The sequence below is a fragment of the Theobroma umbraticum genome, unplaced genomic scaffold (genome assembly GCF_002168275.2).
Source record: "Theobroma umbraticum cultivar Fairchild unplaced genomic scaffold, ASM216827v3 scaffold_12.1, whole genome shotgun sequence".
Taxonomy (NCBI): Eukaryota; Viridiplantae; Streptophyta; class Magnoliopsida; order Malvales; family Malvaceae; genus Theobroma; species Theobroma umbraticum.
In genome coordinates, this window is record NW_018397269.1 from 293,428 (window position 1) to 357,537 (window position 64,110).

General features: G+C 34.3%; 5 protein-coding genes and 1 pseudogene across 10 annotated transcripts in view; 3 read left to right on the forward strand and 3 right to left on the reverse strand.

Annotated features, from left to right (window-relative positions):
- BIG (auxin transport protein (BIG)) overlaps window positions 1-11,258 on the forward strand; it is a 21,090-nt gene extending 9,832 nt beyond the window's left edge. The window contains exons 5-14 of the mRNA XM_021440726.1: window positions 267-872; window positions 974-1,154; window positions 1,633-1,867; window positions 1,949-6,493; window positions 6,571-6,793; window positions 7,190-7,588; window positions 7,935-8,078; window positions 8,249-9,274; window positions 9,695-10,195; window positions 10,295-11,258. Of these exons, the coding sequence (XP_021296401.1) occupies window positions 267-872; window positions 974-1,154; window positions 1,633-1,867; window positions 1,949-6,493; window positions 6,571-6,793; window positions 7,190-7,588; window positions 7,935-8,078; window positions 8,249-9,274; window positions 9,695-10,195; window positions 10,295-11,074 (8,640 nt within the window). The 3' untranslated portion in view covers window positions 11,075-11,258. The remainder of the gene's footprint in view (window positions 1-266; window positions 873-973; window positions 1,155-1,632; window positions 1,868-1,948; window positions 6,494-6,570; window positions 6,794-7,189; window positions 7,589-7,934; window positions 8,079-8,248; window positions 9,275-9,694; window positions 10,196-10,294) is intronic.
- Window positions 11,259-23,673: 12,415 nt separating this feature from the next.
- On the forward strand, window positions 23,674-26,715 carry LOC110425694 (rhamnogalacturonan I rhamnosyltransferase 1-like). Its single transcript, XM_021440640.2, has 8 exons — window positions 23,674-23,986; window positions 24,415-24,482; window positions 24,623-24,711; window positions 24,809-24,974; window positions 25,072-25,361; window positions 25,453-25,657; window positions 25,737-25,894; window positions 26,092-26,715. The coding sequence occupies exons 1-8, from the start codon at window positions 23,674-23,676 to the stop codon at window positions 26,336-26,338; spliced, it is 1,536 nt and encodes a 511-aa protein (XP_021296315.1). The 3' UTR covers window positions 26,339-26,715.
- A 2,029-nt stretch (window positions 26,716-28,744) lies between these two features.
- LOC110425696 (transcription factor BIM2-like) lies at window positions 28,745-33,107 on the reverse strand. Of its 3 annotated transcripts, XM_021440643.2 has the most exons (8): window positions 32,783-33,107; window positions 32,586-32,688; window positions 31,122-31,191; window positions 30,897-30,992; window positions 30,390-30,453; window positions 30,029-30,311; window positions 29,308-29,437; window positions 28,745-29,129 (listed from the first exon to the last, which is right to left on the reverse strand). In XM_021440643.2, exons 1-8 carry the CDS (start codon window positions 32,850-32,852, stop codon window positions 29,019-29,021), a joined length of 927 nt encoding a protein of 308 aa, XP_021296318.1. In that variant the 5' UTR covers window positions 32,853-33,107; the 3' UTR covers window positions 28,745-29,018. The 3 variants fall into 3 exon arrangements, with proteins under 3 accessions (XP_021296318.1, XP_021296319.1, XP_021296317.1); XM_021440644.2 differs by having other exon boundaries at window positions 29,308-29,406; window positions 30,029-30,453; XM_021440642.2 differs by having other exon boundaries at window positions 30,029-30,453; window positions 32,783-33,102.
- Window positions 33,108-36,884: 3,777 nt separating this feature from the next.
- Window positions 36,885-42,969, reverse strand: LOC110426071 (O-fucosyltransferase family protein). 2 transcript variants are annotated; one of them, XM_021441148.2, is made up of 10 exons: window positions 42,658-42,969; window positions 42,198-42,282; window positions 41,336-41,406; window positions 41,159-41,247; window positions 40,796-41,039; window positions 40,003-40,115; window positions 39,834-39,924; window positions 39,591-39,719; window positions 38,691-39,241; window positions 36,885-37,825 (listed from the first exon to the last, which is right to left on the reverse strand). In XM_021441148.2, the coding sequence occupies exons 1-10, from the start codon at window positions 42,850-42,852 to the stop codon at window positions 37,363-37,365; spliced, it is 2,031 nt and encodes a 676-aa protein (XP_021296823.1). In that variant the 5' UTR covers window positions 42,853-42,969; the 3' UTR covers window positions 36,885-37,362. The 2 variants fall into 2 exon arrangements, with proteins under 2 accessions (XP_021296823.1, XP_021296822.1); XM_021441147.2 differs by having other exon boundaries at window positions 41,336-41,409; window positions 42,658-42,968.
- Window positions 42,970-46,448: 3,479 nt separating this feature from the next.
- Window positions 46,449-50,571, forward strand: LOC110425841 (phosphatidylinositol 4-kinase gamma 7 pseudogene; annotated as a pseudogene). Of its 2 annotated transcripts, XR_016351868.1 has the most exons (3): window positions 46,449-46,643; window positions 47,281-47,313; window positions 48,043-50,571. The product of XR_016351868.1 is annotated as a phosphatidylinositol 4-kinase gamma 7 pseudogene, transcript variant X2 (transcript). The 2 variants fall into 2 exon arrangements; XR_016351867.1 differs by lacking the exon at window positions 47,281-47,313.
- A 1,206-nt stretch (window positions 50,572-51,777) lies between these two features.
- CRLK2 (Protein kinase superfamily protein) lies at window positions 51,778-56,547 on the reverse strand. Its single transcript, XM_021441152.2, has 8 exons — window positions 56,316-56,547; window positions 54,982-55,372; window positions 54,453-54,606; window positions 53,906-54,032; window positions 52,969-53,051; window positions 52,823-52,894; window positions 52,500-52,703; window positions 51,778-52,414 (listed from the first exon to the last, which is right to left on the reverse strand). The coding sequence occupies exons 2-8, from the start codon at window positions 55,305-55,307 to the stop codon at window positions 52,118-52,120; spliced, it is 1,263 nt and encodes a 420-aa protein (XP_021296827.1). The 5' UTR covers window positions 55,308-55,372; window positions 56,316-56,547; the 3' UTR covers window positions 51,778-52,117.
- Between the last annotated feature and the right edge of the window lie 7,563 nt (window positions 56,548-64,110).

The following is a 64,110-nucleotide window of genomic DNA, read 5'->3' on the forward strand; positions in this document are numbered from 1 at the left end:
AAAACTCTACCTGGCAGTATGTGCATGGTGCTGACATTATGTGGTGCTAAACTTACTGATCACCTACCATTACTTCCAAAAACATCTGAAATGTGTCAATCTAGTGGGGAAAGTTGCAGGGGCAGGTCGGGAAGCAATTTTTCTTGACCAAGACTGTGCTTCATCAGCCTGCTACATATAATCGAATTTTCTTTGTTTTGTTCAAGTCTTAAATGTTAATCTCTTTGAATATTATGATTGAATTGTCTATTGTTTTTTTTTTTCAGATATCCGTTTGCAATTCAAACCCTGATATTGTCATGGTCGGTTTTCGTGTGTATGTGGGTAATCACTCAGCAAACCATATACCTTCTGAGATTACCATTTTCCAAAGGGTAATTAAGCTTGATGAGGGCATGCGGTCCTGGTATGACATTCCTTTTACTGTGGCTGAATCACTCCTTGCTGATGAAGAATTCATCATCTCTGTTGGTCCAACCTTCAGTGGCTCAGCCCTGCCAAGAATAGATTCACTTGAAGTTTATGGCCGAGCTAAAGATGAATTTGGTTGGAAGGAAAAAATGGATGCAGTGTTAGATATGGAAGCTCGTGTTCTTGGTTCCAATTCCTTGCTTGCAGGGGCTGCTAAAAAGAGCCGGTCAATGCAGTCTGCTCCTATCCAGGAGCAGGTAGTGGCTGATGGTCTTAAGCTTCTGTCCAGGATTTATTCTCTTTGCAGGTCACAAGAAGAGGAGCTAAAAGCGGATATGAGCAAGCTCAAGAGCAAGCAGTTGTTGGAAGCAATATTTGAGAGTGACAGGGAACCCTTGATGCAGGCTGCTGCTTGCCGTGCCCTGCAGGCTGTGTTTCCTAAAAAAGATTTATACTACCAGGTACTTACCCTAATGGAATCTCTATAACCTAATACTGAATTACCTGACCTGGCTTACATAAGTGTATTATTTAGTCTCTAATGAGAATTTTTCTTATCTAGGTTAAGGACACTATGCGTCTTCTTGGGGTGGTCAAATCAACATCTCTTCTTTCTTCAAGACTGGGAATTGGTGGTGCTACAGGAGGGTGGCTTATTGAAGAGTTCACTGCTCAAATGCGGGCTGTGTCTAAAATTGCACTGCACCGTCGCTCCAATTTAGCCATTTTCCTGGAGATGAATGGTATAATCTCTATGCATTGTTTCTCTGTATGAAATCCTGGCATATTAATTTGTATTTGCTAAGGAATATCTATGCTTGCTCAAGCTTCCCCATGTAGCATGTAGGCCTTATGCATCTTGAATGCCTTCTCTGTCTGTAACTGAAAAACAGCTAATGAAGCTTTAAATTCTTGTTGGCTGGCTGTAGTTTCATGTCTCTTGGTATTCTCATATTTGCTTCTGTCAATTTTGGGTTTTTTTTTTTCTTTTTACTTTTTTTGCCTCAAAACTGTTAATATTTCAGTTAAGGTTGTTTGCCGCCTGACAAATATCTGAAGAAATTTTATATCCAGCAACCGGGTTGGCACCTTGTTTAACTTGTAGAATGATGGTTGACTTTGTTTTGCATGTAGGAAACATTTTTTTTATTTTTTTTTGGATGTGAGGAGGTGGGGTGGGGCCTGACTCTGTATTTCTAAAATCATTTTTTGTTGATGTAGGTTCTGAAGTGGTGGATGGGCTTATGCAAGTTCTGTGGGGAATTTTAGACTTAGAACTGCCTGATACACAAACTATGAACAATATCGTGATATCCGCCGTGGAGCTCATTTACAGTTATGCTGAATGTTTGGCTTTGCATGGAAAGGACACAAGGGGGCGCTCTGTGGCACCTGCTGTTGTATTGTTTAAAAAACTTCTGTTTTTTCCGAATGAAGCAGTTCAAACTTCAAGCAGGTATTTGTTGTAATAATTGCTGCTGCATATTGATCTATTTTAGTTTTTTGGGAGCACAGCTCACTTGTGTTTCTTTTTCAGTTTGGCCATATCATCAAGACTGCTCCAGGTTCCATTTCCAAAACAAACTATGTTAGGAACCGATGATGTGGTAGAAAGTGCTGTAACGGCCTCTGTGCCTGCTGATTCATCTGGTGGAAATACACAAGTCATGATTGAAGAAGATTCAATAACCTCATCTGTTCAATATTGTTGCGATGGCTGCTCTACTGTTCCCATACTAAGGCGCAGATGGCATTGCACTGTGTGTCCTGATTTTGACTTATGTGAGGCTTGCTATGAAGTTCTAGATGCTGATCGTCTTCCCCCACCCCATTCTAGAGACCATCCGATGACTGCAATTCCGATTGAAGTGGAATCTCTTGGAGGAGATGGCAGTGAAATTCGCTTCTCCACAGATGATCTGAGTGATTCAAACTTGGTGACATCTGTAACAGATGTCAGCATGCAGACTTCTGCACCTTCAATTCATGTCTTGGAACCAAGTGAATCCATGGAGTTCTCTTCTTCAATGACTGACCCTGTTTCAATTTCTGCTTCAGAACGAGCTGTGAATTCCTTGCTTCTGTCTGAGCTTCTTGAACAGTTGAAAGGGTGGATGGAGACCACTTCTGGGCTTCGAGCTATCCCTGTTATGCAACTTTTCTATAGATTATCATCTGCTGTGGGTGGACCGTTTATTGACAGCTCAAAGTCTGAGACCTTAGATTTGGAGAAATTAATTAAATGGTTTTTGGATGAAATTAACCTCAGGAAACCTTTTGTAGCCAGAACACGATCAGGTTTTGGAGAAGTGGCAATCCTTGTCTTCATGTTTTTCACCTTGATGCTTCGAAACTGGCACCAGCCTGGAAGTGATGGTGCTGCATCAAAAGCAACTGGGAATACAGACACTCCTGATAAAAGTGTTACTCAAGTCTCTAGTTTGGTTTCCTCTCTGTCTTCTTTGTCAGATCATGACAAAAATGACTTTGCATCCCAGCTTCTTCGAGCTTGCAATTCTCTTAGGAACCAAGCTTTTGTTAATTATCTAATGGATATTCTGCAGCAGCTAGTGCATGTTTTCAAGTCCCCAGCTGCTGGTCTTGAAAGTGCCCATAGTTCAAACGCTGCTTCTGGATGCGGGGCTTTACTGACAATCCGAAGAGATTTACCTGCTGGTAATTTTTCTCCGTTCTTTTCAGATTCATATGCCAAAGCTCATCGGGCAGATATTTTTATGGACTACCACAGGCTGTTGTTGGAGAATGCATTTCGACTGGTGTACACCTTGGTAAGACCCGAAAAACAAGACAAGAATGGGGAGAAAGAGAAGGTTTATAAGACATCCTCTGGCAAGGATTTGAAGCTTGACGGATATCAGGAAGTCCTCTGCAGTTATATCAACAATCCACATACAGCATTTGTGAGAAGATATGCAAGGAGGCTTTTTCTGCATCTCTGTGGAAGCAAAACTCACTACTATAGTGTTCGGGACTCTTGGCAATTCTCAACTGAAGTGAAGAAACTATACAAACATGTAAATAAATCTGGTGGATTCCAAAATCCTGTTCCATATGAAAGAAGTGTTAAGATAGTTAAATGCCTCTCTACAATGGCTGAAGTGGCTGCTGCCCGGCCTCGGAACTGGCAGAAGTATTGCTTGAGACATGGCGATGTTCTGCCGTTCCTAATGAATGGGATATTTTATTTTGGTGAAGAGTCTGTGATCCAGACTCTTAAATTATTAAATTTGGCATTCTATTTGGGGAAGGATATGAATCACTCTTTGCAAAAAGCTGAATCTGGGGATTCTGGAACCAGTTCAAACAAATCAGGAGCACAATCTCTGGATTCAAAGAAAAAGAAGAAGGGTGATGATGGAATTGAATCTGGTTCGGAAAAGTCTTTTGTGGATATGGAAGTGGTTGTTGAGATCTTTACAGATAAGGATGGTGATGTCTTGCGGCAATTTATCGATTGCTTTTTATTGGAATGGAATTCAAGCTCTGTCCGTGCTGAGGCCAAGTGTGTTCTTTATGGCGTGTGGCATCATGGGAAACATTCATTCAAGGAAACTGTGTTGGCAACTCTATTGCAAAAGGTCAAATGCTTGCCAATGTATGGTCAGAATATTGTGGAGTACACTGAACTTGTCACTTGGTTACTTGGCAAGTTCCCTGATAACAGTACAAAACAACAGATTGAACTTGTGGACCGCTGCTTGACTCCTGATGTTATTAGGAGTATATTTGAGACACTTCATTCACAAAATGAACTCGTAGCTAATCATCCCAATTCTCGCATATACAACACCTTGAGTGGTCTAGTAGAATTTGATGGTTACTATCTTGAGAGTGAGCCATGTGTTGCCTGCAGCTCTCCTGAGGTTCCATATAGCAGAATGAAACTAGAAAGTTTGAAATCTGAAACCAAGTTTACTGACAACCGCATCATTGTAAAATGTACTGGAAGTTACACAATCCAGACTGTGACCATGAATGTTCATGATGCCCGTAAGTCCAAGTCAGTAAAAGTCTTGAACCTGTATTACAACAATCGACCTGTGGCTGACTTGTCAGAGTTGAAAAATAATTGGTCATTATGGAAACGTGCAAAGAGTTGTTATCTTGCTTTCAACCAGACTGAGCTGAAAGTAGAGTTCCCCATTCCAATCACTGCTTGTAACTTCATGATTGAGCTTGATTCATTCTATGAAAATCTTCAAGCCTTATCCCTTGAACCATTGCAATGCCCGCGTTGCAGTCGACCTGTCACCGACAAGCATGGAATTTGCGGTAACTGCCATGAGAATGCTTATCAATGCAGGCAGTGCCGCAACATCAATTATGAGAATCTGGATTCTTTTCTATGCAATGAGTGTGGATACAGCAAGTATGGTCGGTTTGAGTTTAACTTCATGGCAAAGCCAAGTTTTACATTTGATAACATGGAGAATGATGAAGACATGAAGAGAGGGTTGGCAGCTATAGAAGCTGAATCAGAAAATGCTCATAGGAGATATCAGCAACTTCTGGGCTTTAAGAAGCCCCTTCTGAAGATTGTGTCAAGCATTGGTGAAAATGAGATGGATTCACAGCAGAAAGACTCTGTCCAACAAATGATGGTCTCTTTGCCTGGTCCTTCATTTAAGATAAACCGCAAAATTGCTCTTCTAGGTGCTCTTTATGGTGAGAAGTGCAAAGCTGCTTTCGATTCTGTCAGTAAAAGTGTTCAGACACTGCAGGGTCTTCGTCGGGTTTTAATGAATTACTTACACCAGAAACATTCAGATAATTCAGGGGCTGCATCAAGGTTTGTAATTTCCAGATCCCCAAATAACTGCTATGGCTGTGCAATGACGTTTGTCACGCAGTGTCTTGAGATCCTACAGGTGCTATCAAAGCATCCAAATTCTAAGAAACAACTTGTTGCAGCTGGCATCTTGTCTGAGTTGTTTGAAAATAATATTCACCAAGGTCCTAAAACTGCTCGTGTCCAAGCTAGGGCAGCACTTTGTGCTTTCTCTGAAGGTGATATTAATGCAGTAGCAGAGTTGAACAGTTTGGTACAGAAGAAAGTCATGTACTGTCTTGAGCATCATCGCTCCATGGACATTGCTGTTGCCTCTCGTGAGGAATTGTTATTGCTTTCAGAAGTGTGTTCCCTGGCTGATGAATTCTGGGAATCAAGATTGCGTGTTGTTTTCCATCTGTTATTTTCTTCTATAAAATTAGGTGCAAAGCACCCTGCCATATCAGAGCATATAATTCTTCCTTGTTTAAGGATTATATCTTTAGCTTGTACTCCTCCAAAACCTGATACTGCAGAAAAGGAGCAAGGTGTTGGCAAATCTGCTCCAGTTACACAGCTGAAGGATGAAAGTAACTCAACTATATTTGGGTCCCATGGTGGTAGTGTTGGTTCTAGTAAATTGATGACAGAATCTTTGGAAAAAAATTGGGATGCTTCTCATAAGACTCAGGATATTCAATTGCTCAGTTATTCTGAGTGGGAGAAGGGAGCTTCATATCTTGATTTCGTCAGAAGGAAATATAAAGTGTCTCAAGCTGTCAAGGGTGTGGGCCAGAGGTCTCGCCCTAATAGAACTGACTTTCTGGCACTCAAATATGGACTAAGGTGGAAGCGCTCTGCTTGTAAAACCAAAAGTGACTTGTCAGTGTTTGAGCTGGGATCATGGGTTACGGAACTTGTTTTGAGTGCTTGCTCTCAGTCTATTAGGTCTGAGATGTGTATGCTAATTAGTTTACTTTGTGCTCAAAGTTCATCGAGACGATTTCGGTTGCTGAACCTATTGATGGCTTTGTTACCAGCAACGCTTGCTGCTGGTGAAAGCGCTGCAGAATATTTTGAGTTGCTATTCAAGATGATTGATTCAGAAGATGCTCGTCTTTTCTTGACAGTAAGGGGATGTCTAGGTACAATTTGTAAGTTGATTACCCAAGAAGTGGGCAATATTGAATCACTTGAGAGGAGCCTGCATATTGACATTTCACAAGGGTTCATCCTCCACAAGCTCATAGAGCTCCTTGGCAAATTTCTGGAGGTTCCCAGTATCAGATCCAGGTATCACTACTTCTTGCTATTTTCTCTATTAATGAAATTTCCCCCTTGTCTTCTAATTGATTTCCTTTTGACAACAGATTCATGCGAGACAATTTGCTGTCTGAAGTCCTCGAGGCACTTATTGTTATTCGTGGTTTAATAGTGCAGAAGACTAAGTTGATCAGTGATTGCAATCGACTTCTAAAAGATCTTCTAGATAGTCTTCTGCTTGAAAGTAGTGAGAACAAACGGCAATTCATCCGTGCTTGTATCTGTGGTCTGCAGATTCATGGGGAGGAGAAAAAAGGAAGAACTTGTTTGGTATGGAATCTTTAATGAATTATCCTGTTATTTTTGTGTTTTTTCCTGTCATTGTTCTGTCTTGGTACCGTCAACAATGTTTAAAACTAGAACTCAAAACTTTTGATACCATCAAAGCTGATGGTGTTGCAGTGAATTTTGTTTATCCAGTAGTCCTGAGTAGAATTTGTTTATACAATGGTAAAGAGATCCATAGGTGTTGGAGGTTATCCTCAGATCTCATTTCTTTCCCAACTGTTCTGTTGATGAGAAGCTAAACTATGTGTTTGGTTGAGATTGTGCGCAAATGTACATGGTTAAACCTGTCTTTGTGTTCAAAAATATAGAAATTTAAGAGTGATTATAATAATGCAACTGCTGATTTGAACTAATTTCATTTATATGAATTTATGGCAGTTTATTTTGGAGCAACTCTGCAACTTGATCTGCCCATCAAAACCAGAGGCTGTGTATCTGTTGGTTCTAAACAAGGCTCACACACAGGAAGAGTTTATTAGGGGATCAATGACCAAGAATCCATATTCAAGTGCTGAGATTGGTCCACTGATGCGTGATGTTAAAAATAAAATTTGCCATCAATTGGATCTGATAGGCCTTCTCGAAGATGACTATGGCATGGAGCTCTTAGTGGCTGGGAATATAATTTCTCTTGATTTGAGCATTGCTCAAGTTTATGAGCAAGTCTGGAAGAAGTCAAACAGTCAATCCTCGAGTGCCATAGCTAATTCTTCATTGTTATCCTCTGGTGCTGTAGCCAGAGATTGCCCTCCGATGATAGTGACTTACCGACTTCAGGTTTATTACTGTTCTTTCTTGTTAATGCCTCGTGCTTTTTGCCTTGCAATTATTCAGAAAGGACTTCTTGATTCAACCATGCAGGAATGTCTTTTCCACTTGCGTAATTTCCTTAAAGATGGTTTTTTATTGGGAATCCTTATCTTGAGATAGTGGTCATTTAACTTAAAATCTCACTTATCGTCTCTGTTTTCTGCGCTCTGCATTTCCGACTAAAATCCATTTTGAGCAGAGCTTATGAAACTCAATGTGAAAAATTGGACTTGGCTGAGAGTCTGACACCAAAAGTGATCTGGCATTTACTTTTTTTATTTTTTATTTTCTACTTATTGTACTCAATTGGCAGGGTTTAGACGGTGAAGCTACTGAGCCTATGATAAAAGAATTAGAGGAAGATAGAGAGGAATCACAAGATCCAGAGGTCGAGTTTGCAATAGCTGGTGCAGTACGTGAGTATGATGGGCTGGAAATCTTGTTGCGCATGATTCAGGTGTGTGGGTTACTTCTTTAACATCTGAAAAAGGACCTTAGACTTTTAATCTAGGTTATGATCCAACTGCAGTTTTATTCATTTGTCATGCATAAAATTTTGAAATAGGTTCATAATGGGACAAATGGTTTTAAAATGAATTAATGTTTATCCTTACTTTGAATGTACAGCGTTTGCGTGATGACTTCAAGTCCAACCAGGAGCAGTTGGTTGCTGTTCTCAATCTCCTCATGCATTGCTGCAAGATAAGAGAGAACAGAAGGGCCTTATTAAGGCTAGGAGCTTTAGGTCTACTTCTTGAAACAGCAAGGCGTGCCTTCTCTGTGGATGCCATGGAACCGGCTGAAGGCATTCTTTTGATTGTGGAGAGTTTGACATTGGAAGCAAATGAGAGTGACAATATTAGTATTTCACAGAGTGTTCTTACTGTCACCAGTGAGGAAACTGGCACTGGAGAGCAAGCAAAGAAAATAGTTCTTATGTTCCTGGAGAGGCTGTGTCATCCTTCAGGGCTTAAGAAATCAAACAAACAACAGAGGAACACTGAGATGGTCGCAAGAATATTGCCCTACTTGACTTATGGTGAACCTGCTGCCATGGAAGCACTAATCCAGCATTTTAGTCCATACTTGCAGGACTGGGGTGAATTTGACCGGTTGCAGAAACAGCATGAAGACAACCCTAAAGATGAAAGCATTGCTCAGCAAGCAGCCAAGCAAAGGTTCACAGTAGAAAATTTTGTTAGGGTTTCAGAATCACTAAAAACAAGTTCCTGTGGGGAGAGGTTGAAGGATATAATCCTCGAGAAGGGCATTACGGGTGTAGCTGTTAGACATTTGAGTGAGAGTTTTGCAGTTGCAGGGCAGGCTGGCTTTAAATCTAGTGCAGAATGGGCGTCAGCTTTGAAACTGCCATCTGTCCCACATATATTATCAATGCTAAGGGGCTTATCAATGGGACACTTTGCCACTCAAAGATGCATTGATGAGGGTGGGATCTTACCCTTGCTCCACGCTTTGGAAGGTGTACCTGGAGAAAATGAGATCGGGGCAAAGGCAGAAAATTTGTTAGACACGCTATCTAATAAGGAGGGTAAAGGAGATGGATTCTTGGAGGAGAAGGTGCGAAGGTTGCGGCATGCAACTAAGGATGAAATGAGACGTCGTGCTCTCAGGAAGAGGGAAGAGATGCTTCAGGTACTCTTCATTGAGTTTAGTATCTCTGCTTATACATGTTGTTGCATGCTTCTTGCTGGAAAGAGGAACTTGCTAATAAGTTATATTTCTAGTTGATTATTTTCTGTTTGTACATCCATATGAACTTAGCCTTCTACTTCCATTTCGTTTGCTTTGGAAATTGTAATTGTGAATGGTTTTCAATTATAGAGCTGTGTTTGTTTAGTATTGGTCTTCTAGCTTCAAGTGTTCTGTTGCTGTTGTAAGTGTACATATTTTTAGGGATGAAGCTTTATGACAGTTGTTTAATGAAGCTTGTAGAAACAGATTACACATTTCAAACGCCACTTTTTCTTTGCTTTTCTTTTATTTATTTGTTTATTTTGGCAGGAAAAGCTGAAGCTATTCCTCTCATTGTGTTTTCTTTTGGCAACTGTTCAGGGACTTGGAATGCGACAAGAACTGGCTCCAGATGGTGGTGAGCGAATAGTTGTTGCTAGGCCTTTTCTGGAAGGTTTGGAGGATGTGGAGGAAGAAGATGGGCTGGCATGCATGGTTTGTCGAGAAGGCTACAGTTTGAGGCCTACTGACTTGCTGGGTGTTTACTCTTACAGCAAGCGAGTGAACCTGGGTGTTGGCACTTCTGGAAGTGCCCGTGGAGAGTGTGTTTATACTACTGTTAGTTACTTCAATATTATTCATTTCCAGTGCCATCAGGAAGCCAAAAGAGCAGATGCTGCTTTGAAGAATCCGAAGAAAGAGTGGGAGGGGGCTACTCTTAGAAACAATGAATCACTTTGCAATTCTTTATTTCCTGTAAGAGGTCCATCAGTTCCATTAGCACAGTATGTTCGCTATGTCGATCAATACTGGGATAACCTCAATGCCCTTGGCCGTGCTGATGGAAGTCGGCTCCGGCTGTTAACGTATGATATTGTTCTGGTATGCTCTTCCATTTAGATTGTTATTAACTTTCCTGCATGTTTCATTTTAGAGATCGTGCCTTGTGTCTCTAATATTTTCTGCAAATTTTCTGTATAGATGCTAGCTCGATTTGCCACAGGGGCATCCTTCAGTGCAGAGAGTAGGGGTGGTGGAAGAGAAAGCAACTCCCGCTTTTTACCCTTCATGATGCAAATGGCTCGTCACCTTCTTGAACAGGGAGGCCCCTCTCAGAGGCGTAACATGGCCAAGGCAGTGGCAACATACATAGACTCCTCAACATTAGATTCCAAGCCCATCAGTGTTGGAACTCAAACTGAAGAAACTGTTCAATTCATGATGGTAAACTCACTGCTTTCGGAGTCATATGAGTCGTGGTTGCAACATAGACGTGACTTTTTGCAACGTGGAATATACCATGCCTACATGCAGCATACTCATGGTCGGTCAACAGCTAAGATAGAAGCATCAAGTAGCAGCAGAAGTCCTACCTCCGAATCTGGTGGTGATGAGCTACTGTGTATTGTTCGACCAATGCTGGTGTACACTGGATTGATTGAGCAGTTGCAGCAATATTTTAAGGTTAAGAAAACATCATCAAGTTTGGCATCTAGCAAAGGGGAGGGAAGTTCCACAGGATGTGAAGGGGAAGGGGAAGGGCTGGAAGGTTGGGAGGTGGTGATGAAAGAGCGGCTATTGAATGTGAAGGAAATGCTAGGGTTCTCCAAGGAGCTGGTGTCATGGCTGGATGAGATGACATCAGCTAGTGATTTACAGGAGGCATTTGACATCATTGGTGCATTGGGCGATGTCTTATCCGGTGGATATTCAAAGTGCGAGGATTTTGTGCAAGCTGCTATTGCTGCAGGAAAAATGTGAGGCTTAAGATGGAAAGAGATGGGTGTTGTTTGTATGTATGTGCGTATGTATTTTGGTCGAGCCTATTTTTGTTATTTTCATTGCATAAAACAAATTAGGGGTCTAAATCCCACATATAGAAAAATATATGTTAGAACACACGTATTTCTTTCCTTTGATAATAATGATCATTTTTCCTCCACTCTACTGCTGTCTGTCTTGCCGACCATGCTCTCTGTTTGACTGTCGTTTCAAGTTTTAATGTGCTTTGCTTACAGGCCCATATTGGACATTGTTTTGTATTGGATCTTTCATTGAGAGCCAAAAGCATCAAAAGAGAAAGCTTAAATCAAATATGGCAAAATCTCATGTCCTAATCAGGACAGTATCAGCGAATCTTTCAATACACACAACAAGCACAAGAGAGTTGCGCACTTTTATCATTTCAGAATGATTTTGCTAGAATTAAGATTGTGAGCTAAACTCTGCCTACTCCCTTCCAGCACCTAATCTTCTCTTTTCCATTCCAGGATGTTTTCTTTCTTAAATTCTCATGAGACCTTGTTGTACAAATGGGCTCCACTACGAAGTCTCATGGCCCATAGCTCTGCTGGGTAATTTTTTTTTAATGAATTCAAAGCCCACCCTAAATTTTCTTTTCCTTTTTTTATTTTGAATACTGGAGAGCTTTAAAATGATTTGAAGCCATTGGTGAGGGATATTAAATTCTAAAACTTAAGTAATTATTTTCATGAATATTTTAATAACAATTTCCTTTTACTCTTAAAAATAGTTATATGCGCTTATCTTTTGGTTCACAATTTTGGTTTGTCTTGACACAACTATTTTTTTTAATAAAATTTTATTTTTCAAAACTTTGTGATGACATGAGTAAAAGATGTTAATTTTCCAACCTCATATTTGTTCTTGTACAGAGAATAAAAGAAATAAAATGCCAAACACGATACATACGATTAACACTTAAACATTTATCTCGATAAATGTAAATATTTTTCATTCAGCAATAAGTTCTTAGTTTCATCCAATACTTCTTAAAAAAAGAAAAAGAAAAACATTGTAGAGGATTAACAATGCAGATAGCAAATTAATGCCATGAGTTTCACCTAGAAAGGCACTCAAGGTTTCATGACCCAAAATCCCACTAATGGTCACTTTTATGAGGAAGTTTTGATTCTAACCCCTTGCAGAGCTAATCACATTCTAAATATGTTTATGTAAACAAATGACTCAAACCAAATTGGTTCTACTTCATTTAGATTTCTACCATAAAATTGGTGCAAATATCCCTTCAATACAACCTCTCTTGTATTAGTCTTATCAAATCTCAACGAGAAATCAATAGAAATTCGAGCCCTTCAAATCAATGTAAACCCAAAGTTCAACCCATTTCAAGTTTCTGGCATTCTTGTTGGTTGAAGATGGGACCATGATCATTTATCAATCTCTCTTTGGTAGGTGTGACATATGCTGAATTCACCATTAAAGATGACAGCTGTAACTGTGTCTGTGAGTACCAGAAATAAAACCCCTCAATGCTTCATAGACAGATTTGCGTGGAAACAAAAACGAGTAAGCCCCATCTGTGAAACTTGAAAAAATTCACCACTTCTGCAACATTGCCTCTCTCTCTTTAATTTTGTACAATCAGATCTAAGGTTCTAACCCAATGCCAAGGACCAACACATGGTTGTTTGTCCTTCAACTAAAAGTGAAGCTAATTTAAGGAAATGGCATGTCCCATAATTTTTCTTCTTTGGAGTGAAGGAATCGTGTATGTACTTGCATGATTCAACAGGCCCCTTTTATGATTATGTAATAAGGTCCCAACACTCTCTGTTTGGTCTGTGTCTCTGGAGTTGAGAGCATTAATAGATGATGGCCCTCCTCTCCCCCATGACTTTCCCACGCCAATCTGACTATCATATTTTTTCCGATGATACCATCAACTGTCCTTTCCAGTTCTAGAGCATTGCTTTGAAGAGTTTAAATTCAATGTGTACGTGTACGATATAGATATTTCGTAAAAAGAAATTGAAAATTGTGGGAGCAACATACATGACTTCTACATATATATTGATTGAATTCTAATCATCCACATTAATAAATACATGCCTGCACACTAAGTACATACATATGTGTCCTCATTGCATGCAATTCAAGGTATAATTGGTAAGGAAGAGAGGGGCCCAAATTTACAAGTATTTAAAACGATTAATATGTAGCTTTCAAAAAAGATGTTTAAACGTTTTTATGTATGTCTAATTCGATCACACCGTTAATAGGTATATGTTGATAAAATGTTATAATTATTCTATATAAAAGTAAAATCATATATTTCTCCCCACACGATGATTTTTTTTATTGAATAATTACTTAACTCTATTGCTGGATGCCATAATTTAAACTCCCATGGACCTTATAATTACATAAAAATAAAAGCATAAAAAGGAAACCCCAAAATGCTATTTCCCGGATTTTGTTCTTATGTACTCAAAAATATTTGTTTACTCGTGCATCTTTACATATCTTTTGCAATGCAAACGATAGTTGAGAATCAAGTTCTATTTTGTCATGAATTGAATAGTTGTGTCTATAATACAATTTTATGATGACCATGAACTTTGTAGCAACTTTCGCAAAAAAAAAAAAAAAAGTATAATAATGATACAAACAATTCTAATATGTAGTAGTACAATATGTTCCTAAAACTAATCACCAGTTAAACTATTAAATAGGTATAATAAATGGATTAAAATTTTGAGTTGTTATATATTAAAAGTCTCATCTTATCTATTTTAAGATTTAAATTTGAATTTTTGGTAATGGAATCTCACATTCTAACCCTCTTTAATTCAAAGTGTTTTGACCCAAGCCCACTTAAGTAAATCAAGTAGGTAAGTTTCCATTTTGGTTTGAACAAAGAAATAAATTAAAGCATTGTAAAAAAAGACAAAGTGGCTGCTCTGGTAAGAGTAGTGCACATATCTTTGAAAGCATTGATCCCCAGCTTTAGCAAATGCTGAAACATCCCAAGACCCATCAATTATTTTATGTTTTTGCAAGAAATGTGTGCTTTGTAACAAACCTTCGCAAGCAACATAATCATTTGCCTTCTTAAGAAAACTACCATCTACCTAACTTTTCATTATATATATATAGTTATTAAAAAATTATTTCTCATTTCAAAGTATTTCTTTTTATTTGTTTGAAAAAATAGTTCAGTCTGCAATTAAATATTCAATTAGTGTAACTAAAAATAGTGATAGGATTTCTTCTTGATTTAGCATTACTATTTCGTCCCAATTTTATTAGTCCGAATTTGATGTCTACTATTCACAATGATGATGATGTAATAACCATAAACTTTTTAAGGGTGTTTACTTTTCTATTTCTAGTCAAATCCCTCAGTGGAGGGAGTGTGAAGACGGTCGGTTTGGTCCATAGGGTGTTAAAATTCTAAAACATCGAACCTACCTTACACAAAAGTCGAATTCAATTGAATAATTATACTTCATCAAATGGATAGAAATTCAAATTACTTCAATTTGTTTGATAGGGTGTTAAAATTCTAAACATCGAACTTATTTTATACAAAAATTGAATTGAATTGAATAATTATACTTAATCAAATCAATAAAAATTCGAACTACTTCAATTTGTTCTGTCAGTTTAAAAAAAATCAAATTAAAATATACATTTTATAATATTTTATCAAATTTTAATATAATATGTATAAATATAAATTTTAGCATATTCAAGTAAATTCAATAATATTTTAAATTTAATATATATTATTGGTGTATTTTTTAAATGAAAAGTTATCTTTTCATATTGTGTCTTATGAATGAATGGTTGTAATTTCAAAAAGTAATTATTGAAACATCCCTTTATTCAAAGATTATGTCTTATAAATGCAAAAATATCTTTTAGACAAAGAAGTGCCTTGATGAAAAGGTAGTGTTCTTGAGAAGAGATACTTTTAAGCTTATATAAAGGACTTGTTGCTAACCATTTAATACATTATAAACAAAAACAAAATAAGAATAGAAAAATCAAAAGCAAGAGAAATGTTGTGTTCGTGAATTTAATATAAACACTTAAGTTCCCATCAACTACAAAAAGTGTCTAAATTTCTTATAATCTTCTTGTTGTAGAAAATAGGCTCTAATTGCCGAACGACTTTACAAATCCTCGAGTGTTGCATTATTATATTAGAATTCTAATATATAGCAATACCATATGCTGAACAACTAAACCTTAATTATTTAAGAGTTAGGGATCTCGAACCATAGTAAGAGTTCTGAAACCAAAAAAAAGGAAATCGGGTGAAGGAGGAATTGAATGTATATTTATAGAATATGCTGAATATAGTAAAGTATATCGTTTCATGGTGATAGAGTTTAATGATTCATATTCCATTAATACAATTATAGAATCAAGGGACACTATCTTTGATGAAATAAGGTTCAATTTAATTTCAAGACCCAAAGAACTAATAACGAAATGTGATAAACTATTGAGCTTTGAAAAAGTAAAAAAATTAAAAAAGCAAAGACATATGGATTTGATTTCCTTATGTGCTTAATAGACGGTACAAGAGAAGAAACATGTGAATATTTACCTTACTGCTTTAATGTGAAAGGTGAAGGTGGTCCTCAAACTTATGAAGAGGCAATGAGGTCTTGGGATGCTTCATTTTGGAAAGAAGCAATACAAGATGATATAGACTCGATGATGCGAAACAAAACTTAGAAGTTGGTAGACTTTCCACCGAGTTCCAAGCAAATAGGTTGTAAATAGATTTTCAAAAAGAAAATGAAAGTTAATGGAACCGTGGATAAGTTTAAAGTAAGGTTAGGGGTCAAGGGCTTTAAACAAAAGGAAAGTGTTGATTATTTTGATACATATGGACCAGTAGCAAGAATAACTACAATTAAAGTGCTTATACCGCTTGAATCTATGCATAAGATAGTAATTTACCAAATTGATGTTAAAACGGCATTCTTAAATGATGAATAAGATGAAGAGGTGGATATGGAACAACTTGAAAGTTTGTCTTTACTGGTCAAGAAAGGAAAATATATAAGCTTATATTAAACCAAATAAATTCTTATGATTAATGATTGATTAATTAACGTTAGTCAAAACATCACTTATCTTTTTTTTATGTCTTATGGTGTTGACGTGACATGTGACATGTTATCGTAGATGATGATGTGATATGATGTTATGGTCACATAGCATTTTCACTCTCCATGTTAAGGCCAATGTCAACATTAAATGAACATAAAATGACAAGTGGAGTTTTAATTAATAATAGTTAATCAATTATTAGTCATATAGGTCTATTTTATTCAAAATAAAAAGGTATAATGTTCAAATAAAATCCTAAACTATTCAAGAAAATTCAAATAAGTCTTTATTCTTTTATCACATTCAATTAAGTCCTTTTTCTTTTATTTTGAGTCAAATAACTTTTATGACTAATGACTTCTTAATTTCCATTAATTAAAATACTCTTTGTTATTTTATATCCACATGACACTGATATGATATTGATATGAAAAGTGAAAAATACCACATAATCATATTATTATGTCAAATTAGTATGTCACGTCATCATCAATTATAATATGTCAATATGCCACATTATTATAAATTATGATATTTTAGTATGCTACATCAACGTCATACGGTATAAAATGATAAATAATATTTTAATTAAGTAAATTATTAATCATAAAAATTTATTTGATTTAAAATAAAAGTACACAAACTTATTTGATTTTAAATAAAAAAATAAGAGTTTAATTGAATACAATAAAAATATAAAAATTTATTTAAAAATTTTTATATAATTTAAAAACTTTTTTAAATAATTTAAAAACTTTTTTAAATATTATATCAAATAAAAAATATAAGACCGCCAACTGCTGCTATGATGTCTGCCATATACGAGGAAAATAGGGATGAGGATGGTTTCCTTTACATGACCTACAGTGGTGAGAACACACTTGAAATTGGGATCATTGAGGCAATATGATGAACCGATATCCATGTGAATATGACTTGCGAAAAATAAAAATAGTCTAAGATGTAAATTCTTTGTTGCTCTACTTGGTGGATATTGCCTACTAGTTCAATATTCTCTCTGACATTTTCTTTTGAAGTTGGAAACTAATTTCTGTGAACCAAACAACAACGTTTGCCTTGCAAAAGAAAATATAACAGTTTGAATACAAGAATAAGGATTTTTTTTAAATATTATGTTAAAAGAAAAATAGATCTCCACATGACGTTTAATATTACGTCACGACCACAGCAGTTGCTCTTGCCACATGGATAATGTACACGTTGGTTGTTCTTACAACATGAATATGTTCACATGTTAATAAAAAATGAAAAAACAATTATAAAATTTAAAAAATAAATTTTAATTTTCACATGGATATATCTATTTGACATGACATCTAATACGGATGGTGAAGTAGGATTTACAATTTCAACAAAAAGTTATGAATTTCACATTAAGAGAAGATGTCATGGTCCCAAAAGAAAATCATGAATTCTATATTAATTATGTATTAAAGTGAGGCTAGATATTTAAAAGTTCATACCATCTTCAACTTATAAAATATATTCGTGAAACAAAATTATAAAACCACTGCTCCAAAATGAACATTACTTTGTAAAGTGGTACAGACCATGACAATTGGTATCAGATGATTAATATAGAATATGACAATTAGGTATTAGAGTGGGCTCTAAGAGTAGAAACGACGTCTCACACAATTAGCATCCGAACAAATTCTTAAGTACTAACAACGTCTCACTGAGTGAGTCTCATTAATATGTCATCCTCCCAAAGGAGAGCAGTGAATCCCATTATATTTGAGTGAGATTGTGGGACAAAGTGCTTTAACGATTGAGTATAGAGATATTGAAACCCTTAGGGATCACATTCAAGCCGATGCTCTGCCAAAGAAACGAAGATTGAAATTTCCTTCTATTATTTGCGTGTTTTTGGAGAATGACAAATTGATCATAAAGCCACATTGATAAGTGTGGGATATACCCCATTGAATATTAAAGGTGACAGCCATAAATGAGTACCAAATCCATGAAATTTCCCCATCCAACACAAGCTAGAAGCTCCTCAGTAAATGCTGCAAAGAAAAATAAAAGAAGCCCCATGTGAATGCTAGTTAGCAACCATCAAAAACTTTTGCAACACAACATTTAATTTCACTTCATCATGAAATTATTACAAAGATGTTTTTTATCATATGAGTCGCCCTATATATGTAAAATTAAAAAATTATCACATTGTCATCAATCTGAGGTAATTGTTACCATGTGGCATTGTTGAGTTTATGACTCACGTGCTAATATATATATATATATATATATATTATAATTCTTCCATTCATTATTGGGACCTCTCAAGAAATATGCAGATTTGCTACCTTGCAGTGTAGTGAAGGAAATTCTTTCATTATTGGGTATAATTTAGGGGAGGCTAAAAATCTTCCTCATGATTATATAGGGTGAGGAGCTTGGATGGATGGGCTTTCTACTGCTTTCACTTCAGTTTCTTTTTCTTTTTCTTTGTTTTTTTCTCCCTTTTAACACTTTGAGTTGAAACACAGTGTCGACAAAAAGGACGGATTACAGTATAACGAGTGATGGTCCTCACCCTAGAAGAAGATGCTGTCATTATTTTGCCACTCAATGTTGTACCACCTTTGCTTTCTTATTCATCCTTTTATGAATGGATTTAACGCTACATCTATCCATTCTTTTCTTCTTTGTACAATTCTTTCTAGGAAGTATACGTACTTACTAAAGGTGTCCGCCCCACCGGCCTAGCTTGACTCGGTCGAGTTCGGACATGGATTTTTTAGCTCAAGTCCAGATCTAGTCGCACTATATTATTTTATTTGTAAATAACATAGTTTTTATTTAAAAATGTTAAAATTTTAATATAAAATATTATATTATTATGTTAATAATATAATACTAATTTAATGAGTGAGTCAGGTTCGATGTCGAGTTTAGTTTTAAAAATGATTCCTCAGGTCTGGCCTTGCTGGACTCATGAACACTTCTAATATTTACATATTATAATATAATAACTTCTTTTTATGATAAATTAAAAAACTTTTGCATCTTATTTCTAATATTAGAGGGCGGCCTTTTTTTATAAGTTGAACTGTAATGAATTGTATTTTATTTGTTTGGGCTGAGTCTTTCTTGATTTTGTTCCTTTATTGTCAATAGTTTGGGTAAGTGTCATATGCCATCTAATTAATTAATGAATTTGATTTAATTTGGTCTAAATATAAATTAAAAATATTCTAAATAATTAAGTATATATTTACTTCTTTTAAAATATTCTTAATTTTAAAAAATCAATTTATTCTTGCTTTTCAAACCAAGTCTAACTTACAGATTTTTTTCGGTTTTCATATTTTTTTAAGAAAAATGCAATTTTGTTTGATTTTAAAATAATAAATGCCAAAACAGTAATACTTTTAAATACAATTACACTACAGACACTCCACACTAGCAACTGAAGAAATAATAAAGAAACAAGGCAAATCTACAATTGATAGGTAGGCAACTGCCGTCTTTTCCATGGAGACTACACTGTTACTCTTTTCCACTGTGATAGCGTTCAAAAAGTATCGGTTTCCACTAAACATCTTGTGAATTGGTAAATGTACATTAAATAGTAATTTAATGATAAGTGTATGTATATTATTTCGTCTTCGAATTGGAGTGTCTTAAAGATAAATACAGAGATTTTAAAATTACCGTCTCTGTAAAATTTATAATTAAATTTTAGATTGATGAGATGGGAAGTCAGTTATCTTTCATTTAATTAATTCAAAAAAATTTTATATCAAGAAAACATTTTGAAACATGCATGCAACCTATCATATGTTATACATAACAATTACAACAGTGACATCAAATATCACTTAAAATGCAAATTATAAAGCTAATTAAAACCATAAATGGAACATAGCCTTAATAATGATGCTGTCCACCCAATTTTTTTTTCAAAAGTAGTGAGGTTTTAATCTTGCTTTATTATAGTTGTTAACTTTTTTTCTTTTACTCTTTTCTTAAACAGTTTCATTTAGATATTATCTAAAGCAAGGTTCTCTTTGCCTATATGTGGTTAAATAAAAAAGAAAATAAATAAAAAGCCTAGATTTTAGACGTGATTAATTGCATTATGGAAGTAAGCTAATAATTAATTTAGTTGGGAGTTGGGAATAATTTATTTGGATGGCACACTGTCCATATTTATTAATTCTTTGTCTGCAAACGATGAAATTATCACTAGCAATACATATAGTTTCTCACTGATTGATACACAAGACACACCAAAAAAAAAGGTCTCTCTTAATCTCTGTTACCACATGGATAGTAATAAAATTTATTTCTACCTACATATGATATGCAGAGGAAAGTAGAGATTTAGGCACAAATGCAGCTTCTACTAATCTCATGAATGAACTTTTTATTAAGTAATTTACATGGAAATTAAATAGTGAAATTTCTCAAAAATACCATGGCTTTTTTATGTCAATAATATTTTGAAAACCATTTATCTAATAATTTAATAATAAAGCTTTTAGTGCTGAAGCTATTTAATTAATTATACCTGAACATCCCTCATGACACAAGCACCTCTGAATAATTTAAAAAGGAAAAAGAGAGAAATGTTTTTATATTTTTATAAATTTGAGTTGCCGAAATGACTTCTAATAAAATAAATGTAAAAAAAAAATAAAGTTGGATAAGATTTTAATTCATTTAAAAGTTTTTTAGAAAAATAAAGACTCTAGACTGCATGTATTTATTTAAAACTTATTTCTTTAAAGTTTTGATGAATTTAACAAGCACACACATTAGTTTTGTTTTCTTTTTTCTCAAAAGCTTACTATCATTCTACATAATAATAATAATAGTAATAATAAAACTTTAAAAATCCAATATTTGTGGACAGTATTATGCAATTGGATTAGGCATTTGAGGCCCAAAATTTGTAGCAAAAATTCATCATAGTATAAGTATTTATCACATGTCTAATAAGAAGAGAATGACAAGATACTTATACATTGCCCGTCCAGGCAAGGACAAACTACTTCCATTGGAAATTTTTGTCCCTCTCAACTCTTAATAGTTAGTGATCTTAACTTCAAAATTTATCCATAAACTCATCATTATCGTTATCATTAAGCTTAAATATTGGACACTTATAACATATTTTCTTTTGACTCACGGACGATATAATTTATTTATTGTGGATTTTTACCGAAGAAAGTACATATAAAATAAATAAATATATGAAAACGTTCTCTCTTTCTCTTTCAATGTTTTGGTGGATTTTGTCCCATTAGACTACTATCAGCCTAGGCGGCTAAAGCATTCTTTTTAAATAAATCCAAAGTTTGAATTATTAGAGAATGCATTCATCTGATGCTGTGTGATCCTTCTACCATTTCAGAAGGAAAAAACATAACGTTGAAAAGGAGGATTCTTTTAGCTCGGGGCCACTATTGATGTTCATTTGTGGCCATTGATGTTAACAAGAATTGGATAAAATACTTCAAAGGCAAGTATGCTACAAACTTAGGTAGATTTTAAGCATGCAATTTCTCAATTTGGGCCTTCTTTAAGGCAACATTATTTGTGGTTATTACCTTGATTAAGGGATCACAGGGTTCTTAGAGACCTTAGCTAATCCATTTCCAAAAATTTCGAAACAGATCTTACCTTTATCATTAAACCTTAAATTTGGTCAAGCTTCCCAAAATTATTCCAACCAAAAAAAAAAAACCCAGAAATCTAGCATATAAAAAACTTTTCGATTAGTACGTAGTTGCATTTACGAGTGAAATTTGACATGGTAAACTATTCAAATCAATTTGATATACATGGACAATCGTTTATCTGATATCCACTTGGATCGGTTAGAGTTTATATTTTATACACAATTTTTACTACGAAAATAGTAGTAGGATCCATCGGACTTGACTCAACCATTGTATATGATTACAACAAATCAATAAATATTAAGTAAAACAATTTATGTTTGATCTCATCAATAGTGTGTTGAATTTAATTTTTTTGTTGTCAACGTTTTGAAGGATAAATTTTAAAGAAAAAAACTTTGTAATCAAATTAAATTCAAAATCATTATAAATTGAAGTTAAACATCCTTATGACAAAGGTCAAATTAAGATAATATTTATAAAAAATAAATAAATGTACAATCTAAGATATGTTTGTTTTATTTATTTTGGGGGGTAAGAACTGTCAAAAATAGGTCAAAAATTAACTTGGTAATTAAACTCACAATCACCTCTAGGTCAAAAATCATTTAAGATATTCACTACAACTCGAATTCTAAATTTAGTGTAATTCACTAATAATCTAACATCCTTATTACACAAATCGAGTTCAAATTGCATCGTCTCTCTCCAAGTATATATTACACAATGTTATGTACATACATTGTATAATTTGCACATTGAGTCGATTCATATGTCTCGAATTTTTTTTTTGATAAAAGAGAAGAAATTGTTAAAATATTAGGGGGTTACCCAAATTTATTACTAGTAGTAGACTCTTGATTTGTTAACAACAATAGTCAAAAGGTAAGGTTAAAATTGAAGAAGTAAATAACTATTATTAGTAAGTAATTCAGTGAGGCTAAGAAAAGAGTTCTTAATCCTCACGTCCCCCAACTTCTTAACAGTAAAAATCCAACACATTGACGCCTTGATTACAGGCTTTACTTTTCCTGCTTCACCTGGCTTTCCTTTTATTTATATATTTCTACTAATAAATCCCAACTCAAAGCTCACCTTCTCTCTGTCTCCCCACCCCCTTCCCCCCCGCCCCCTTCTCTTTCTCTCAAGCTCGAAACTTTGGTTTCTTTCTCAGCTGTTCACCGGCGACGTCCTCGCCGGGATCTGGTTGGGAAATCTCCCCGGGAAAACAAGAACCCCTTTTGAGCTTTCCCTTTTAGCATTCTCTCATAAGCTAAAGAAACACACTTTTTTGGTCATTTTAAAAGACCCTTTTTTTTTATAAGAGCTAGTGGAGATTTAGTTGAAACTGAATCATATCAATTCCGGGTTTTGCTTATTTTGATAATGTATGTGGAGAGTTTATAATGTTTCCGCCAAAAAAGTGGTTTTTTTAATCTGGGTCTGTTTTGGTTTTGGTGAGCTTGGTGGAGCTGTTGTTGTTTCTCGGTGACGAAAAGTTTAGGTGTTTCTATGAAGCTGAGGCTTTGATTTTTTAAATGCAAAAGTTTTGGTCATCAAGGGAAGTTTAGAGTTTCAAGGAGCTGGTGATTAAGTTAATTAAAGTTTTCAGGAATCACCTTATCTTGTGTGGGAAATAACCTCTTTTTTTTTTTTTGCCTTGTTTTGTACTGGGAGGATAAACCAAGTTTCAGAGTTTTTGCATTATATTAATTAAAGCTTGAACTTTTGGATCAAGTGAGGAACTTTTACTAAATTGTTTTTTGTGGAGTTGAGATTGAGGTGAAAGGAGGGGAATGGTAAGTTACAATGTGTAGGGTAGACGAGACAAGTGGAAAGTGTGATTACAGGAAACAGTGGGAAATCAAAATGAAGATTTTTGGAGAAGGGAAAGTGGAGAAGTTGAAGAATTCAATGGTTTCAAGGTCTAGAATGAAGCTATGGATGATCAGGGCGATGACCACAATATTGTTATGGACTTGTTTTGCTCAGTTGATGACACTGGGGGAGATGTTTGGTCCAAGATTGTTGAAAGGTTGGCCTTCTTGTTTCAGCCATACTGAGTTGCCTTTGGTTGCTGAATTGTCTTCTATTCCACCAAAAGTCATTCTTCCACCAAAAAGTAAGTACTTAGCGTCTCGTTTCAATGTTAATTCCTACAGTTTTTAAGGCACCGATGCAAATGAAGAAATCCCATCTCATATGATTTTGGTTTTCAATTTCTTAAATATGCCACAATTTATTTCAATAATTTTCCTTTATTCCATAATTGGTGTTTCTTTATAAGATTCCCTTTCTCGTGAACAGGCAATTTTCTGTCACTGATGCCTTTAAGTCCTTGACAAAGACTTTACTTTTTTATTTTTATCATTCCTCTTTTCCCCCTTTCCTACGTTAATTTAGCTGTGATTCTTTTGCTTGGCTTTTCAGCCATTGAAACCTTTTCGAATAATGGGGACGTTCTGCTTTTTCTTTTGATAAAATGTAGAATATCCCAAATTAAGTTGTTTATGATTACTCTTCTGATTTTTGCTTACTGTTTTCTTGCAGGGGTATATAAGAATAATGGTTATCTAATGGTTTCCTGCAATGGAGGACTTAACCAAATGCGAGCAGCGGTGAGTAGATAGCCGGTTTTGTCTTTGGCATCAATTCATGACTTTTCTGTTATCCGTTTTCACTCTTTTATTTATGTTTTGCTCATGACTTTCCTGTCCAGTTGCTAACTTTTCTTTTTACTCCTGCTTCGGTTTTGCAGATATGTGACATGGTTGCCATTGCCAGATATTTGAATGTCACTCTCATTGTCCCTGAACTAGATAAAACCTCATTCTGGAATGATCCTAGGTACATTTTTTTTAATTTTTTTGGGTAATAAAAAATTATTAGAATTCGCCCCTGCAATTCAAAATGGTCCTCTAATTAATTGATTGTTCATGAGCAGTGAGTTTCAGGACATTTTTGATGTTGATTACTTCATCACTTCCTTGAGAGATGAGGTTCGCATATTGAAGGAATTACCACCTCGAGTTCAGCAAAGAGTTGATCAAGGACTGTTCCTCTCTATGCAACCCATTAGTTGGTCTGATATTTCTTATTATGTTCATCAGGTTAGTTCCCTATGGATTAAAGCTGGAATAGCCTTTTTGTTTCTGTGTTTCTTCTATTTGTTGTAATGCAACTAATCTCTTGAGTATTTGCTGGCAGATTCTTCCTTTAGTGCAAAAGCACAAAGTTGTGGAGTTGAATAAAACTGATGCTCGGCTTGCTAATAATGAACTACCGCCTGAGATTCAGAAGTTGCGTTGCCGTGTAAATTTTAATGCACTGAGATTTACTTCCCAAATAGAGGAATTGGGTAGAAGGGTTGTCAAGATTTTAAGGGAAAAAGGCCCTTTTCTTGTCCTTCATCTCAGATATGAAATGGACATGTTGGCTTTTTCCGGATGCACTCATGGTTGCAACAGTGAGGAAGAGGAAGAACTTACAAGAATGAGGTAAGCCTGTTTGTTGCTTCAATAGGTATAATTAAGGAAAAACTCAATTTTTGTCATCCTTTCACTAATTATGGCAAATCAAATGCTATAGGTATGCTTATCCCTGGTGGAAGGAAAAGGTTATAAATTCAGAAATGAAAAGGAAAGAAGGTTTGTGCCCTTTGACACCTGAAGAAACTGCTCTAGTTTTAAAAGCATTGGGTATTGATCGGAATGTTCAAATCTACATTGCTGCCGGAGAAATTTATGGTGGTGAAAGAAGAATGGCGCCTATGGCAGAAGCTTTTCCTAATTTGGTCAGTAAAGAGTAGAAATAACCTTTTCACTTCTATGTGTGTGTGTGCTCCAACAATTTTGCTCTACTTTATACAACAGGTCAGAAAGGAGACTCTGCTAAGACCATCAGACTTGAAATTCTTCCAAAACCACTCATCCCAAATGGCTGCATTGGATTATCTAGTCTCTTTAGAAAGTGATATTTTTGTTCCTACATATGATGGAAACATGGCCAAAGTCGTTGAAGGCCATCGGAGGTAATACATCCACACTTGTAGCCTAATATTTTACTTAAAAAAAAAAAAAAAAAACTATATTCTTAAACTCAACTGCTTAAAAATGAGAAGCTAGATACTTCAGAGAGCATTACATTTCTATGCTGGCACATATTTTAGCTATTGGCATGTTCAACTGATCTGATTTATATTGGTATTGTCTTTTTATCGCATGCCAGATTCTTGGGATTCAAGAAAACTATCTTGCTAGAGAGAAAGCTTTTGGTCAATTTAATAGATCAATACCAGAATGGATCATTAAGCTGGGATGAGTTCGCATCAACCGTGAAGGAAGTTCATGCTGATAGAATGGGAAGCCCTAAGAAAAGGAATGTCCTTCCAGATAGACCGAAAGAAGAAGATTACTTTTATTCTAATCCACACGAATGTCTACAACTGTTAGATGAACCTTTGAGAAGTACATGATCCAAATCATGCCGGTTAGATGATTATCTTCAATCACACTCTGTACTTAATACATATTTATCAGACATCGGTCTACTTGTGCACACATAACTAGCTTTTGGGGACCAATTCAGGCCTTGAGCCCGGATTTCTTCAGAACCACCCCTAGAATATTTATAATCATTTACATTCTTGAATAATAACATTCATGTATAGAGTGAAAAAAAAAAAATTACCCTTTGCAATTTGCAGGCCTAAGATCAGTTTGCAGCACTTTAAAGAGTTCTTCTTTTTCCCTTCTGGGTGTCAGCATCAAACTTGTAGCGGGAAATTCAAACATTTCTATCCCTACTTAACTTGCGAATATACATTGCTTAAGATTTTCTAGACCACCTGAGATGATAGATATTAATGTCTAACAAATACATACCAAATTCCATGTGCTCCAAGGAATAAACAAAAGGGCTCCTGTTATTATATTAAGCTTTCCTTGTTTTTAAAGAAACATCATTGGTGGCATCCATGGAGTGATGGCTGTTCCTTTGGGGGACAAAAGGGGAAGAGTAAAGAAACCTTCCTCTCCATTTGATTCTAACAGCTGTTGATTTATACCAAAACAAATAATTCCCATCAGTTCACTTGCCATTTCGAAGTTTGTTACAAGCCCGAATCATGGCTTTCCATCATTATTAGTTAGTTGTCAATACATGATTATATGTATTTCTATATTGTTCAATGTACGCACTAACCCCAATTTGGCAAGATGTAAGCAAGAAATCGGCAAAAGATATGCTGAATGATTCGGAAAATGATCCAAGTATAGCCATGCCATTTCAGGAGTTGTGAGGAGTACTCAAATAAACCATGTCATTCCCTCATTGTTTTAAATAATCAAATACATTTTTTTAAAATTCTTTTTTTATATATATTAAATTACTAAAGATATTCTCTGTAAATTAAAAAATGATGGAAAATATGCACATGCCAAATGCGAGTTTGAATTGTTGGGGTCAACTCAAACTCATGTCTCTACCATAATATTTAGTTGTCAAAAACATAATTATAAGGATTTTAATTCAATGAAAACATTGTTGCATTCCAACCTTCCATGATGTAAATAAAAAAAAATACCCCATAATGCCTAAATGATTGCCCACTATGCACTCATACACCTTGTAATTCCACATTTTTTAATTCAACCCATCATTCAAAATCCCTAGGAGCCTCCTTTAACATAAACTTTGGGTGGTAAAGAGAGAGTCAAGGAAGCAAATAAGAAAATGGGTGAGTTGAGGAAATAGAGGGGAAGTGAGTGATCCAAGAGAGAACTTGACACTGATCCAAGAAAAATTGGCATTGTGGGGTGATCCAAGAAATCACCCACCTCCCCACTAAGGACCTAGCAGTTTATGGTCATAGATGGGATTAGCTACTAAGTCCCTTAAATTTGCACCCACTCAAAGATGGGCGGCAGTTCTGGCCCCTCAAAGTTGCTTTCGCACCACACACACAACACAACTCATGCCTAAAAAGTGGCCTTTACTTAATAAAAGTTTCAAAGTTCTCATGAATATCCAACAACCCAAATATATTTAAATGCTGTTTTCTTGCGTATGATATAGTTCCCATCCTGGGTTTAAAAGCCTCTTTTAAGTCCTCATTTTCTTTTCCGAGGTTACATGATGGAAAAGATAAGATGAAGATGATGATGATGATGATGATGATGATGATGATAAGTGCCATGGTTCAAATTATCTATTTAATTTTTAAATAAACGTCAACCTATCAGATGAGATGGCCATTTAATTATCTTTTTTTTCTTTTGAAATAAGAGGTAATCCTCTCCTATCCCTTCATCCTATTCTACTTGTCAAGCATGAGCAACTTGGGTATAATTAAGTGACTGTAACATGGAAATGTGCACAACTTAGGGATCGTCAACGGCTTTTACTCATCTTTCTCGATAAATTTTTATCATGGTAAACGATTTTCAAGCCAAAAACATTCTTAAACCATTATCACCAGAGCTTCTTCTCTTCATTTTGAGGAGATAATTTGCTTGATAAATGAGCCAAGTTGACTTGTGGTAATAAAGGGTAATGGTTTTTTTACCAAGCGGCAGACCGGCAGCCCTCCAGTCCTATTGCATCCAATCCCTGGGAATCTATTTTTCCAGCTCATCCAAACAATCCTATACTTGTCTAACTTAAAATGCAACAGCAGGATGTCAAAGACATTATTCCCCTATACAATCCAAGTTACTAAATCGTGATTCATGCAATTACAAAATGGAAATCATTATTACATCTACACGAAACACTTGGTAATGAGAACACAAAAGTAATTCAAAAAAAAAAGGGTGGGGAGAGGCAGCGGACAAGAAAATGTTGCCCAAAGCTTTCACAAGGGATACGGAAGATACTGTGATTAAATAATAATAGCAGCAATAATAAAGCAGCTTCTCATATATGCATGGAAGCCTCTGTCTCAAACAAGTACAAATAAAAGAATATGTAACAATTTTCTCCCTAGGAGAATCAATGCGACCTGGCAAACCAAGAAGCACAAACATTTACATTTGGTCTTTGAAGACCTAATAATCTGTGGCCAATGGCATGGCAAAAATGAGCACCCCAATCAGACTATAAAGGAACCTGAATGAAGAAGCAAAACGGGCAAAGAGAAAGTGACTAGGATTCACCTAGCTTTTTCCTGTTCTGCGCCTCTTGTAAGCCTGATCAGACTCCTCAGTGTAGCTATGAGCTCCAGTTTGTGCTATCATTTGATTGCTTCTATATTGGATTTCTTTCTCCTAAATGAAAAGGAAAACAAAAAGAATGGTAATAAAAAAAAAGGAAGTAAATGGTTTCTATGCATTGCTCGAGGGGAATAGGGATAATTGAAGATAGAGGAACAGGAAAACAAAAATCTTAGATCTACTTAATCTAGAAGAAAGGATTTTAAAGAAGTGGAAGGGATTATAACTAAACCTTAGAACTGGATGCCATAGAAGTCACTCCACTAGCTACTCGTTTACCAACATCAATTTGCACAGAGACGCTTGCCTGTGACATATCCACACCTGAAGACTGCAGTGCTTGGGTCAGAGAGTTCAATATCCTGTTTAACCCAAAAACCAGCTCTTTAATAGCATGTATAAAACCTACGAGGACATGTCATAGAAATGCCATGATTAAACAGAATAACATCATTAACTCTAAAATTTGGGAAATAAATTGTCAGAATACCATTATTTTGTACATCATGTCAGGTCAAAATCCAAAGAATTACAAGCCAAGACTTTAACTATGAAGGTTTCTTATTAAAAAAATAAAGATTAGTCACCATAATTTACGGACATTGACTAAATATGAGCGGTAAGTAAACCTCCGAAACACCAGCCCCTAATCTCAGTGGAGACATGAGCATCTAAGATCAATGCCGTTAATTAACGGATGGTATTCTATGTAAGGCCTGCATCCCATATGACTCATTGTCCAGCGTACTCATCAATATTAGAAGACTATAATGGCCAGATGGGTATTAATTTTCAATGAGTTTAGAGCTGGAAATCTTTGATTGCAACTGTTTCCACGTGATATAATAGGTCAGGCAAAGTTATTAAAGCTAGAAAAGTAATACATTATTACCCATGAGAAATTCTGACAATTAAAACAACAGAATTGTAAGAAATACATGGCAGTTGCTCACCCTTGAGAGTAGGCACTTGACAAACCTACTGAATCATCTCTGACGGTCAAGTCCTCCTGTCCATTTGCTGAATTGTTTGGAACAGCACTCTCAGTTAGACACTCTCTACTTTGCCATGACTGAAATTGGGGTCGATACACCACATTCTCAGAATCAGAAGCAGACTCATGGAAAGATTGTGTAGGGATGCTACCTCTTCCATGAGTAGCAAATGTGTTCGGTTGTGTCTGCATGTTAACCATAGAAGTAGCTGACCCAGGGGGATGATCCAGTGCTTTGAAAACTGCAGCATTACCCAAGTCAGACTCAATTGAGTTCTGCGTATTTGCAAGTATTGACGGAATGATGACATTATTCTCACAACTAGATCCATTCTTCATAACTTGAGAATTATCAATAAAACTTTCTGCAAGCCCATGATTTCTCTGTTCAAACAGCAACAAAAAAAAAAAGTAAGCTTCCTCTCAAATTATGAAAAGTAACATGATAGAAAATTATTATTTGTAGAAAATTCCAGTTGCAACTCATGAACACAAGTTCTAACCAAGGAGAAATAACATCCACCCTCTTGCTATATATTTTCCTCTTGCCCTAAACACAGGGTGCATTCATCTATTGTCTATTGGACACAACTACTAGATGTATGATTAGCAACATGTGTCTCCAATAAAGATTCAATAGTATGCACTAGATTTTTAACACCCACGCTTTTAGCATTTTAAATCTCCAATAATGCAGGATTGGAGACATCAATCTTAAACATTAACAGATATCAACACATCAAGGTAAAAGTAATAAAAATTCAAGGAAAATATCCACATCAGCATGCACATAAAGAGGACCAAACATCAAGCATTAAGAATATTACCCATGGAATCAGTTTTGTCGGCTCCTGGCTCCACCCTTGGTAAGATCCCTCATACATTTGCAACTTTTCCTGTAAAAACTGAATGTACTCGATGACCTACAGATCAAAGTAGATGATATTCAAAATCCATTCAAGAGGAACAAAAAATATTATATTATATTTCTGCATGTATATACATATGTAATGTAGCATGTAGTACAGAAAAGAACATCATTGAGTAGGGACCTCTAACAGAAAAGAAGCCTTGTCTCTTTTTTGATCATTTTGAGGTATAAGATCTCTCAAAGTCTGGAACCTGCCACATAAAAAATAATCAATTTCAAATATGAGAGCAACCTTGGCTTCTATTTGTAACAAAAAAGAGGAATACTAATAGGTAGACAAAGCTTATCCAACCAACATAACCTGCTCAACCCATCCAAAACCCAACCAGAAATTATTTGAAACATCAACAACCCAAACTCAAAAGGACCAAATGTGAGATAGCCCAGGCCAGTGAGCCCAAACTGCCATCCTAACTCAAACTCAATTGTGACAAAAGTTGACCTGAACCTAAAAACTTGCTGAAACCCAATATGAATTTACTCAAAAGGTTAATATTCGAACTTAACAAAAATCAATTCTAAAACGACCAGAAAAGTGAAAACCAGAAATGACCTAAACCTGATCTGACTTGCTGAATTGTCACCTCTACAATTTACTCAAAACCTCACTTATCAAATTCCATTGTGGAAGCCATTTTTTTTTCTTTTGTTAAACTTACTATGATCTGTCGGATCAAATTTCCGCAGCTTGGCCTAATCCATACCGTTTCAGGCTCTTTTCCTTGTTCAACTCGAAGAAATCATTTTTCCTATGATTAGTGATTCAACTTGTTGTAGCCAAAAGATTTCCCACTAAGTGGATTGAATCAACAATAAGAAGCATAATTCTTTCCATTTCTATCGTAGAATTCAAATATCATTCTACTAGTATCAAAAGTTTAAAGGCAGCCAAATGATAATGAAAAACAAAGGCCTTAGCTATTGCAACAATTTACAAGGTCACCTAAGTCGAAAGAGGATTCAAATAGAAAACTATAGCTGAAGCAGAAAACTTAAACAAGGTTCAAAACTAGGTCAAAACATTAATAAGAATGCTTTAAACATGTCAAAGAATTCAAACTGATTATTGGCACAATATTGTCATTAAAATACAGCAGTACTAACTTCAAACAAACTTTTAGCTCTGTTTTCTGATAATACCAAGCTGCCCCCAAAAAAATGGTTCATTGTGCTTACTTTAGTTAACAATGTTATCACTAAAAGGTTCCGTATATGTTAAGCAATCCAAGGAAAAACAAATGGCCTATAAGCAAAGCGGCCAAACATGAATATAAAGCCACAGCAACTCCAAACTTATCCAAACATGAGACAACACCACTCAACAAAACATAGAAATATTGCACAATTAACCCTTTTTTCCACCTTAAATCTTCACCGCTGCATTTTATTAACCATATTATCACAAACAATCCGTCTAATTTATATAGTTCTAGTCACTTCTCCTCATTAATAACCAATTCATCCGAACATTTTCATTTCTGGCGTTCAATTTAAACTTATATACAAAATTAAACAAAGAAAAGCAAAATATTATACAAATAATTACACATAATAGTAAAAAAAAAGGAAAAATTTAAAGCTACACCTTTCATTAATCTTGCTTCTTCTACGTTGCTCAGTCTCAGAATGTTTAGACCGATTCGTATTCGCCTTTTGCTCGCTTCCTTTGCCTTCTTTCACTGTTTCCCCTATTTTTACCCAAAAAAATCCCATTTTAATTAAAAACAAAATTATAAAAAATAATAACATCAATTGCTCCAATTCTTAAAGAAAAAAAAAAACCTTTATCTTCGTAATCATCTTCGTCTTCTTCTTCCTGATGAAGCTGAGCCGTTGCCACAGGTTTCACCATTTAAAAAAAAATTTTAAAAAATCTATAAAAATTCTATGCAAGGAAAAACAGAGAGGGAGCGGCCGGGCGGGAAATGGAGCACCGGGAGAGAGGTTCGAATGAGTCAGGCGGGTCAGGTTTTGCAGAAAGAGGGAACGGAGAAATAGTAGGATATATATTTTTTTTCCTTTTTCGCCCTAAGAAAAATGGGTGGAAAAAGGGAATATTTAAAAATTGCGGATTGATTGATTGATTGATTGATTGAGTTTTTATTGTTTTAAATATTGTTGGTTTGATTTTTTTGTCGTGCTATTTTTTTATTGATTAATTCTTTAAATTTATGATGGTAGTGGTGGGTGCTAATGTGCGCGTGTTTGGTGACGTTTAAGAAGAGGCACACTTGGGAGAAAGAATATTTTAATAATTATATACGCATTTTAGTATTTTTATTTTTTTTAATGGTGATTCTATTATTCGTTTTACTATTTTTTTTCTTCCCAAATGATCGGCTTTCTTGGTTTATCTTATGAAGAAATAAAAATAGAATGAGTTGAATTTACGAGTTTAAAATTCACTCATTTAATAAAATAAAGCCCATGTAGTGTTTATGCTTTCATGGTACTTTGAATATAGCTCAATCATTTTAAATATAATTTTTTGGAGGCATTTGATAAAAAGAAAAACTTAAGTTGATTTTATTTTTAAAAAAAACATTACAATGGGTTTAAGATTTTAAACTTATCCTTATTCCTAACTTCAATTCAAATGCATTTTGGCTATTAACTAATTATTATTCCTTAAAACTATTTTACATCAGTATAATAACATGCAAAGAGTAATGGCAATAACTAGAACAATTAGAATAATTGATTCAAGTGAATAATAATAAAATTAACTCAAAATAAATGACATTATTTATAAATTATTTTAGATATTTTAAAAAATTTGATGATTTACATATAAAGATGATTAAAAGTCCTTCTTAACCTTTTCTTACTGTTGCAAATTCCAACTCTTCTTTACCTGTTTTTTTATTATTATTATTGTCTTACCAATTGGAACACATAATAAAAAAAACATGGTTTGGGTTTGCCCCCCGAAATCTTAAAAGGGGTGAAACCGAAGAATGTTTATAATAAGATGTTAAGACTTTTGAGCCTTATGGCTTTGTCCTTTTTTAACTAGTATTATATTTACCTCAATGAAACAAGTAGCGAAGGGGAGTTGCTTTAGTTTATTTATAATTAAAGTCAATATATAGTTTTTTTTTTTTTTATATTGGTCTAATTCCAAGACCAAGTCGTTCATCTTCTTTGAACATTTAATAGCTTGAATGATGGGCCAAGTTTAGTTTTATGCTTAGCATAGCTAAAAGCTAGCAACTCCATTAACCTTTGCGCTGTATGCACACCAAGATAGCAATCTTAAAAGTGATCCACCCAAACTAAGCTCCCCTTTCTTTATGTTTGCTCATCTTGCTTCGGTAGTCTCTTAATTTACGAAACGAAGCCCCCAAGATATATTCGATGCACAGAGAATGTTAAACTGTGTTTTATGTCTTGGTTGATTGATGCTCTTCCATGCCATCTTTTTGGGTTTCAAGTGTTTTAGGGTAAAGCAAGATATGTCATGTATCTTTTTGTAGAGGGTTGATAGGGAGACAGGTAATATCGAATGTGTTGAAATTTGAGAAGTGACAGAAAAGAATATTAGAACAAATATTGTTACAAACTCGTTATGTATAAATTAATGGAGTAATAAACTTGTTTCATCGATTTCATGGTATTTAATAGTGCAATCACTTATTTTTTAAAAAAATTTAAAAAAATACTTGTATTGCAAATAAAAATTAGTAAAAGACCTTCTTAATTACATATATATCTAAATCACTAAATTTAATTTTTAAAACATCTCAAAAATGAAACTATATTCTTTGAATTCTATCACTCATTTTGAATTACTTTTACTATTATGCAATGTGATATAACTCTTTTATTCATTCAAGTCACTCATTGTTGCTTTTTTATATAATTTTATATAAAATTAAAAAAATAATATATTGAATAACCAAAATGGAGCGTTTATACTTAAATAAATATAGCACAATTAACGTCAACAAAAGGACAGTGATGAAATAATTTATGGGGTACGTAGAGACAAAGGAGGCAACCCTTTTAAAGGGATCACTGGTTTTTCCTTTTAAGTTTGAAAACGTCACGTTGCAGACAGACTAGTGGTCTCTTCCATGATTCTTGAGGTTAACAGAAGCTGAAGCTTTATGTTCCAGGAGGAATTGTATGCTGAGTTTCAGCATGCGCATAAAGTTGGGTGGACTTTTCTGTTCATATTTTTGTGTGTTTAAACTTTAAATCATAAGTCTTTTTATGTATTTTCTTTTCAAAAAAATTGATCATATATATATATATATATATATATATATCCATTCAATCACACTTTTAAAACTTTGTTTGTTTCGCTTTGAAGTTGTCTACCAAAGATACATATAACACTAGTTACTTTTATTTCATTTTTTTCAATTTGATAATTGTGTTTAACTGACTCTAACTGTAAAATGTATTGTACATTTATTTATTTATTTAATGTTTCTATATGGTACATAATACTATGAAAGTTGCTGATCCCTTACACTTATTCAGTGGCTTCTTGAACATAAAATACAAATCTTCGAAACTAAAGCTTTACCCACCAAAGTGATCATTTGTTGTAAATGTCTTTCATTATCCTTTTAACAAATACACTGCAAAGTTCTAGAGATGGGAATGGAAAAAGCAACCCTGTGCTGCAGCCAAGAGGCCTTGTTTAGTGTTTAAGACTTGGTTTTGACTGCTAGTTTGCAACAGCCATGAGCCATACATGAGTGGTGATGGATGCTAGAGGATTACCCAAAGTGTACTTTATGACTGAAATGCTTGACTGCAGCAGAAATTGCAGCCTCGGGGCCACTTGATTTAGCATTTTTGATGCTGTCAAATCCAGCAGTTTTTGGGTAGGCATGGCAGCACAAAGACGGTAACAACTTTAAAAATGAGGCACACGAGCTCCGCTTCTTATCTTTGCTCATCTTGGTCTAGCCTGTTTAACCCCTCTTTTAGCAAAACAAAAGAAAACCCAACAAAGAAATTCGATGAAGGGAGAAAATTTAAGTGGCGTTTTGTTGGGTTGATTGATAGTTTCTTCCATGGGATGTTGGGGGATTATAAAGGAAACATTTTCTGGGGATCAATCCAATTTTGTATGGACCATGGAATTCGATTATTGAAGACAAAGATTGTTACTAGAGGTTGAAATCCACTCGGCCTTTTTGACCAATGGCACTCCGCTGACCCCCGGCTGTTCCAGGGTTTTTCAGCTTGTAGTTGCTTGGAACCTGTGTTAGCAAGGGTGGTAAAAAGACTAGCATGCTTAGCCTCCAAGGCTGCTGAAACGTCAATTCTCCTTCCAATCTGAATTTTAGCATGTGGATAAAGTTGTGTGAAGCTCTTCGTTTGTACTACTGATAAAGCAAGTCCAAGGAAATTTCAACATGACAGCAACTTTGATATTTTGGCTGTTCTTTCTATTCAGATTGGAAAATCTATGGGGGACATTAGATCAAATGATAAAACGGTATCTGAATACATTTGAGGCCATTGGGTACTTTGGATTCGGGTTAACTTTGGTTGATACTTTTATCAGAATTTAGGAGTAAAGCTTTTGAACATTGAAAAATCAAGATTGCACTCTCAGGTGACTGGCACAGCAATCAGGCACAAGAAACACTGAAAGCACGATAAAAGATGGTGCAAGATTTTCTTTGTTTCAAAAGGGTGATTGCCTATTCAGAATTTTAGAACCATGATTTTCTGGACAGAGAAATATGTTAGTTGCCTTTTAGAACTAATACTATGAAAAAGGTTCAGAACTTTGCTTCCCTGTTAATAGGATTATCATATTTATACCTAATGAACTCAATAGGAGAGCATATTTGACTGAGTTGGAAGTGAAGGGTAAACCAAAATCCAAAGCATTAATATATTCAATAACCAATATCCATCACAAAAGGATAAAGAATAGTATATTTAATAATGGACTAAACAAAGACGCCTGTCTAATTTTGTTCTTAATCATGTTACATAAATTTCAAGCATGAAAATCCCTTAAAAATTTTGAGAATTTCCTGAGATATATAACAAAATTTATGTTTTTCCATTAAGAAAACAAGCTAAGACTAGTCAAAATTGGTTGCAGGCTTACATAAAGAGCGGAACTATAGCTTTTTCTGGCGAGGCTAGAATTATATGATCCATTACTATGTGAAAATATCACATCCGATGGATCTGAAAAAGGGTGAGCTAAACTTACAGGCTTAATGAGTGAGAATTTTCTGTTAGGAACCTTGCTTCTCCATCTTGAATCAGACTTCAAGATTCCTTGCTTACTGCAAGTTAGCAGCAGAGGCTATATCTATGTACATTGACACTGCAACGCGCTGCATTTTAGGAACTTAACCAAAAGTTATAAGCTCCTATCGTCAATCCCCACCATCTTCTTCTTGATCCTCAAATTGTGATTCTTCTTTGAGGTTTATATCTTCACCTCCAACATCCTGACTTCCACTGTGCTGAAAAAACAATCCAGATGATGATGGATCATTTTCATCAATATCCTCTTCATTTTCCTTTTCTTTTGAGCTTGAACTTCTTTCACCATCCATCCAAACAGGGCAACGATGTACGACTCCTAGAGCAGTCTGAACTTGCAAGTGCGCTGTGTTACTTGAAGAATTAGATGATGTTTCACCAGAATCAAGCCTCAAGCAAGAACATTCAGGGACTGGATGTGAAAGAAAAGATGAAGACTTTGATTTATTTGATTCTTCGATCAGTCCATCAATTAAAGAGCTCCGCAAATGCCTGCGTATTGTTGTTAACCAGGTATGGTTTGCATGATATATGTGGCCACGGATTTCTTCCAAAAGCCTGACAACTTCTTTCCTATGTTCAAAGAGCATACGATCAGAACATGTTGAGAGCATAAAGAAAGGTTAAAAGGAGAGAACACCTTTCAGTTGGCAACTGAGAAGACTTCCAAACATAAAGGAAAGAGAGAGACAGTTGAGAAGCAATTCTATTATTACTACAGAATATGCAAGTGCCATTTATGCTACAGCACACAGTCACAAATTAGTTCAAACTCCATACCAAGTGAGCTTTTGTCTTTATATCAGGATGAACAACACGTATTTATAAATGGTTATGCAACCCATATGTTGCTTAATTTTCAAATAATCAGGATATAAGTTATGGAATAGAAAAGATTCCCCTGAGACAGATGGAGTTATATATGCTGTCCAACTAATAATGGAAACCATTGAATTAAGAAAAGATTAGTATAAGGAGTGGATGAAAGGATAGAGTAGAAGAACTTTAGAGAGCTTTAGAGAATCAAAAACCGTATTATCAGAATAAAAACCATTTATTGAGCCCTCGCTTATTCAATTTAAGCTTCTAAGCTGAATAGTTCACCTTCTCCGGGATAGGAGATATGAGATAACCACAAACCAAAAATATGCTATGCAGACTGATATAATTTTGTGGCATTAAGTAATTAATCATTCAACTGGCATAACATGTAACCTCCCATGACCTATCTTATTGACTAATCAGTATATCCAACAGATTGCGGTAGAACATTAGCCTGATTACTAATAGAAGTTAAAAGGCTAATTTGACTCCAAGACAATCATTATCTTTCATGAAAATAACATACAACTAAATTATACATCTGTGATTGGCCAAAAAATATAAAATATAGATCTGTAAAACTAATGTGCAAGCATGTCCAGTCAAAGATGTTTACCTGTCTGGCCTGTATGTTTTAGATGCAGCTGATTGATACAATCTGTGTCCCATAACCAGACTGGCAAAATTTGGATGTCCCTTACCATCACGATCAAATCCAGGGATGAAAACATCAGCTTCAACAGAAACAATATAGTCTATTGCTTCCCATAGTAATTTATGGGCATTAGTCCTCAACTCTACAACTGTACTTTCAGGCTCATTATCACTCTCAGCCACCCAACCCCACCACCCTTCAATATTGTAAGTCTTTGGTTTGGCAGGAGGAGGTGGAAGAGGACGAGGACGAGGACCAGAGTTTTTCCATGCATCAAGCTTCATTTCAACCTGAGCAGATGGTGGAGCCTTTGGGTAATTTTCCTCAAGGTTAACCTCACGGCCATAAATTTTACTGAGCTCCCAAACTGTGCTGAGGGAAGTCCTATCAACAACATTTTCAAACATTCCATGAAGAGGGATCAATGTCCTTTGGCCTCCAAAAACTTCTCCTCCAGACACATATATGATTGTGTCCCATGAGTATCCATAAGCACGAAGAAGAATACCAACCTGTACAAAGACAAGTGATTTTTCAACCTCAAGCCATTTTTTATCAAATGGAATGGCTACAATAATTAGCCAGTTAGGAACAGTAGAACCAATTACCACAGGCTGTTTTTAACCCCGTCACAATGACAAACCCACTGTAAAATTTGTCCTGCCTTTATAAAATCTCTACCAGTTAAAAATCATAACCTAACTCCTCTCCACACCATAAATTAAGTGCAAGAGGCAACTTCTAAGGTCAGATGGTAAATTGGCATCTCTGGTCTCAAACAATAAGAAAAAGCATCAAACTGAAGCTTCATAAACAAATGAAGTTCACCAATTGAAAATCACTACACTCATAGTTTTGTACCTCTTCTGGCGTTAATGGACATGAACCCTTGAGGCGTTGTTTTGCAGAATTTACAGATAGCTGCCCCTTTATTATTCCACGTTTTCTCATCCAAGATCTTCTGTGCTGAATGAGCTCAGTATGCACATCCTTGGGGGAAGCTCCAAAAAGAGAAAAAATGTGTCAAATGATGGACAAGATATGCAATAACAGGTTCAGAGAGTAAAAGCACCAATGGTGCCTTTCAGAGTTTAAAGCAGGTACCTGGAAGAGTTCAGAACAACCGTGACAGGCTAAAGCATCTCTTGTCATCCCAGGATCAAAGGCAATAAATGGCCGTCCAGGAGCACGTAACCTTAATTGATAAAACAAAATTAGCAAAAAAGGCCAGAGGAAATGATAGTACAATTTATAACCATGGCCAGTTATTTACCTATGCAAAATCTTAGTTGCCAGTTCCTGAACATCCTCTCGGAACCTAAGGGCGTGAAAAGCCACCCTACATCTGAGTCTTTGATACTCTTCAAGATGTGGTGGAAGAATGGCCTGGATCAGATACAGAAGACATTAGCAACAATTATAAATGCATAAAGAAATTAAAATTTTTATATGATAGAATAACTACGTGTAATGAAGGGTATTTTAACTTCAAGGCTGCAAGATTCCCATTAGTCTTAACTCTTCATCATAAGATATCAGAAGCACAAAAGATTATTTGTGTTAAGAGACTTTCAAAAACAGTCATACAATAGGATGAGCATTAAAAAGTGGGGCAAATGGGGTTGTTAAAATCTAACATGCAAAGCAACATCAGCCATTCTTCACTACAAACAAATCTAAGCAACCAACTGGCTACAATTCTTTAGGAATTTGTTCTGGCATCATAAAGAGAAAGTTTATGGCCTTGATATGGACTTTACACATAACATAAACACAGGGCTAACATTTCTAAGAATGTGAGTACTCAAGATTCAAACTCCAGAATTCGATATCAAACATATTAGAAAAAAACCAAACAATAATGATAAGTTGATAGATATCAATCCAAATTAAAAACCAAGAACCAATTTGGTGCCAAATAAAATGCAAGCATCATTTAGCAATAAGAAGCATGAGTCTAACTATAATTTTTGAGCATACAAAGTTCAAAAAGTTAATCTAACAAAAAAGAAAAAAGTTTAAAATTCAAGTCACAGGATCCACATAAAATTGGCAAGTCTCGTCACCTGCAAGCATCCACCATCAGAAACAACTATTTCAACTACAGAATGCTTGATCAAAACAGGGAGCACATTGTGCAAATAATAATATGGTGAAGCTGAGTGTGGCACTCTGAACACCGGGATCTCCTTATTTCTCCTCGCTGATTTAAGACTTTTAGGAAGGGTTTTCACAATATTAACATCTTTTGCTAGAGCCGCCATGAATTGATCCTCATTATAGAGGTATGCAAAACTCTTGAACTGTGAGCTGCATTGAACATATCACAGAAATTAGTTGACATAGAATAATTATTGATACACTGAATAGTCATGCTTTAACACCAAATAAAATTGAAAATTGTAACAATAATACAAAACTAAAATGACCTGATTCCCTTCTTGCTTGTTGTTTGTTGAATCTCTGGAATAACTAAAGTAGCATTAAGAAACCGAGAAACCGCAACCACATCACATATCTAAAAGATTATGAAAAATATTACAACCCAATTTAAGTATAATGGAAAATTGTATCTGCAATTAGGCAATTGAACACAGCATCCTTACCGAGCTCCTAATCTCATGGAAACCACCTTGTATTCTGACAAAAATGTACCCATTTGTCTGAGCACTAGGACCTGCTATAAGGATGTTGCGTATAGAAATGCGTTAATCCTCAACATATGTATACACATTTATGGCAGAAAAAGAATAAGAAAAACAACTATTGGAGCCTTACAAGTAAAACAACTGAGGAACCAATAATTCTATGTTTTTGAAAAGGGGAATCATAAAATGCAACTCCAAATAGATACAAAGACATGATAAATCAGAGATTTTGTTTGCATAGAGATGTACCAATAAATTCATCAATATGATGCTAACTTAAGCAAGAAAGTCCCAATAGAAAACAAATATTAAGAACTATTAAACATGACGCATCAAATAACACAGTTCTAATGACCACTTTTAAAGTAACATGATGCTCAATAAAACTCCAAGTTTATAGGTTGCAAATATAAAGCAGTTTACAAGTCAGGGGGTCAAATTAAAAGAGAAGGCAAACTCTAAGGAACGTGAAGGGCAGTCATCCACAATTTTCTATCTAATCTCCCCATATATTCTAGCACACTAATTTTAATTAATTTATGCTATTTTTAGTCCTTCAAATCCCACCAATGTCAAGAAGTTTCAAAATCTTTCATCATCGCAATTGTCTACAGAAATTGGTTAGCGGTAAAAAAGGGACCACGCATTTAAAGCATCCTGATAAAAGAATGATAATAACAGGTTCAAAATCCTAATCACTCAATGTTAGAAACTTTAACTTAAACCTCTATTAACTAGATTTTAGGGATGGAAAATATGCAAATTTTCATGAATTTCACCTTCTGAGTCAAGTTCTTGGGAAAAACAAATGAGAGCTAACCTGCATAGTATCCTCTAGGATTTGCATCTGGGTGTAGAGATTCCAATTGCCCCACTGGACGCCATAGTCTTCTATACAATGGGCTCTGCATCAACAGATAAAAAGAAAAACATAAGAAGCCATAATTGTTAAATAAAATCTAACAGAAAGAATTGGCTTTAAAATGACCAAAACAAATTTAAAACCAAATCAAACTGGATCCAAAATACATATTTCAGCTTATCTTCATGAAACAAACAAATAACATTAATATGGGCATCTTTGGTAACCGAAATGGATCCAAACAAAACTCCAAAAGAGCACTGAAACCAAATCCACATATCCTAAAACAGGAAACCAAAAGCAAAAAGCTTTAAGAAAAACAACCAATGAGCAGAAAGCAAAACACGTCAAATAAAAAAGAAGCAAAATTTAAAACCCAGAAAATGAGATATTGAAAGCCTAAAACTGTGCACATTACCGTTCTTGAAAGGTCTGAAGTTTCAAAAATAGGTCTCCAAGAGAAGACTGTTACTGATGACTGGTATTCTGAGAAGCCATCTTCAGTGAATCTAGCTAGCAAAAAGTGTACAAAGAGTGAAAAAGCAGATAAAACTAAACCAACTAAGCCAACCCATTTCATTCTAGACTTCAGAAAGGCTTTCCCTTCTTTCATTTCTCTCTCTTTCCAAAACCCAACGGTATGTCTTCTCTCTCTACAAATGAGAGCTTCAAGAAGAGGAAACAGAAGGGGATGGAGGAGTCAGTAAAGAAAGTCAAGAGACAGAGCAAGGGAGAGAGAAAGCGAAAGAGCGTGTGTTAACACGTGTGAGAACATGTTTTATAGTTAAAAAAATTTATAAAAAAAAAATACCTGAACGAACAGGGGGTGTTGAGTTGTAACTTGTGAGGGATCGGACAATGCTATTGCTAATGCATGGAAAGATTTTCTTACAGTTACTGGTCCACTCTCTTCTTCCGCGCGTGTACTGAATTATTATGGAGATTTTGTCCTTCGCTCCTTATCTCAAATGGAAGGGTAATACTGAAGTATTATGGAGATTAAAAGATTTCCCTCAATCTTGTTAGTGAATAAGTTTTGTCAAATCGATTTTGGCACTCAATAATTATTCTTCCTTGGGTCTCACTGGTAAACAATTTTAGATTGAATCCTTATTAATCCTGATTTCCAAGGGCAACAAGTTAACAGGTTTTGTTTCATTGATTAACATCTTTCCTAACAGAGAAAGGTGCAAGATCGATTGGATATATATTTATTCCATGGCAACATTGATGTCAATAATGTCACGCGATGTAGGGCTTTAGTCACGTGATGGTGAAAATTCCCTTTTAAGGGGTGGTTAGTGGCTGGAGGAGGAGGGTGGGACTGTGTCCTTTTACTGGTCCCCTTGTAGAATCGGCCAAGAGAAAAAGAAAACTATGAAGAGACTGGAGGAATCCTTGGGTGATTGATTCATTTGCCAATGGAACCTAGTAAAAAGGGCAGTGAATGCAGGCTTGAATTAGAAGAAGAAAGGGACTGGTGCGTGAGAGAGAGTGGCGTTTATAGGCAGAAGGACTGGAGGAGGGGTGTCGTAATGAGCAGTAAATGCATTTGGGTTTGGGATTTTATTGCCTGATTCTCAAGGTGGACGGCTTGCTCAAAAGTTACATATTTATGTCGTTTTCTGCCATTGGGTGACCCATCATCACCCAATGGCCTTGTCATCAAAAACAGGCTCTGCCTAAAATCAACGGTAACCATTTTTGAGTTCAGAAATTCACCCAACCAAAGGAGTTGGAAAACCAGAAGCATTGAGATGCCAAAAAAAAAAAAGACAATAGGAGCAACATATCTTCATTATATACCAACTAAGCTTCTACTCTTATACATCAATTCGACATACGAATCATAATTAATTAATCAACAACAGTTAACAACAATGAAGGTACATAACTTTTATCCAATCCCCAATGCAAGTTGTGTTCCAACACTACCTTTTCGTATATCAAGAGGCCATTCCCAATATTATCTCCTTAATTCCAACTCAATAAAAGAGATGAACCTTTTTAGCCTTCGGGGGAGTTTGTGCCGCCCATCATGACTCAACTCAACCATTCCCTTTGACATTATGAAGACAAGGATTAAAAAAGGGAGAGATTCCAAGTTGCAATTTTCTAATAATAGAAGAGAGGACGACAAATTAAGAAGAAAACCTGCCGAAAGCATGTGAACCCCCAACAATCCCTACGTACCACCAACGTTTTCTTTTAGCAAAAACTTGGTTTTCAATATTATGTTACTATTTTTAGCTTTTAGATCCAAAAATAAGAAATTATTCCATGATTGAAGGTCGGGGGCAGATACAATTTATATGCTTTAAATCGACATTTTGGTAGGAAAGAGTGAAAACCTTCTAAATTTAGGCAGCATCACAACTTATTAACGACACCAACTTTCTTCAGCCATGCATTACCTTTCACTATGTCAATGCCAAAGATCGAATATAATCTATGGGGTAATGACTAATGACTCTTAATATTGCCATGCAAAGTTGGATTATTTATTTTTGGATTTGATGTATTATGTAAATTTTATTTTTAATATTTGAAAAAAAGAAAAATTAAATTTACTTTTTAAATAAAAAATTATGCACCAATCAATGAATGTTCGAATAGATATTAAGTATGTAATTTAAGTAAATATAAATTCAAAAAAAAATTCATAACTACCATATTTACTTAGCAGCAACATTTTTTGCTCTTTACTTTTTTTCCTTCTGTTGTACTAATATAAAAAATATATATAGAAAAAGAAAGATATTGCAAAAAGCTTTAAAGGTTGAGAAGAAGAAAAAGATATAGTTTTCTACACCTTTCGTTTTAAAAAATATATAATATTTTTATGGATTTAGAGAAATTTATAAAAAAATTTGACCTCATTGTTTTTCACCATTTAATTCCCATGCTAGGGTATGAATGAATTTATTGTTTTTTTTTTCTTTTGGAAATAATGGGGAAAGTGTATTTGACATTTGGCAAAAAGGAGAAAACAACATTAACGATGTGATGCTTTTGGATTCCTAAAATTAAAAAAGAAAAAAAAAAGGGTGGGAAATATGTATAGGAAGATAACGGACAAAGGTGGAAAGCAAGATTGAAAATGATATGCACTAATGTTTTGTTGCATCGAAATATTGTCAGTTTGTCACCTTTTGAATTTACTATGCTCCAAGCATATACTTCATGATTTTCATTTATGAGTTACCGAATATAAGTTTTATATATTTTTTGTGATCACATTCAAAAATTGATATTTTCTCATATATATATATATTAAACACTATAATATTATTTTATCAACAATTATATTTTTTACAAGCTTATTATATTATCAACCTATCAAACGTCTCCTAAATATTTCCACATTGCGAAGGATCAACATAAAATAAAATAGAAAATTTTAAATCACTTGTTTAACGATGTAATTTTCTAACCCCAAACTTCACAACATGACTAATTTTTCTTTTTTTTTTTTGGTTAAATTGCCATCATCAACCTTTGCTTTAGCCATTGCAAAAAGCTTCATAGGGACAAATTAAGGAGGGGCCTGTTTGCCACCGCTCGTACCCAATACGAAGGTCCTACATTTGCTAGATATTTTCATCTCACTTTCATATTCACGTCATTTTTTTTAATCACTACTTGTTCATTGTCCATATGTCTTCGAAATTGAATGTACGAAAACCCTGAGATTACATTTATATCCAGCAATACCTATTTTTGTATCATGTTTTGCTCCTACATACATGCATAAATTGAATACTTTATTCTTGGAAATTTATACAAGTATGTATAAATCATTTATAATTTTAATATATTAAAAATCTTGAATTAGAATTTGATATGTGAAAATGCAGACGAATCAAAACCATTTTTATTTATTATAAGTTTATAATGACGGACAACATAAAAGTGCTATGTTTATTCTTACGAATAAAACATAAGGTTTATTTGTGTAATTTCCAAATCTTCTGGATATTTCTAATCAGTAATATTATTAGCAAAATAATTAAAGTTTAATCTAAGGGATTCGCAATCACTCTGGAGATCAACTGATTTAACTGCTCCACCCACTTATGATCTCGCCACGTTACCGTCCTCTTACATGGCTCCATCTCTAGCCACCACGTGTTCCTCCTCACCCAATGATAAATTCAGTAAATCTTACTCCTTTTTTTTTTCTTATTTAACCGTTAAAACTCCTTCCCCGCTTCTCTTGAAAAGAAGTTAGAAGGCATATCTCAAAAAGCGGGAGAGAGAGAACAAGAAAACTAAAAAAAAAAAAATCATCGAATCATAGCCGTTGATATAACTTCTCATCGCTGATTCGACACCGTTAGGTCTCATCAGCGGCGGTAGTTCTCTCTCTCGTTCGTTGCTCCGCCGTCCATTTCCTCATCTCCGGTGAGTCTCTTCGTCCTCACGTTCCGTATTATTTATTTATTATTATTTTAATCAATGCATAAAGGTTCTCTTGTTCTTTATATTTTGTGAATTTTGAAGAATGAAATCGAACTGTCTCTTCCTTCATTTTTCATTTTAATGGAAATTATTGGTGCTTGTTAGAGTATTGAAGAAGGCGACAATAAATGAGAGAATATCATTATTTCTGTTATTTTTCAATATTATGTTTTAGTAAATCATATTATCTCTTTGGAAAAAGGAATAAATTCAATAGATTAGTTGATGGAATTTTGATATTATCTTTTTCTTGAATTTTATTTTGAAAATTTGACAAGATGAATGTTTATAGTTTCTTAATCAAGGATAGTCATTGACAATTCTTTAGATTTTGTTTAATTTTTTGTTATTTGCTTTTAGCTTTCGGAAGCAAAAACGGAAAGCACGTTGGTCACGTTGGATAAGCAAACAATATTTATGAAGAATTATGAGAAACTATATAATTTGTTTAGATAATCAAAATGAATAATGTTACTTCTATACAGACTAATTATGTTATAATTGTGTTTTATGCTTTAATGAGTTGTCTGTTTTTTATCAATTATTCTTTTGCTTTTCACCTTTTACTTTTGCTTTGTAGTAAGTTTCGAGAAGAAAAAGCTAATTGAAAAAGGTAAGTACGAATTAACAATTTAAAAGAGCCTTAATAATATTCAACCTTTTGGCATAAATTAAGGTGGCTGGCTTTTGAGATTTGATTTTTTTTTTTTTTTTGGGTATTGCAAAGCCATATCAATGTTGCGCTAAGATTTTAAAGTTGCATTTAAACTCCATCATGGAAAAGGTAACAAGGGAAGTAAAGTCTAAATTATGGTCTACGATGTAAGCCATGTTTCAAGAGGAAACCTTTGGCACTTTCCCTTGGCTGGAATGGATATGTGGTCTATTATTTTATTTTTCATTTTTCGCATTTAGGATAGATGAGCACATTTAAAGTTGATGGCAATATTTTGAGATCCTGACAAAGAGGTTTTCCTTTTAATGATTATTATTATTTGAAGTATTGATGATTTTTTTTTTGTTCCATCTCTTTTGAGAATCAAGTTATAGGAAGTACATAATAAGTGGTTAAGTTCACTTTGACTTTGGTTCTTTTGCTGTCTTTGCTGGATAGCTGTTAATTTAGATGTAGAATTTACAGGGCAATAACTTTACTTCAACTTTAGTTCTTTACATTTATCTTTGAAAATGAAGTTTAATTAATTTTAGTTCCCTTTTTCTATTTTTATTAATGAATCAGTTTTTCTTGTTGATTCTTTAATTTTTCAATTAGACAACAATATCATGCCTCAATGTAGCAGTTTCACTACATTTTGAATCTGCTTTTTCTTTTGCTTTACAGAATCTGTCCCGATGTGAAAATTAAGAGTTACCAATTGAGTTCTACTGGGTTGATTATGAAAGTTTACAACACCAGCTTTTCCATTCAAGTTTTGCCAGCGTTTGAGTTTGGCGTCTGCTTGAGAGAAAAGCTCTCTGCTGTCGCCATCTCCACTGCTGGCACTGAATTCTATCGATTCTCCTCTTCCTTTCACGTGTCTTGATCCAAATTGTCTGTATATAACTGGATGGCTGTTGCAGCATTTAAAGGACTCTTTAATGGTGAATGTCGTGGAAATAATAGAATGGAAAGAAAACCTTCTGGAAAAAGACGTGTATTTGTTCAGACCGAAACTGGCTGTGTTCTGGGTATAGAGTTAGATAGGAGTGACAATGCCCATACAGTGAAACGGAAGCTACAGCTTGCTCTTAATGTACCAACAGAGGAGAGGTCTCTCATATATGGGGATGCGGTGTTGAAGAATGATCTAAGTACTGTGAGAAATGATGCTCCACTTCTTCTCCAGAGGAACTTCATGCACAGGAGCTCATCTACGCCATGTCTCTCACCTACCGGGAAGGATCTTCAGCAGAGAGATCATAGTGGTCCGATTGAGATATTAGTATGCTCAAATCACTTTTCCAGGACAAAGAAACTGGTAAAGGAAATTGTGAAGGCAATGAAAATTGGGATTGATCCCATTCCTGTATGTGGGGGGCTTGGAGGTGCCTACTATTTTCGAAATTGCCAGGGTGAAAATTGTGCAATTGTGAAACCAACTGATGAAGAACCTTATGCTCCAAACAACCCAAAAGGTTTTGTTGGCAAAGCCCTTGGGCAGCCAGGATTGAAACGCTCGGTACGTGTAGGGGAGACTGGCTTTAGAGAGGTAGCAGCTTATCTTCTTGACTATGATAATTTTGCCAATGTGCCCTCGACTGCTCTTGTGAAGGTCACACACTCTATTTTTAATGTCAATGATGGAGTGAACAGAAACAAGCAGCAAGAGCGGAAGGAGGTTAGCAAGATTGCTTCTCTGCAGCAGTTCGTACCTCATGATTTCGATGCCAGTGATCATGGGACTTCAAGCTTTCCAGTTGCTGCTGTTCATAGGATAGGGATATTAGATATTCGGATCTTGAACACTGATAGGCATGCTGGAAACCTTCTGGTCAGGAAAATTGATGGAGATGGAGGACTTGGTCAAGTGGAGCTCTTTCCAATTGATCATGGCCTATGCCTGCCTGAAAACCTGGAGGACCCTTACTTTGAGTGGATCCATTGGCCGCAGGCATCAATTCCTTTCACAGATGATGAGCTTGAATACATATCTCATCTTGATCCATTTCGAGATTCTGAAATGCTTAGAATGGAGCTTCCTATGATTCGAGAGGCATGCCTTCGTGTCTTGATTGTTTGCACGATTTTCCTCAAGGAAGCAGCAACTTTCGGTCTGTGTTTAGCTGAGATTGGTGAGATGATGAGCAGGGAATTTCGAGGTCTGGAGGAGGAGCCAAGTGAGCTTGAGTTCATATGTATTGAAGCGAGGAGATTGTTAGAAGAGAGGAATATGCTTTTTGATAATGTGAAAGCTGGAGAAAATGACTTTCAGTTTGAAATTGACTGTCAGGAAGAGGAGGTAGATTTAACTTCTAATGTAGAAAACAAATTGGCATCCCATGCTTACTGCAGGCCTCTGGGTGGAAATATCCGGAATCCACTTTCCAAGCTAGATGAGAACATAGAGGAATGGACAGAGGAGGAGGAGAATACTGTACCTCCAAGGTTAGATGAATATGCTTTTTCTGCTCATGACTGGACTCCAACTGTTCCAAGACTGTCAATGTCAATGAAAAATGTGAGTATTGGAGAAAAGAGTTGGAGGCATGAGGGTGCAATGCAGAAAAGTGGTTATTTGGCTGGCACATCATCTGGAAACAGAAGTGTGAATGAACAGCTGCCTGGAAGCACCAGTTTTGTGAAATTGGCTGATATCAGTGAAGACGAGTGGGTACAGTATCTTGAGCATTTTCAGAGGTTGCTTTACCCATCATTTTCTAATCGTACATCACTGAGCATGGGTCAGAGGCAGAGACAGAGGCTCGGAACTTCATGCCAGTTTTGAGTAGTTAATATTTCCAAATTGTAGAAATTGGAAAGCCAAGTGTTAGGGCTTGAGGGTTGTTGGAAGCAGCAAGCAGTATCATGTGGGTAACTTGAAGGTTTTTCCTGGTAAGGATGGACTTCATTGATGAGTTGGAGTTATTCTCATTGGATTTATAGTTTTACTTTTAGATCATGAAAACTGTGGTCATTAGCTGCTACAGGTTAGGATTCCGTTCAATTTTCTTCCCCTCTTCTAACTATTTTTCCTTCAACTTTCACTCTTTCGACTTGGGTTGTTTTCCCCACTTGTTTTTATATATAAATAATTTGGTTGCGCCGCTTTGTATCTTAAAGTTTTGAGAATGCTGAATGCTGAATACAATAAGGAGTTTGCAGGAAATAAAATGAATGTACATAATGCTATGATATAGTAGATTTGGATTATGTGAAGTTGTTCCTGTGCTTTAGATCTTGAATGCCTAGCACTTTCTAGATGGTTGTTATAGTTTTGAGCAGTGTAGCCACTGTTGTATACAAGATTATGTGACGTAGCTGAACTACTTTATTTCGATGTTTTAACTCAGAGTTGGATTAGTTGTATCACCCCTGTTTTTAGAATTTTAGACTTTTAGATTAATGGGAATCAGGAGATGTCATATTGTCATTATTTACTAGGCTAATTATTGCTCTCTTGCTTGTTATGGAAAAATAAATAAATAAATAAACCCCCGTATTTGCTTTCTTCCAATGGAAATTAATTGTTGCAAAATAATAATAATAATAAATAAATAAAAATGAGTGGATAGGTTTCTTGTGTTGTTGGTTGAAGTTCCATCGAGCTTATAATATTACTTACTTAAATCTTTTAGAAATATTATCATTTTGCAGGGTCTTGATTTTTGAGTTTCATTAAAGTAAGGGTTGTTATATTTGGCAATTTGTAATGTCTTGCCTCAGTGCATGTAAACATGTTCGCATTTACATTAGCAAAAAAAAAGAAAAGTAAATAAATAAATAATCTCATTTACATGTATGTAGGCTTGTGCAATTCCTAGCATATATACACGACAAAACACATTAAGGATTCAGCTGCAGCTTAATTTGGGTGAAAGTGCATTTTAAGGATGTCAAGCGTGTAGAAAGTGATTGTGAAGGTTGTAAGAGGAAAAATTTGATGCATTCAATAACATCTTGATAACAGTGTGAAGAGGCTATTTTAGAAAAGAGAAGTTTCAGCTAATAAACTTTTTCAGTTCAGTCGTCTCGGTTGGTATATATATATATTCTTGCTTTTTTGCTGATTAATATTAGTGGCAGTCTTTATCGATGACTGGGTCAGTTTGTTTTGCCCTGTGAAGTACGTTCTTATCTCTTTATGATTTGATCGATTGATTTGGAAAGAACAGAAGAACGGCTTGCTATCAATTTTTATATTAACTCAGGCAATTGTTTAAAGGTTCCATCCTGGAGTTTTGTTCCTAAATCTGTGCCATCCGGTGATACGAAATAATATCTCCTTTTGGGGGTGAGCAAGCAAAAGAAGACACTTGCACCATTTCATTCTTATTTTACATTTTTGATAGATGAGGGCTTCACTGCTCAACCCATCCTTGATAGCATTTGAACAGTTTGAAGAGGCAGAGTCGATGCTTAAGTAGTCAATCCCTTTGTTCCAGGCATAATCTATCATTTGGTAAACAGCCCAATTGCCCACTATCTATTGTTTTTTGGTTAGAATTCATTGATGTTGGCAATCGAAGTCCATGGCAGCGAGAAGTGGAGATTAAGAAGTTTTTATAACTACTGTACTAGATCATGAGGGGTTTGTAATCCTAAAGCACTAATTTAGTGGACACCATCTCTCTGTACTTGCTCTCTTGTATGCTATCAACAGTATCACTTGCCATACGCTTGATTGTGGGGCAAAGAACAAAAACAAAAAGGAAGGAAAAAGAAACAAAAAGCAGGTGAAAAATGCAGTCATGGTCATTCAACTAGTCTCCTTCACGCTGGCCAGCTTGGTCAGTTCTATATGTTGATCCTGTATCCGACTCATAATTCGTGAAAAATCTCCTTCAGCCAAAGACATTGTGTCTTCTTTAGCAAGGCGCCTCTGTTTTATCTTGAGTATGGCCTGTGTTACTTCACCTATCGAAGGCCGCTTTCTTAGTGATTTGTGCAGGCATTTATGAGCAACTTTGGCTAGCTCCCTCACTTCTTCAATCTTGCATTTTCCAACCAGTTGGCTATCAAGTATTTCATCAACGCCATCTGGACTCATAGTGGCCTTACAAAGGAAGGTCATGTCAGAAAGATACCAATATATGAATAACTGGAAGCGGGACTTTACCACAAAAGGGGAAGAAACTCACAAGATTAACATATTCCATTAAGTTTTGGTGTGGGTGGATGGCTGTAATTAGCTCAAATATGATAACGCCAAAACTGTATATGTCACTCTTCATTGTGAACTTGTTCGTGGATATGTACTCGGGATCTATGTAGCCATATGTACCTTTAAGACCAGAGTTTCGGCCGTCGTAAACCTCTTCCTTTGACAGCCCAAAATCAGCAACCTAACAAAAGAAGCCAGTAGTAAAGCTATGCCGTCAGCCCATCATTATTGTCTTGATTTTTTTGGAAAACTATAGAAGAAGAGGATTTCAAAAAGATGACCCTTTGCGTACTTGCTCACCTTGGCTCTCATTGACTGGTCCAATAATATATTAGCAGACTTTAAATCACGGTGTATCACTGGAGGGACTGCCTGTTTTAAGAATTCAGTCAATGATTAGTTTGTTTAACTACAGAGAACATCAACTTTATACCATTCCACTATACCCCTTCATGAAGATATTCTATGCCGTGTGAAATATCAAGAGCAATTTGAAGTCTTTCTTCCCAACTCAAACTCTGTCCTTCACCTGAGTACATGTACAACTAGTCAATTCCTGTTAAGGAATCAGGATTCACATAATAGTACAACAGTGTAGATTGAGGTCCAAAAAACACCCAAATCTGGATGAGATTTCAAAAACGTGGCTGCAGAAAATATTTGACAGTGTCTGCCTTACTGCAACAAAAGTATAAAGAATGTAATAGCAGTAGTACTGTAACTACTTCATTCAAGTGAACTTGTTATTAATAAATGTGTGGATGAAACAGGTTACTTGTCCTTCAGTTTACATAATTTGACATGCAACTAGCACTGCTCAGAGCCCTCTAACAAGCCTTACTTGCAGAATATTTGATGTTCAACATGCTTGAATACATCATAAGAGAATTTGGTCTATGTTGACAGTTAAAACGAAAATGATAACCGACTGCAGGTTAGATGTGCCTGTCCATGGGTCAGGCCAAGCCCAGTTGACACCTTTAAAAGCTAGGTGCAGGTCTGCATCCAACCCGCATTGGCCCTCCCATTAAACTTCATTTAATTAAATTAGTTTAAATTATTTAAAAATATTTTAATATTAATTTTTATTATTTCTAAATATATACTAAAATACAAAATTAAATAGAAGATAAATTTCTATTTTATATAATAATATCCCTGGCTGGCCCAAGCCATCCAAAGGCCTGATGGCCTGCCCGACCTGTGGACAAGTCTACTGCAGGTCAGACCAGTGGCAGTGACAGAGTCCCTAGATTAACAGCCACTGTGGAGTGACTGAGAGCTTTTCAAAGCATAAAATGAGGTTTTCAACAACATTAAAAAGCATTTACTTTGGAAAATATCAGCTGATAAATTCCAATAAAAAGTGGTTTCTGAGCTTACTATATAGAATGTTTGCCAAGCTCCCATTACTCATGAACTCATAAATTAACATGCGCTGCCCTTTATCGACGCAATATCCTACCAAGTTCACCAGATTTCTATGATGCAGCCTTCCTAGTAGACAAACCTGAAAAAAACTAGGTTTAATGATAAAAAATAACATGATATGTAGCGTTTTTTTTTATATGTAGATTATTAAAAGTAAATAATATAAAATGTTTGCAAATGAACATTCATTCCACCCCACAGCAGAATAGGTATATGTGCAACCCTTGCAGTTGCCTAGATAGAATTATTGATGAATGGTATAAGATAAATATGATATCAAAATGCAGGTTGCAGCATTACATTGAGATTTCCTCCATTTCCTCTACTTGTATGGGCTATTCAGATATTCCATCTTTAATAGATCTTTTCTCAAAATACTACAAATTTCTACCATCGTAAAGACAAAATCAGATGTTAGGTTTGTTTAGTAATTGAGATGGACCAGTCCCCCATATAGTCAGATCAATTAAGGCAAGTACCATTAATATACAAAACTTACCTCTGTGTGGAACTCTTTCTCCCCCTGATGAGAATTGGAAGCAAGCACCTTTACAGCCGCTACTCCACCAGTAGGCATTGTGGCTTTATAGACTGGACCAAATGATCCTTCTCCTAAAATAGTTGTAAAAGTTTGTGTAGCTTTCTGCACATCCCTGAAAAGCATAACAAACAAGAACACATATCAGAATAAATCAGTTAAATGCTCATTTTGATACAAACCATCAAACATTAATCATTTAACTTAATTAGGAATGGACTATTGGTTTGTATTTACAGAAACAGATCAACTCCACTCTGAGGATTAGATAGCTCCTTTATGTAAGTGTAGAGGGAAGTCATAAATAGCACAAGTTATATTCACTAATAAAGTAGGGAAAATACAATTTAGAACGTGAGCTAGGCTAAATTTCATATATTACTTCTGTCATAATATGAAATGTGAACTTGGTAAGCCTCTAGACTTGATTTGGATCTGATATTCCTATGCTTAAGTAGCATGCTTATGTTCAGTTTAGAAATGAACTTACTTATAGGAATACTTCGGCAAGCCCGATGCACAAGCAAAGCGAACTTTACTATGAAGACTCCACCAAGAATTTGGAGAACTTTTCTGATGATATTCTGGTCCCTGAACGGCTATAGAATTCGAGAGAGATGCACTGAAGTCAGTGCTTGTACCCAACCCATTTGTTCTTATAGGGAGAACTGTAACACTACGCTCATTTGAAGACCGTCTGAGGTTTGCACGCTTTTTGTACCACCTTAATCCAAAAAATACCAGTGAAGCTAACAAGATACCAAGGGCCAAGCCAACAGAGATGCCAATGGCAACTAAATCACCTTTATGAGCCATGCTTTGGTTTCTTTAGGTATTCAGGCAATGAGAACATCTTGCAGTGGAAAAATTCTGCAGGTTCACTGTAATAAGATGAATATATTATTATATCCATTTCAAAGAAATCAAACAACAAAAAGGTTTTTAGGGGAACTGAAAAGATGCCATTTCAAATTAGAAAGCTCAATGATAGCTCTTATTCTCTTTAAGGCACGCAGGTAAGCAGAGAGGGAAGCTTACAGCAAATAAGAACAAGGAAAAATGCTGTAGGAAGATATTGCCATTACCAGAAGAAAACCTTAGAAACTACATTCTTAGACCCTAATCAGACACCAAAAAATAAAACCCGAATGATAAATTTTGTTGTTTGACTGGAAGTTTTACCAGTTCTCCAGAAACGGATAATCCGGGAACAATAAAAATTGCAGCAACAAAGCATAAAATCAAGCAAGTTTCCATTTTTGCCTTCAAAAACCAAAATTTTGAGGTATTAGAAAGACTAGAAATGAGATATCATAAGTTGCAATAAATTCGAAAGGCACCCCGGCTCAGCTCTGTGTTTCACTATTAAAAATCTAACCTAAACTTTCTGTTTATAAAAGTTTCTTGACACAATCAGTCAAACCGTTTTCAACTAGCAGCAACTGCAAATCTGCCTATGCAAAAAGAACATCCAAAGAGAAATCTTTATTTCAAAGCCTCATTTTGGCTTAACAAGCTTTGCTTTCTTCATATATGACACTGTTAAATCTTTCTTCATATATGACACTGTTAAATCTTTCTTCCTAGTTTCTAAAACAAACTAATCCTTCTGAACCAAAATTCATGGTTTAGAATATGTACACATAGATCATCATAACCTTCGTTCTATCAAATTTCCAATATAAAACACCCGAAAACCAATCAGTGATAAACAAAAAACCAAAACAAAGCAAACCCAAGAGCCAAAACCAACCAAAGAAGAGAAAAAGAGCAGATTTTTAAGCAAAAGGTATGAAAACCAGCAAACTGGCCATGAACCCATACCTTATGAAAAGATGATCAGCAAGTGAACAGCCAAGACATGGCGATTTTTTCCTATGATTTCGATGTTTTAATTATCCTTTGAAGAGTCACGACTCCAGAGCTGACAAAAGTCACAAACCACTTCAAAAAGATAAAAAATTAAAAAAAACTGTAGACAAAAAGAGAAAAAGACAGAGTCTTTGTTGGAGGCTTTAAAATTAAAAACGAAGAATGTGAGAAGGAATAATAGAGGCAATATCGGGGTGGTAGGCCAATAAAAGCAGAGACACCCATTGAGCCGGCTAAAGAAACTGTGTTTAATTGGCTGCTTAGTGATAAAAATGGAAATTACTTAGAGTTATCCGCCTTTTACAATGTCATCATTTTTTTAATTTGATTGGGGTTCTACTTATAAAGAAAGGATGATTGATTGGGATTCTTTCTTCCTATTTGTTATTCTTGTTCTTGTTTATTTGTTATTAATTTTATTATTGAAAGATCATAGAGATTGCAATTCTATATGCTTATATATCAGTAGTAAGCAAGGAATAATAAGACTAACCAGAGATTGACTGAATTGTTAACTTTGTTCAATGAGTAGTATTTTATTTAAATTCTACTATTAGTTCATCATTGACATTAATCCTCGATGGGTGACTTTTACGAGATATATATACACATTTTATCTTGTTTTGAAAAGTTAAATAATTTATTTATTTTTATATTTTTAGATAAAAACGTAAAGAAAAAATAATAAATGATAATATTTGTAAATAAAAAAAACTAAATTATACATTCGAGCATTTAATTCAAACATTTGATTATATGATTTTGTTATATATAGAATATGGTTCAAATATCTTTTCCCTCAATTTTTTTTAAAAAATTAAATTATATTGATAATTTTAATATTGAAAGAGATGGACGAAAAATATATAATGCAAAATAATTACTTAAATTAATATCCTGAAAAGAACATTAGGATGTTTAAGATTGAAAGTCTAATTTAGATTTTATTAAGCTTGAAAGAAATTATAAAATGAAGGAAAATAAATTTAAAGAAAAACTTCTATAACTCCTCAAAATTAACATAGATTTATTAATTTTTTTGGATTAAGAAAATTTTGCAGGTAAGTTATTATTTTTTATAAAAATTTTCTAGCATAGCCTCTTCCAATTATACTCCTAATCTTTAACTGTCAAATGTTTACTAAAAACATGGAATAGCTTTCTTGGTCATTGCTAATGACTTTGAGCTTCTTTTTTTTTTTTAATTTTATAGTTTTTCCTAACTAAATAAAATTCTAGAGTGCATTTGATAAACCAATGACATTGAAAATTTTCAATAGTTTAATTTTTTTTAGTGTAATTGAATAATTCATTTCAGAAACTATTTAAATAGAAGATTTTCAATTAAAAAGTATTAAAAATCTTACGTAGTTGGAGACTGCTTAATGTATTAAATCATTTTATTGTGGAAAATTTGTTATTTAATTTATTTTATATTTTTTCCTTTTAACTTTTATTAATATAAAATAATCAAAAAAATCAACAAAACATCTATATAGTATTTCGTTTTCAATAAAATATCAAACAAATTTTAGAATAACATTTCAGCACTTAAAATTTTTTCAATTTATCAAACAACACTTTACTCTCTAGGTCTCTCAACATTCAAAATTTTAAATTGCCGTCGCATTTACTATGTTATCAAAGTGAAGTACCCAATTTTTTATTTATCTTAAGTTTTGATAATAAAAAAAAATCTTCTTGATTTATAATATAGTTTATGTGATGGTCTTTGAAATTGAGTAATATGATTGAAATGTCATTTCTTGCTTCCATCAAAATTTTTAATAAGAACTTTTGTAACTTGTCATTCACTTCACATGAATTTATGATATTGTAGTGCATCACTACTTATGAACATTATTTTGTTTGCATAATAATTTTGTGAGATTTGTTGGATTTCACTTTCAAAAATGCATAGATTAATTTTGATCTTCTAATTCTTAAAATAAGAGGTGCCTTTTCAATTTAAGATGATGACCATCTATGCGAAATAAAATGGAAAATACATAGCCTTTTTTTATAATACAAAAAAAACCCTTTGTGATATATATATATATATATATATGTTTGAAATTAAGATTAATACCTATCTATGTACCAAAATATATAAAATTAATTCCTTTCTCTCTTATTTCTTTTTGAGATAAATCTCTCTGTATTATCTAATTATCAAGACAAGGGTAAGTACCCTTCTAGGAATAGCAACATGGTGTGATAAGGTAGTTGAGCATTTTATATTAAATGTATTTGATCTCACATAAATATTAAATGAATATAAACACATATAATACTAAACAAAAAACAGAAATAAAAATAAATAAAAAATAAGATTTTTATATTTTATAGAATTTATATTTGATACATTGATACAGTGCTAGCTCATCAAAATAGGCCATTTTATTAATGAAGTAAAATAAAAAAAATTGTAAAGATTTAATATTAAATATTAAAAAATTTATAATAATTAATTAAACAAAAAATAAAATATTTTAACTTTTCTATCTCTCAAGGACAAACTAAGTTTTGTATCTCCTCTTTTGTATCTCTCTCGAACTCCATCATCTTTTTCTCCTCTCCTTCCTCTTTCATTAAAATTAAGTTTTGCAGAATTGTGCAACTTGAAGAGCAATTTTTAAAATCTTTTCTTATTCTTTTGAACCCTATTAGAGATCTCTAATAAATAAATCTTAATGAGATTGAGGGAACAAAATTCAAATAAATAAATCTTATTAGTATAATTTTATTCAGTAATAATAAGATTAAGTCAAATATTTTTCTTTTTCCGTAAACCATGTCCTCACTTGATCATGTTGTAAAGGGAAATTCATTGTTGCTTTTGAAAAAATGACTGATCTTCATTTAAAATTTTAAAAACGTTTAATTTAATTAAAAATTAAAATAATCATATAACATATCATCTAAATAATAATTTTGGATTAAATACCAAAAAGCATGTAATTTGATTTAACATTTCATGTTTATCTTTGAGTTTTTGATATTTCTCCCTTCTCTGGTCTGCCTTCATTGCTCTTTTGATTTCTGGTTCATTTCTTGTCTGCGACTGCTGTGTTGTTTTTCTGTACAGCAATATTGTCTTGTCTTTTTTGGGTTCTGTGATGCTGGTCTGTGTATTGGAACAGCTTTGTTTGAGTCTTCATGCATATTTCCTGCCGACTCACACTTCTTTGTGATCCCTGCTTTAATAGAGCTTGTAATTCAAAAGAAAAAAAAATTTATTGGTATTTTGGGTTTTAGTAGAATGATTAAGTAACACCTCCAGGAATTTTGGTATTGATGAGAATTTGGGCATAAAAAAAAACTATGAAAAGAAATTCTTTTTAATAAAAATTTTTAAGATTTAAAATTAATTATTAAAAATTTATAATGATTAATTAAAAAAATAAAAATATATAGTGCATTTAAAAATTTATATAGTGAAGTTAGATTTACAAAAATATTTTAAAAAATATAAAAAAGTATTATTAAAAATATTTTTAATAACACATTTTAAAAATGTGTTATCTTAAATCAAATTTGTTGTAGTGTATATATATATATATATATATATATATATAGTAAATATATCTTAATTTTTTTATTCTTTCTTTTTTTTAAAAAAAAAAAACTCTAGACTTAGTTGCCTCCGAGTCAATTTCAAACAACAATATTTAGCTGTGATAAGGTGGAATATGATGGGTAGGGGTCGAAATTGCCATCTACATGCTCGGTATAACTGGGAGGTAACATTGGCAATTTAATTTGAATCAAATAATTAAAAGGTTCTTACCTTGCAATTTAATTCCAATCAAACAGTTAAAAGGGTTTTTTCCTTACTTACCTATAGCAGAGATAGGAGAAAAACAAATTAGTACAAGATGTGCATTAATTGTTTATTATAGACTGGCTTCTCTTCTAAAATATAACAAAATTTTTCTGCATTATGTCTGGATCAAAGGAGGTCAAACTAACTGAATATGAGAGAAATATAGTAATAGTTTCTCTTATCTAATAATTAAATTGCTAGTCAAGAAGCCGATATAGTAACATCCTGACATTAACAAATCATGTAATTATAAAGTTTTGTCATGCGTGAATTTTGACGATCTTTATATTAGAAATTTACATCTTTTAACTATATGCTGATTTATTGGTTTAGAGTTATTACATTATGAATAGAATTTCATTTTGTACGTTAAATCTCATAAAAAAAATAGTAGTGGACAAAAAAGAAAATTGAAGTACGTAAAGACAAAAAAAAGGTGAAACTGAATTTGCCGGTTGTTCTTGAAGTAGACCCATATTTGATGTTTATCCAACAACTTCAAATTTGGAGAGGTTGACAAAGTCTAGTCGTAGTTGACCGTAGAAAAGAATTATTTAAATATTACTCTCTTTTTGGCCTTGTTATGCTTTCAATCATAAGAAAAAACATTTAATATTCCTTTGAGTGAAATCATGTATGGTGGCTTCGATATGTCTGCACCAAACCTTTCATTTACTCCTAGAAGTGACCTGAAAAGGAGACGTATGGAGACGGATTCGTTGATATGAACTTGCTAGGAGAAGTTTTTGATTGGAGTTGATCTCTTATAGGCTTTTCTAGATAAGTAAAGGTGTACAGATCTAACTAAGGACCCTTTTTTGGCCTAATGGGATTCGATCATTTGGGGATTGAGCACCACCCAAATGCTTCATTTTCTTTTCTGTTTTAGAGATATCTTGGAAGAGGAATTCTGGAAATTCTATGGTTCTTTATCTTTCAATGTTGTGTGAATTGAAAATCCACATACTGTACATAGCCTTAGGTTGGGCTTTTGAATATATATAAATTCTAGAAAAACAAATTATGGGTTTTGGTGTTTCTTTTAGTTAAGGGGTTTTTGAGTTTTGGACAAGTTGAGAGACTTTGGTGAACAAACAGCAAAGAAGATATGGAGATTTTGTAAGATTTTGTTAATATGTTCTTGGATTCTGAATGGTGCAACATTGATTGGGCATAATTAGTTCTATTTTGTAAATCTTCCTGATTCTTGTTGGCTTTTTACAAATTGCAAACATGTTTCACTTTAGTTTTCTTCTGAGTATTTTTCATTGTTGCCTTTTGTTTTGTTTTGCATACTAAAACTAGCTGTTTGGATTGTTATAGAAAAGCCTTCAATGCCCAGTTGAATATGTCATATAAAGCTTGAAGAAACCAATCAAATTTATATAAAATATTTTTGTCAATAACAATTTTTTTCTTGGTTTTCATTTTTTCTCCCTTTTATTATTTTCTTAATTTTTTCTTGTCTAATTTTGTTTTTTCTTCACTTGAGTAAAAAAAAAAAAAGAAAGTAGTTCTGATGGGAGAAGATAGATTCGTGTGAGGTACGTTTCCTTACAGAGTTCTTAGATGGTTGCTTGTCTTCCAAAAGTTCTAGGAACTCCATGTTTTTGGGTTGCTCAGAGGATTTCTAGAACATCATTATTTTGAGTTGTTTCCATTTAGTTTGATGGGTTTAGTCAAAAGTTTGTGTTTTTTCTTTACGAAGATGTTTTGCTTTGCATTCTTATAATGGCTGAGATCTTGCTTTCTCAAATTGCATTTTGTTGTTTTGTAAATTGAGACTTGAATAAAGGTCAAATGATTACAAAATTGATGCCATCAATAAATAAACGAAAAATTTAATAGTAAACTCACGATAAGATTTATGTATTTAACTATACACATAATTTTGAGATAAAATGTCCATTTTAAATACCAAAAAAACAATAATAAATTATAATCAAAACTTAATCGAGAGAGTATTTTACCCTATTCTTTAACCTCATATAACTTTTTATAGGGTCAACAATAAACTTTTGATATTTATCCAATAACTTCAAATTTGTTGGTTGTTCTTAATTAAATTAGACCCATATTTGACGTTTATCCAACAACTTCAAATTTGGGGTGGTTGACAAAGTCTAGTCGTAGTTCGCCTGAGAAAATAATTAGTTAAATATTACTCCCCTTTTTGTTCTTGCTATGCTTTCAATCATAAAGAAAAAAAATTTAATATTCATTTGAATGAAATCATATATAATGCTTTTGGTATGTCTGCGCCAAACCTTTCATACACTAAACCATGTGATAAGGAATTGAAATAATGGGTTCATTTCTTATACAAGGCATTTGCAATAGTGACTTTCTTTGTGATTTTAATACTTGGAATTGATACTACATGTACAAAATATACCATTCGAACACAGACATTATTAATTGTGGCAACAATAATAACAAATTAAGTTTCATAAATCATAAATTCTCAATTAGATAGTAACCAAGTATTTATGTATAGATGAAAAATATGTTGATTAAAATTTTTTTTAAAGGTATATGTTGATTAAAATTTACTGAATTGTTTGTGTCATATTTAAAAGGAATTTAGAATAAGTTTACAAATATATTTCGAATCATATAACTCAATTCAAAGTGCATATTTAATTCAATGATGAATTCCTATATGATATAAAAGCTTGAATTTTCATTTTCATATTTTTGAAAAAAGGAATGAGTACATGTATGTGGCCAGAGCCACTTGTCTCCGTGCCAATGGCTTTTATCAAGATAACCATTCAGTGGGAGTGTTGACTTTAAATTAGGCTTGCATCAGCTGAAGCAAATTGATCGGGGAAGCAACTGAGGAATCCTTCAAAAAACGCCTTGCAATTAGAAAATTCATACCTTCAGTGGGATGAAATGGGTCATAGTATACATATTTATTTCTTTCCTTGCATGGTTCTAAGTTTGGAGCACACGGTCTAGTTTGGTTTCTAAATACGTCAATGCAACAAGAATTCTTGATGTCTGTAAACCCTGCAATCATTGAAAATAAACTCATTACAGTTGTTTTCTTGTGTCGAGTAAAACATTAATTTTAGAAACGAAATGCTTACCATACGAAGCAGGTGATGCAAAGACATCTTCAAAAACCTTATAAAGATCTCCCAAAACAAACTTTGATCCAGGTAGGGTGGATTGTAAATGTGATAACAAATGAGAAAGGTGCTCGTTGTAGTTCAATACCCTCATGTTCTTTTCCTCGGAACATGGTGTCTTAGGCTTTTCCATCGCTATGGAAATTGGTTGACAACCCAATGGGGACACATTAGTGACAAAAAACTTGCGTGCACCAAGTTGATACAATTTCTATGCCAAGAGAAAAAAAAGAGCAACTTTTAGTAATTGTTAGAAGCAAGGTTTAAGGAGAACATATGGATGAAGACTTGATGTGAAGGGTGTTTCAAATGGTAATTAATTAATTTAAATAACGATTAATCATCACTATGGAAGATGTGTAGCCTTGAAGTCCCATGGTACCTCTTAAAGAACTACCAAAAAGATACTTTATATATGAAAACATAACTTATTAGACCTAGAGCAGACTTTATACCAAAGACTTAATTAACTCAGCTTGGAAGGTTAACTTGATGCATTTACTGTTGGTCCTTGTATAAAAGTACTTTGACACTTACGATTTGAAATTCGAGATCTTAAATTTGAATTTTGAGAAAGTTAATGTATGTTTGAGGGGATGGGTGAAGTTACCACCCATTTTGTATCTAGCTTAAACTCTTTAAAAGATAATCAATTAAAATTACTTGTCAAGATTGAAACTTATCACAAAAATAAGCATAAATAAGCCAAATTTAACTAACATGCAATTATATAAAGTGATTTACCTGCAACTGCTTCGATAATTCATCGATGAGAAATTGAGAA

Bases quoted from the DNA above. Each gene is read 5' to 3' on its own strand.
- LOC110425694 (XM_021440640.2), top strand. From the start codon at position 23,674: ATGTGTAGGGTAGACGAGACAAGTGGAAAGTGTGATTACAGGAAACAG. The intron at 24,712-24,808 runs GTACATTTTTTT...GTTCATGAGCAG, and splicing joins TCATTCTGGAATGATCCTAG to TGAGTTTCAGGACATTTTTG. The intron at 25,658-25,736 runs GTCAGTAAAGAG...TTTATACAACAG, and splicing joins CAGAAGCTTTTCCTAATTTG to GTCAGAAAGGAGACTCTGCT.
- LOC110425696 (XM_021440642.2), bottom strand. From the start codon at position 32,852: ATGGTGAAACCTGTGGCAACGGCTCAGCTTCATCAGGAAGAAGAAGAC. The intron at 32,689-32,782 runs GTTTTTTTTTTT...GGGTAAAAATAG, and splicing joins AGATGATTACGAAGATAAAG to GGGAAACAGTGAAAGAAGGC. The intron at 29,438-30,028 runs GTGAGCAACTGC...TGGGTTAAACAG, and splicing joins TCAAGTGCCTACTCTCAAGG to GATATTGAACTCTCTGACCC.
- LOC110426071 (XM_021441147.2), bottom strand. From the start codon at position 42,852: ATGAAAGAAGGGAAAGCCTTTCTGAAGTCTAGAATGAAATGGGTTGGC. The intron at 39,925-40,002 runs GTAAATAACTGG...TTATCAATTAAG, and splicing joins GCAACTAAGATTTTGCATAG to GTTACGTGCTCCTGGACGGC. The intron at 39,242-39,590 runs GTACAAAACTAT...GTCTTTGTACAG, and splicing joins GTCCATTAACGCCAGAAGAG to GTTGGTATTCTTCTTCGTGC.
- CRLK2 (XM_021441152.2), bottom strand. From the start codon at position 55,307: ATGGCTCATAAAGGTGATTTAGTTGCCATTGGCATCTCTGTTGGCTTG. The intron at 54,033-54,452 runs GTAAGTTTTGTA...AGTTTTTTTCAG, and splicing joins AGAAAGAGTTCCACACAGAG to GTTTGTCTACTAGGAAGGCT. The intron at 52,895-52,968 runs GTATAGTGGAAT...TTCTTAAAACAG, and splicing joins TAGAATATCTTCATGAAGGG to GCAGTCCCTCCAGTGATACA.